This window comes from Cibotium barometz, chromosome 30 (genome assembly GCF_041138505.1).
Source record: "Cibotium barometz isolate CiBa-2024 chromosome 30, ASM4113850v1, whole genome shotgun sequence".
Taxonomy (NCBI): Eukaryota; Viridiplantae; Streptophyta; class Polypodiopsida; order Cyatheales; family Cibotiaceae; genus Cibotium; species Cibotium barometz.
The window spans coordinates 50,902,373-50,974,461 of record NC_141075.1 but is presented as its reverse complement, the minus strand read 5'-3'; the positions used below and the strand labels follow the sequence as shown (position 1 = coordinate 50,974,461).

At 40.6% G+C, this 72,089-nt stretch overlaps 1 non-coding gene and 1 pseudogene across 1 annotated transcript; both read right to left on the bottom strand.

The window, feature by feature from the left end:
* Window positions 1-45,664: 45,664 nt before the first annotated feature.
* On the bottom strand, window positions 45,665-47,437 carry LOC147621611 (25S ribosomal RNA; annotated as a pseudogene).
* Window positions 47,438-47,788: 351 nt separating this feature from the next.
* On the bottom strand, window positions 47,789-47,940 carry LOC147621610 (5.8S ribosomal RNA). Its single transcript, XR_015269915.1, has one exon. It is a non-coding gene; the product is annotated as a 5.8S ribosomal RNA (ribosomal RNA).
* Window positions 47,941-72,089: the final 24,149 nt, after the last annotated feature.

Genomic DNA, 72,089 nt, shown 5'->3' with positions numbered 1-72,089 from the left:
TAAGATCATCATCCTTTGTAAATGCACTTTTCAAGCAATGCATACAACCTGTAGGAGTCCAAAACTCTAAAATTGTCCTCTTCACTTGTTGTTCCTCCATCTTGCTAAAAACCCATGGGGCTCTTGGAAGTAGCACCTTTCCATTGGGTCTAGTGTGAGCCCACAACTCTTGCATGCAACCTATCTCTTCTAAGTGGTCCCTTTGGCCTTTAGTATCCTTTTTTCCTGTCATGGTCTTCCACAGAATGTCAGCTACATTCTTGAAAATATGCATCGAGTCAAGCAAATGGTTTATAAGTGTTGAGATATCGAGCTCATCTAGTGAGGCGGTGGACACTGATGACCCGCCTGGGGGATAGGCCCCACACTTACACCACTGGCATGGTTGGTGAGATCATGGGAGATATGCGGCCAGTGGGATGACAGGCTGTGTGACAACCATTCTAGAGACTGGCATAGTTATAGCGCCAGCTCATTTAGTCGGGTTCACACTATAGAGAACCCGTGTATGTATTGGTTGAGTACCTTTCATATTATGAGTACTCTTATTCTTGTATATGGGGTGTTGAGTGTTGAGTAGAGAAGAAGAAGATTTTTAGCCTCTCACCTTGTGTGTTCTCTATTAGGGTTTTGTGAGTGTGTGTGTGTCTGCTTGCAAAAGCTCAAGCTCTCTTCCCCCCTGCATCTTTTCATGGTATCAAAGCCTGGTTTGTACTAAGGGCTGAGCTGCAAGCAAGAGAACCACAGGAAGCGGTACGATGGTAAGAGCTTCAACTACTCTTCCCTATTGTGTTGGTGACTACACCCTTGTCGGGAGCTCTACGGGAGGCACCTGCAAACGGTCTCTGATTGAGGAGCTTTCTTCGCGGGAGTAAAGCTATTGGGCAACTATACAGTCCTATCGGAGTCCAATCGGACTGAATTTCGGGCCGAAAACGCGTTTTGGGCGCGTCTGGACCTCCGTTTTTCAGAAAGTAGGCGATTTCGAGCACTGCGAGTAAGTCATCGATTCTTTGCAGAACTCTATTTTAAGAACTGCAGGAAGACAGATTGACTGTGCAGACACTGTGGGTGCTGCAAAGAGGTCTACAGTTGCCATTAGGTGTATGTATGCACATTGAAGTCACTGGTTGTGACATTTGAGAGTACTACAGTACCGCTCTGCAGAAAATACAGCATTTGTGCAGGAAAAACCAGAGTGCAGTTTCTGGTAAAATTGTGTGTTTGGTAAGATGTCTAATGATGGCATAACACAGATTGTGGCTGAGAAGCTGGATAAGAATAACTTCCATGCTTGGAGGTTCAGGTTGACGAATTTCCTGATGGGAAAAGGCTATTGGGACTACATAGAAGGTGAGCATGAAGAGGCACCGGAGATACCGGATATAAATCCGGTATCTCACCGGAGATACCGGATATAAATCCGACTGCTCTGCAGATGTGAAAGAGTTTAAAGACTGGAACCAAGGAGCCAGGAAGGTTATGTATTGGCTATCCGTTTAGTATACAGGACACCATGATTGGGCACATTCAAGATGCCAAGTCCTCCAAGGAGGCGTGGGACACCTTGGTAAAGCTCTATGAAACAAATACCAAGGCACGTAAGATACAGTTGAAGAATGAACTTCATACTATGGAGAAAAAGAGCATGTCTGTGAATGACTATGCGCTGAAGATAAAGGGTATTGTGGAATCCCTTGCATCTACTGGTGTGTCAGTAGATGATGATGATAAGGTGGAAGTCTGTCTACGTGGTCTTGGGCCACAATACAAGGCGTTCAAGACGTCCATTCAGACTCGGGAAAACATTCCCAACTTTACAGATTTGGTGTCTATGATGCTGATTATCGAAGAGAAGAGCTTGGGTGAAGACCAACAGTCTTCACAAAGCAAAAACAGTTCAGAGCAATAGGCCTTCTACACAAGTTCAGGAAGAGGACGAGGTAGAGGAGGCCGTGGACGCGGTCAAGGAGGTGGCCGAACAGGTAATCAGAATTATGGCCAGCAGAGCAGCAGCAACAACAACAGTCCCAGAATCAACAACAACAACAACAACACGCAGGTGGAAGAGGCAAATTCAGAGGCAGGGGGAGTCAAAGAGGCCGTGGAAATTGGCAAAGGCAATATAATGATGCACGTGAATGCTATTATTGTGGTAAGCCTGGACATGTGCAGGCAGAATGTTATAAGAAGCAGGCTGACATGCAAAATGGGAAAGTGCAGCAAAACAACTATGCATCCTCAAGCAGAAATAATGAGGATAATGAAAGGTTGTTTGTTATGCAGCATGTCGTGAATGCCATGTCTGAAAATGTTGATGCAGCACAAAAAGATAATGTATGGTATGTGGATTCAGGTGCTTCGAACCACATGAGTGACGAGTCATGGGGAGTGGTTCAAGGAGATGAAAAACCCGGAAAGACCAGGTTTTGTAGAAACAGGGGATGACACTGCTCATCAAATTGCCCACGTTGGAGATGTGCCATTGTCTATGCAGGATGGCAAAGTGAAGTACCTTGCAGATGTACTTCATGTACCGAACATAACAAAGAATCTGGTTTCAGTTGGCCAGATGATTGAGTAGGGTTTGCAGGTTCGGTTTAACCCTGATGGGTGTTATGTTGAAGATTTCAAAGACAAGTGCAGGTTGGTTGCAAAAGGCAACAGAGTGGGCAGAATGTTTACGTTGAATGTAGACATGCCTGAAATGAGTGCTGCGATGTTTGCAAATGGTTCAGGAATTGTTGCAGACACAGACATTTGGCATAAAAGGATTGGACATGTAAATGTGCAGAGATTGAAGTCTATGCAGAAAAAAGGAATCGTGACAGGGCTACCAAAATTTAAAGTGGAAGGTATGCAGAAAATATGTGAAGCATGCCAATTTGGGAAGCAAACAAAGCATGTGTTTTCACGTAACAGATATGTGAGCAGAAATGCACTAGATGTTGTGCATTCAGATGTATGGGGTCCTACGAAGACCATATCTATGGGAGGCTACAGGTATTATGTGACTTTCATTGATGACCACACAAGGAAAGTGTGGGTATATTTCATGAAGGAGAAGAGTGAGGTGTTCACTCACTTTCAGAATTTCAGAGTTTTGGTTGAAAAGCAAACAGGGAAATATGTAAAGTGCCTAAGGTCAGATGGAGGGGAGAGTACTTCTCCAATGAGTTCTCTGAATTTTTGAAGAAGAATGGTATTCGGAGACAGTTTTCATGCAGATACACTCCGCAGCAAAATGGAGTTGCTGAGCGAAAAAACAGGCACATTGCTGAGATTGCGCGAGCATTGATGGAAGAGAAGAATATGCCGCATTGCTATTGGGCTGAGGCTGTTTCTACAGCAGTATACATCATGAACAGGACTCCAACTGCAGCCATACATGATGTAACACCAGAGGAGAGGTTTACCGGCAGAAAACCAGATTTGTCTCATCTGAAAGTCTTTGGATGCATTGCATATGTGCATGTGCCAGATGAGCTGAGAACTAAAAGACCCAAAAGCTGAAAAATGTGTATTTATTGGATATTTCCTTGAGCAAAAGGGATACAGGTGTTATAACCCTGCTACACATGAGCTGAGGGTAAGCAGGGATGTTGTGTTTGATGAGATGAGCAGCTGGTATGTTGCTGAAAAAGAAGCCGTTGGGGCTGATGTGAGTGGAAGTGTGGTTGCATAGAATGCAGGTCAGCAATCACAGTCTTTGAGTGGACCAGGAGAGTCCTCATCTAGTGGGTCTATTGATAGACCATGGAGTGGCAGGCTGCGTCATAATACCAGCCCTGCAAATGTGATTAGTACATCACGTAAAGGAAAAGAGAAAGTGGTTGAGCCCCTTGGTATGCCTGACATTTCTACAGGGCATTCTCATGATGTTGATGGAGAGTCTAGTGGCTCAGATATGAGCCTTGATGAGGAGCTTGGGATCCCAGCTATGAGAACACCTGGTGTAAAGAAGGCTATGGAAGCCATGAATGAAAAGCTGCGAAGATCTGGGAGAGTGAAAAATCCTGTGCAGAGATTTACCTATGATGGTTATGTGGCACATCACTATGCATATATGGCAAAGGTTGTGCAGGTTGTTGAGCCCACGTGCATTGATGAGGCTATTGGAAATGTGTGTTGGGAGAAAGCTATGGATGAGGAGATGGATGCACTATATGGAAATGAAACTTGGGATTTAGTGCAATTGTCTGAAGGCAAGAAAGCCATTGGGATGCAAGTGGGTGTACAAAGTTAAACATAACAGTGATGGAAGCATAAACAGGTACAAGGCTAGATTGGTAGCCAAAGGATATACGCAGACATATGGGATTGATTATGAGGAAACTTTCAGCCCAGTTGCCAAGATGGCAACGGTGAGAGTTGTGATAGCAGTGGCTGCGTCAAAGCAATGGTCTTTACATCAGATGGATGTAAAGAATGCATTCTTGCATGGGGATTTGCAAGAAGAGGTCTATATGTTGTAGCCACCTAGATATGAGGATGTGGGTCACCCCGAGCATGTTTGCAGGTTGAAGAAATCCTTGTATGGCTTAAAACAAGCACCAAGAGCATGGTCTGACAAGATTTCTGAATATCTTGTCACTATTGGCTTTCATGTAGCCAATAAAGATTTCTCGCTGTATGTGAGACATGGTGATAGAGGACTTGTGCTTGTTGTTATCTATGTAGATGACTTGATCATTACGGGGGACCATGATGCAGAGATCTTTGATGCAAAGATCCTGCTTAGACAGAAGTTCGAGATGAAGGATCTAGGGGAGCTCAGATATTTCTTGGGCATTGAGGTGATTAGGTCACCACATGGTATTGGATTACTGCAGAGACAGTATGGCTTGGACATGTTGTCCAAGTATGGTATGACAGGCTATAAGCCTATTTCTGTGCCATTGGATCAAAATGGCAAGTTGAGTGCAGATTCAGGAGAGATCTTGGAGGATCCTACTATGTACAGGAGCATAGTAGGAAGTTTGATATACATGACGATCACCAGACCAGATTTGAGCTATGCTGTTGGGTTGGTGAGTCAGTTTATGCAGGTTCCACGGAAACCGCATTTGGATGCAGTGAGACTTATACTGAGGTATGTGAAGTCTACTTTGCATTGTGGACTATTCTATGAGACTGGGACAGAGATATGTGTACATGGGTACACAGATGCTGATTGGGCTGGTAGTATCTCAGATAGAAGATCTACCAGTGGATTCATGTTTTCTTTGGGGAGTGCTGCTGTGACTTGGAGCAGCAAGAAGCAGCCTACGGTTGCTCTATCGACGAGTACAGAGGCCGAGTACAGAGGAGCTGCTATGGCAGCATGTGAGGTAGCTTGGTTGAGAAAGCTACTTATAGATTTGGGTCTATCAGTGGATAGACAAGTTGTCATTTTCTGTGACAACATTAGTAGTATACACCAGGAACCCAGTCTTTCATGCTCGTACGAAGCACATAGAGGTCCACTACCACTTCATCAGAGAGAAGGTCTTGGCAGGAGATCTTGACCTTGTTTATGTCAGCACAGAGGATCAGGTAGCTGACATCTTCACCAAAGCATTGGGTACAGAGAAGCATACATGAGATGGAGTTGAGCTCGAGGGGGAGTGTTGAGATATCGAGCTAATCTAGTGAGGCGGTGGACACTGATGACCCGCGTGGGGGATAGGCCCCACACTTACACCACTGGCAGCATGGTTGGTGAGATCATGGGAGATATGCGGCCAGTGGGATGATAGGCTGTGTGACAGCCATTCTAGAGACTGGTATAGTTATAGCGCCAGCTCATTTAGTCGGGTTCACACTATAGAGAACCCGTGTATGTATTGGTTGAGTACCTTTCATATTATGAGTACTCTTATTCTTGTATATGGGGTGTTGAGTGTTGAGTAGAGAAGAAGAAGATTTTCAGCCTCTCACCTTGTGTGTTCTCTATTAGGGTTTTGTTAGTGTGTGTGTGTGTGCTTGCAAGAGCTCAAGCTCTCTTTCCCCCTGCATCTTTTCAATAAGAAGATCACCCCAATAGGGGAGTTGGTGAAAGATAGCCTCTTCATCCTAGGACATGCCAAGTTGCCGCATTCCTCCCATTTGAGCTTCTAATCGCTTGCCTTCAGTGCACTTGGAGGAGGTCTTCCTAGATTACCATCCCGCAATTTATGATTTTCTGGAAGATACCTCACATGTCCTTGGTAGACATTCTTTCGTAATGCTTTTAAGTATCTTGAATCAAGTCGAGGACCACATAGAGGACATGCATTATAACCCGATATAGACAAACCTAAGCATTCTCCATAGCCAGGCCAATCATGCATTGTCCACATGAGAATACCTTGCACAGTTGCAAGTCTTTGGCCACCCTGCTGCTTTGACATGTCCTTCACTTCAATTCCGTTCCCACAAGGTGCGTAACTCATCAATAAGTGGTGCCAAATATACATCCATGTTCTTTACCTTGTACTTTCCTGGAACTATTAATGAGAGCAACAAATGACCTTTCTTTATTGCTAACCATGGCGGAAGATTATAATTCACAAGGCAAACAGGTCATGTGCTCCATGAAGAGCTCCGTAAACGAAAAGGGTTTACACCATCCATTGCTAGGCCAAGACGGAGGTTACGAGGATCTTCCCTAAAAGCCGGCCATTTCTCTTCAATGTGTCTCCATGCGGGTGAATCAGCAGGCACATGCATCACTTCATCTGTGGATCGAGTTGTGGCATGCCATGTCATCAAGCTTGCTATAGGTTTGCACCTGAACATGCTTTTTATTCTTGGGATGATTGGAAAGTGCCTAAGAACCTTTACTGGGACAGCTTCCCCCTGAATATCTTCTCTATATCTGTTAGAGCCACAATGGGGACATTCTTGCAAATGCTCGTATTCATGGCGGAAGAGAATACAATCATTGCAACAAGCATGAATATTATTGTAATCCATGCCTATGGATTTCAATAACTTCTTGGCATCTACACGAGATGGAGGCATCTCGTTGCCGTATGGCAATATCTGGTCTTTCAAAAGCCTGCAAGTATGGCAATATCTGATCGTTACTATTAAGATTGTCAAATACAAGTTGAAAATTTATCATTCCAACCTTAGGTGTAATCTCCATAAATCACTCACTTGAAGAGTTCAGTGACACTTGTATTAGACCATCCATAAAAATTGACTGTAAATTTAGCATCGTAAGAGATGCACGCAATACAGATATCTTAGCACCATTGTATAGTGGAAGGCGTGCAAGTTTACGCATGGCTTCTTCCTCTGGTTCATAATTTGACCGTTGAGAATGTCATGGTTGATGATCTTCATGTTCCTGCTCCTCGAAGACACCTTCTTGTTGCTCGAGAAAGGCATCCAACATTTCCTCCATTGGACCTTCTTCCATTCCCTCGGGTGCTGTTAATTGAGCTCCATCTGTCACTCCCTCCTTCGATATTCTCATCCTTTGTTGGGAACGAGAATTCATAGGCACAATGTTATCAAGATGTGGTTGCACACTTGCTTGGTTGTACGATTGAAACCGTAAATTTTGTAAGCACTCCATTGGAAATATGCCAGCGTCATGGTTGCAAATCCTCCGTTTTCGAAATATTTGGTACTTACATAGCATGCATGGACACGCTATTCTCTCTTCAAGATTGAGAGGCTCCATCTAGCAGGATAACATGTATATGTAGCTCATTAAATGCAAATCATTAAGCATTACACAAATCATTAAGCATTATGTAAACCATAAAATAGGGCTTCTTTTTCCCAGTCTCGTGAGGGAGATTTTAAAAATAACATTTAAAGCGTCAAACGGGCTTCTTTTCCCCAGCCGTTGAGGGAGATTTTAAAAATAACATTTAAAGCGTCAAACTGGCTTCTTTCCCCAACTGTTGAGGGAGATTTTAAAAATAACATTTAAAGCATCAAACGGGCTTCTTTTCCCCAGCCGTTGAGGGAGATCAAGTATACATTAGCGATGTTTAGGCATATACATTAGCTTATGGATATGTGCTTTAGGCATATACATTAGAGTATATACATATAGACATAGCGTTGACATGCATGTCTTAGACATTAGATTTCAAGTCAAAAAAGAGACCGAAACGCCTTGGGTATGCACCAAAAAGAAAATCTCTCTCTCTCTCTCTCTCTCTCTCTCTCTTGCAAAGTGTGTGTGTGTGTGTAAAGACAAATAAGCACATACATTAATTTCTTATGCACTCACATATATGCTAATATTAGCATATATGTGCATAAAACAACAAGCTTGCATACTCATAATTTCAATTAATAATTACAAATTGAGAACAAATTAAAACATAACAAAAAGAGAAGTAATAAAACAACATAATTGGAAATGTGCTTACCTCTCAAATGTGGATTGGATAGTGATCTGCAAGCTAGGACACACGTGGGAGGAACAAACCTACACACACATTGCATACATTAGTAATAGATGCACATACACAAGCTCTCTCACTCTCTACATCTCTCACAACACACACATACAAATCCTCTCTCCAAACATAATTAAGAAGGTAAGAAGAAGGATGAAGAGAGGGGAAGGAGATATACACACACATCACACATTTACCCTAATCTCTCCACACACACACACACACACACACACACAGAGACATAAGAAGATGAGGAGATGGGGAGAGACAAAACGCCATAAGAAGATGAGGAGATGGGGAGAGGCAAAATGCCCAAGGAGAGAGAGGGAGATACACACACACACTTCACTAATTCTCTCCACACACACACACACACACACACACATACATCAAGAGTGGGTCGAATGGAAGAAGGCGAATGCCTGAGGGAGATGCACGCATACCTTGTCTAGACATTCGACGCCTTCCAAAACAGAGAATGAGAGGTTCTCGGCTGTAAAAAACTTACGGGCATCGGTATCTGCCTCGGAATCTACCTCGGAATATGCGTCAGAGTCTGCCTCAGAATATTCGTCGGAATACGCATCGGAATCAGCGTCGGTATTCGAACTTTTGAAAATTACCCGCCCATACTCTGTGCCTCCAAGTTTTGGACGTACATACCAATGCTCGACATTTGCGTCGGTGTTCTAGCGTCGGTATGCCCTAAACCTCTAGTAGTGATGTCACTTGACGTGGATGTTGTGGATGAGGATCAAGATATGGAGGCCGTATCACAACCACATGATGATGATGATAATAATGACAAAGATGGCCATGGAAATGATGCAGAGGAAGAGAAAGAGGATGATGGAATAGATGACGATAAAAATTACTCCCTTGGATATGTCCTAAAGGAACAATTTTGTAGATTTGGGTACTATGGGTGTAGAGATAGATGAGGATGCTTAGCATGTAATGACCTCAATATATGAATGATGATTTATGAATTCATGTAGAAATTTTTTATATCTTTTATATGAAATTGTGCATTCATGTCCATCTACAATTCTATGTATTTGTGTATATGTATATGCATGCATATATGTATATGTATATATGTATGTGTATGTGTATGTGTATATATATGCATATGTGTATGTGTATGTGTATGTGTATGTATATGTGTATATATGTGTGCGTGTGCGTATGTGTATATGTATGTGTATGTATATGTATATGTGTATGTGTATGTGTATATATGTATGTGTATGTGTGTGTGTGTATGTGTATACATGTATGCATGTGTACGTGTGTGTATGTGTATACATGTATACATGTGTAAATGTGTGTGTATATATGTATGCATGTGTATATGTATGTATACGTGTGTGTATGTGTATATGTATGTGTATGTGTATGTGTATACATATATACATATGTGTATATGTGTGTGTGTGTATGTATATATATGTATGCATATGTGTATACTTATGTGTATGTGTATGTGTATATATATATGTGTATGTGTGTATATATATATGTGTATGTGTGTATATATATATGTATGTGTATATGTGTATATGTATATGTATGTGTATGTGTATGTGTATATATGTATATGTATATATATACATATATATACATATACATATATATATGTGTATGTGTGTGTGTGTGTGTGTATATATATATATATATATATATATATATGTATGTATGCGTATATGTGTATATGTACATGTATGTGTATGTGTATATGTGTTTGTGTATGTGTATATATGTATATGTATATATATGTGTATGTGTATATGTATGTGTATGTATATATGTGTGTGTATATCTGTATGTATATATATGTGTATGTGTACATGTATGTGTATGTGTATATGTATATGTGTATGTGTATGTGTATATGTGTATATGTATATATATGTGCATGTGTATATGTATATATATGTGTATGTGTATGTATATGTATGTGTATACATTTATATATATGTATATGTATATGTATATGTGTAGTAATGTAGAAAAATGAAATCATATAAGTCAATATCTATGGTGTAGTTTCTAGAATCTATATATATTCTATGCTTTTAGATTCAATGTACTATTAGTACAATGTGCGTACATATGTCAATGTGTTATGAGGTATATGTTCTAGAAATTTTTCATGTGGGTATAATGCTGGGCATAAAAGAGGATATAGCTAGTATATTACCGCATGTATGTTACTAGGTATAAGTGAGGCTATTTTTGTGTGGTAAATGGAAGTTGGCTCCCTGTCTGTTCCCTATACTTCCTCTCATTACTCTCTCTCTACTTTATGTGGTAAATTGGGTGCAGTAAATGCCTCGCCCTCTAATAGTGGGCACCGATGGTGTATCCTTTCTAGCAAGGTGACGGTCTATTACAACGATGGTGATGGCATACTTCATGCCGCAATAGTGGCATATCCTTCCGGTGGTGGGGCGAAAATATAAAATAAGCCTTTGCTCATTCTTTTGAGGTATGCGCATTAAGTAGAGAAAAATGCAGCCAAAGGATGACTGGTTGTATCCTGGTCGTATAGATTCACCCTTGTCTGGTACTATGGTTTCTCCCTGAATGCTCTCCATGCTCTAGTTGATGTAATTTTTGTTCTATTCTAATTCAATTCACCGCGCTTATGGAGGAAAAAAAAGAAAAAAAGAAAACGCCCACACTCTCTCTCTCTCTCTCTCTCTCTCTCTCCATCCCGTGCAAGGTGCCTGCTAGACGCAATCCTTTCGACACCGTTGCAATAGCCCTTCTGACATTGTCAGTGGGCAGCCCTTCCAATGTCGTCACAACAGCAGCCCTTCTGACACCGTCGTAGAGGAGCAGCCCATCCCGAATTTCAGCCTACCTGTAGATTTTCAGCTTACCTACAGATTGCACCAATTTTCAGCCTACCTGCAAATTTGCGCCACTGCCTGCAAAGTTGCACCCTGCCTACAAATTTTCTAGCAGTTTTCAACCTTTTCCCGTAGATTCAGACACTTTTTTGCGTGTTTTTCCAATAGTTTGCACAGCCATCTGCAGTCATCCATCCGCAGTCATCTGCAATCATCTTTAGCAGATTTTCAGCAAGCCTTATGCACATCATTTGCAAGAGTTTCCAGATTTGTATTGGTAACTCGGGAATTTATATAAATCATAAGCAGCAGGGACATTATCCCCTTCCACCTATGATTGTGCCTTCTGTTGTCTCTTTCTCAGGTTGTGTAGTCTCACCACACACACACTTCTGCACAAGTGGGCATTCGGGGGGTTAAGTCAAGAAAGAACCCGCTGAGTGTTACATTGGTATCAAAGCCTCGACAAAATTTTTCTTCCACAAACGCAAGTAGTCAAGGAAGCATGGATGAGTTCCACGAGCTCTTCCTCAAAAGCATGGCAAATCTTACAGCTCAAGTTACCACCACCATCGGCAGTTGCATAGACACTTTGAATGAGTAGGTTGACATGATCTCCCATTTTATCTACATAGTGCAAGAGGACCTAGCCAAGATCAACAAGCCCCCGTAGCCAAGACCCCTATCACCTATTATGGAGGGACATATGGAGGACATCGTGGGGATGAAGAGCCCTCTGACATAGAGGCGATGTAGAGGACCTCTACTCACTCTACTAGTGAGAAGGAGGCCTTGCAGATGCTCTTGGACCAATTTGCAAGCTTGTAGCATGAGGAGCGATATCTCCGCACCCACCAGGAGTTCCAGACCTTGATGGGCATGCTACACCCTACTGTAGGTTCTACTCTCAGTTCAGCCCCACAGCCGTTGGTGTGCAATGCTCCCAACTTCACAAAGTATGATGGAAAATGCGACCATGGCACAATTACCCAGTTCATCCACCAGATCATGGCTCACTTCCCATTGGCCAAGATCAGCGATCCGTAGGATAAGGTTCACCGTGCAGTCCCTCATCTCACCACCAGCAAGGCGGTTCCATGGTGGTAGCATTGGTCACTCACAGAAGCAAATACAGATCCCTCAACAGCAAGATGCCGCAATATGACTTGGACACGTTTGTCTCAGACTTTAATAAGTAGCGCTTCCTTCCTCCATATTTTTTCACCGCATTGGAGGATGAGTTTGCAACATTATCACACAGAAGAGGATGCCAGTTCTCTCATACTCCAACAAACTTCTCATGCTTTCTCAATAGATCAGGACGCCCGAAAAAGAGAAGCTACGAGCATTTGTCCGAGGGTTGGATAGCTCCATCAAATATGCCATCCACAACTTGAATCCCAAGTCATACGAAGATGCTCTCACCCTTGCCCAAAACAAGGAATTGGATCTCAACGGTGGCAAAAACCAAGCAAGCGGCCAGTGGCTCTAGCAACCCACAAGGTGCCAAGAGCCAAGCAGATAAGTTCCCATCCGATAAGGATAAGAAGAAGGCCAAGCCTAAGCAGACTCTAGATGAGAAGGCCAAAGCTAGAGTCGAGGGTGGATTCCTTGAGGAAGAACGCAAAGTATACATGGCCAAGTAGCGGCGCTGTCAGCAAAAGGGCTGAGGACATCACCTGGGTGGATTGGTTCCTTGGATTGGTGTTTTGTCATATGAAGGGACACCACAAGCAGGATTGTATGAAGTGGAAGGCCAAGCAAGCATCGCCTTTAATAGTAAAAGCTTTGACATCAACAGTGGCCACAACCCCAATAGAAGCCCCTACCCCATCCAGAGTTTCTGCCACTGTAGTACGTCCACAGATACCCAGTTTACACACACCACTGGTGTATATAGAAGATAAGTAGAAGGTCATGTCCATCCCTTCAAGATTGTTGCATGCCATCGCATCAGCTTAGGGCCAACAGCAGTTCACAATGCTGTTTGATGATACAGGTAGCTCGGAAGATTTGATTTCTCCACAATTGGCCACATGTTTGGTATGTACCACACAAGAGGTATATCTGGACGTTGATGGCTTCACCCTACCCAGAAGGCCTGCAACGTCAAGTTCCAAATACAGTAAGCGAGCTTTGAGCAAGACTTCTTGGTGGCTGCAACATGTTGCTCAAGAATCCTTGGTTGGATGTTGGACTCCAGGGCATCAACGTTGTTCCAATGCCAGTCTCCATCATTTGTGATCGATGCCTTCCAAGCATTCCCCTCATCTCCCACGTGTGCAAGCCCACCAACATGCAATCAGAAAGGGCACCAAATGCGCTATTTTGTACACTTGCGTCAACCCGCCACAAGAAAAGCCTCCCATGGAGCCACGGATGAAGACCTTGGTGGATAAGTACAAGCACCTCATGTTGATCGATGGATGGCCTTCCTCCTAAGCTTCCCCCTTCACATCTACTAGAGGACCATCACATCGACTTGGTTCCTAGAGCCACGCCTCCCAGTCAGTTCCTCTTATAGCTCAATAGATCAAGTCATTTGTGGCTTTGTGCTAAGCCTACAGCAGCTGACACATGGAGCACTTCTTCGAGACAATAGCCAGCCCCTTTAAGAGATCTCTTGAAAGGGTGCAAGACTCGCCGACAAAAGGTAGCAATCATCACAGGTTAAGTGTTGAAGGCTTTCCACATGCTGGCATCTATGGCACTAGTCCTCAAGATAGCTTCTTGGGAGACGAGCCTTTCAAAATCATCACAAATACCAGCAACATTGCCATTGGAGCAGTCCTACAACAAGATGGAAGACCGGTGGTGTAGTATAGCAAGAAGTTGGATTGGGCCCAACACAACTACTCCATGTACGACAAGCAGTTTTTAGAAGTCATCTCGGCATTAAAGCATTGGAAACACTTCATCTACGGCTGGAAGTTTGGTGAAGATCGACCATCAAGCACTCAAGTGGCTTAAAAACTATGCCTAGTTCCAACACAGGAAAGGTGGAGCCAAATCTTCCAGCGATTTGGTGGCATGATCCTGTGGCAAATGCACTCAGCCCCGGAAATCCCACAGACATTCCAGGCCATGACCCTTATGGAAATTGAGGGAAAGGGTTTGGAAAGCATGAAGCAAGAATATGCCAACTCTAACGAGTTTGGCCCTAAGTATACCTTGGCTCTCACCAGGTCACTACAGCATACAAGATGGATGGCTACTCTACAAGGGTCGCCTATGCATCACATCAGGATTCAGAGTCGTAGTTCTACATTATGCCCACAACTCACTTGTTGGGGGACATCGTGGCATTCACATCACATTGGAGAAGATAGAGCGCCATTTCTATTGGCCACTCATGCACATGGATTTGTATGCTTATCTGCAATAATGCCAAACATGCCAAAGGTGAAAACCTCCCATCAGAAGGTGGTAGGCCTACTACAGCCTATTCTCATCCTAGATGGTCCCTTCCAGGACATCTCAATGGATTTTGTAGGTCTCTTGTCGGCATCACATCCAAACAGGCACACCTAGTGCTTCACCATTGTGGACCGGTTCAGCAAGCTCGTGATGCTTATTCCATGCAAGCATACAGCCACAGCGGAGGATATAGCACGTCTCTTCAATTTTGAATAGCGATTCACATTTTTTAAATCACTTTTGTGTAGCATTGTTTTCAAAATTGGGTTGCAAACTCAGAGTTCATTCTTGAGAGTAATGGTCAACAAAATGAAGCTACTAATAGTACAATTGTAGATGTCTTTAGGTGTTACACAATTTGCCATCACAAAATTTGGATGAGCATTTGTCTTTGGTGCAATTTTCTTAAACAATACTATCCATTCTTCCACATACAAAGCTTTGTTGGATATTTTCTATGGACAAGAACTTCCCACACCTACTATTGCTCGTTTTAGTGGTAGAGTTCTTTTGGTTGATATAGCATAGCTATAGACCATACTCAAATTGTATACATTCTTCCACACACAAAGCTTTGTTTGAGATTTTGTCTATATTGCTTGTCTTGTTGGTAGAGTTCTTATGACTCATAGGATAGCTAAATACCATACTCAAATTGTATAGGATGTGACTAAGGCCATTGAAAAATCTTACTCTTAACAAGAAACTTAGGGCCATGACTTATAAAGAAGATAAATATGTATGTCTAAAAATTAAAAAGTGAACAATTAACAAGATTGAGAAACATGCCAAAGTTAAAATTGCTCCAAGATTTTATGGACCTTTTAAAATCAATCAAATTATCAATGACAATGCTTATAGACTAGAATTTCCTCCTCATTGGTGTATTCATAATTCATTTTATAAAACATTCTATGCCTTCCTATTGCACCTCTTTATATGGATGACCCTCCATTGTTGTAGGATGATGAGAAAGTTTTGACTCCTTAAATTATTTTGGATCATGATACTATACCAAATTGGTCAACTATGTCATAAAAACTTAGTAAAGTATAAGAATCATTCTATTCAAGAAGAAAAATGCATTAATAATCCCTTTTTGCTAGTAAATGTGTAAAACTGCTTCCCATTAAATTTGGCTATTTCTTGTGCTGTACTCATGGTGATGTGAAGGGGGTCTTACCTCTTGATCCAATTTCAAGATTCAAGGGCAGTGTCTACCCTTTTACAACTCAATCTGGTGTTTAAGAGATGATTACAACAAATTTATCACAGCATAAAATCACCAGAAATTACATTAAATCAAGGGTAACCAATTTGTACGGAATGGTTGGAGTATCAAACCAACTCCGAATTGCAATCTGAAGTTATAGGGATCTGTATCAGATACCTAATGGTTAATTTGAACCCTCAATTGCACCAAAATACAATGATTAGTACTTATTAATCATTGATTAGCAAATTAATCCACTGTTTTGCGGGGAGTCCAGATCTGGTGCCTTAGACTTCAAATGAGCTCAAATAATTTCAAGGCCATCAATAGAAATGAGTCTAGTAGAGGATTAAGCCAAGAAACACAAGATTTGACCAAATATTGAATGCTTAATCTCTATTTTACCAAAGTGAGCTACAGATTTGATGATGAAGAGCTTGGATCTCATTGTAGACTTGATCAAATTGAATTCTGACTTCACCAGCTTGTTGAGAATGCTTGAAAACCCCCGGGGCTAAGAGGAATTAGACTGATTTGATTTGATGAAGTGAAGATCTACAAATTTCTCCCAGAAACGGGTGCCTGAGAAAATCGCGATTTCTCCTGAACCCGTAGGCGGTTTGCTGCACTGATTTGATGAGCTTGAAGAGCAATGAGTTGGCTAGTTGTGGCGGCTAGAAGGGTTTGGCCTAATGTGATGTGTGCAAGGACCTAGAGCTCCTCCACCAGCTGGGGGTACAGAGGCTAGTTGAAAATAACTAAATTTTTTGATTAATTATCTACTAATCCTAATTAACTAGATAATAGACTCATAAATTTGATGGATTCTAGGCATGGCTCTAATACCATGTTGAAATTAGAGCAATGTGATGAGCTATGGTGGATCAAATACTAGAATCAACATCATTAACAAAGTGATTAGCAAATAATTAAGATTTTGAGTAATTAGTGAGTAATTAGCAAATAGCTTAATGTAGGCATGGATAATAAAAAACGAGCAAATTCTCATTAGACCAATGCCTCAATTTATAGAGTTTACATCTAAGCATCAAATCCCACTGATTTCTCCTTGATTCACTCCACCTCTCCCAGAATATCTCCACCTCTCCACCTCTCCCAGAATATCTCCACCTCTTTTGCTTGATTCTCTCCACCTCTTCACTTTTCTCAGAATATCTCCCAGAGTATCTCCACACTTCCTAAATCTTCTCATGCTACCCTTTATTCTCTCCCAGTAGATTCTTCTCACCTTTTCACAGGTTCTTTCACATTTACACATTCTCTTTTACAGCCTCTAACCAAGGGCTTGTTCCCGCACACACCCTATTCACTTGTATATTTCAACAAATGTAACACCTCAACTTCGAGGTCGAATTCAAGAACTTCAAGAGGTATACATCAATGATTCTTGGTGCAATTTCAAGGTAGCATTAAAGGATGAATATTTTCTTGAAGACTCACAAAGGGTCACAAAGAAAACCTTTGTGAAATGGGTGCAACAAAAGAATAAAGAATTGTCTTCAAGGGAGCTACTTCGAGAGTTTGAAAAGAAGTATGATCAACTTTCAACGGCTGAACAATGAACTCTAGATAATGAGAAGGTTGAGTTATTTGGAGATCCTCGTCTTCAAAATAGTTTGGTGCCACTAATTAAAGATCCTGAAGGAGAGCTCGGCCTTACCAATGATTGGAATATGATTCCAACAATAATCAACTTGCTTGTGAAATGCCAAAAGAGAATCGACAAATCTATTGTAGACAACTCCTACTATGAGGATATTGAAGAAGCAACTTATGAGAGAGTAGCAGAGACTCCAAAGACAAAGGCACCTCTCAACATGGATGCACAGCCAAAAATGCCTCACAACATAGAAGAATCAACCACTGAGGATTTAATTAAAGGTATTTAAGAACTCAACTTAAATTTAAAAGTTGTTAGAGTTGAAAGTGATGCATTACCCTCAACACAAAGACCTTTGGAACCCCAACCAGAGCTATGTATTTGCTGTGATAGCTCATCTCACATACGCAAGGATTGTGATGATTTCAATGAAGCCTTCACAAAGAATGTGGTATTTTGTAAAGATAGGAAAATCCATCTCACAGTTACAGGTCAACCCCTTTGCACAAAATTTGGATGAGGAGGTATGAAAAAGCTAGTTGAGGATATGTCTTCATCCACTTCCACATATGGTATGCAAGTCTACAACAACAACAATGATGAGGAGGTGCAGACATCCGAAAATTTATGGAAACGTGCATTACAAATAGTGGAAAAAGAGAAGATATCATTTATCAAGCTTTGCCAAGCAGGGGTTTCCATTCGCCAAACCATGGGATGGATGAATCCAGTTGATTCACTTTCTGTGTATGCATATATTTCAAAAGCTCAAGCACATGAAGCACTAGTAGAAGAAAAGCGAAAGAGAGATGAAGAGTCTCCTGAATCATCAAAGAGACTGACAAGACATGATGCAGAACATGTTCAAAAATCGGCTCCTCCACCACCCGAAGTACAAAAGATGCACCAAAAGAGAAGAAACAAGGTAAGCCACGAGGTTCATCATATAAGCTAAGATTTGATATTGAGTTGGCAACAAATTTGAAGAAGGTCCTCAAAGAACGCTTTCTCAACAGCAAAGTTGAGATGACCTTGGGTGACATTTTGGGCATAGCAAAGAGGGAGTTCCATGAAGAAATCATTGACATTATCAAGCGAAAGTGCCACATCCTAGTTGAACAGAATACGGAGGTTGTAAAGAGTCAAATTATTCACCATGAAGAGCTTGAAGGATGGGAGGATCTGGATGATATGACGACTGACATCCGAGGTGAGACATGTTCATTTCAATGAAGAAGATGATGAAGAAGTCCCTAGAAGTCATTTCTCTAGATCACATTGGGCACGAGCCACTACCGAAACAATGGTAAAGATTGGTGATTTTGAAGATCCTATATTAGCTCTTGTGGATCATGGTTCAGAGATCAACCTCATGTCAAATACTTTGCATAAAAAAGGGAGAGGGCCAATTGACTTGGACCATGGGTGGACAACCAGGTTCACTATATATGGTGCATGCACAAATGTCAAGGTGACAATTGGGGATGCAAGTGATGCTCAAAATTTCTTTGTTCAAGACTCCATTCTTCATATCCTTTGATCTTGGGTCAGCCATATATTGTTGCTATGCGAATGGAGACAAAAGTTTTAGATGATGGTTCTCAGCTTATGCAAGGGTTTGAAGCAAAGATGGCAAGAAAGCCGTCCAATTCATGACAGTTGGCATCAATCATCTTAGGCTCTGCGTGATTAACCATTACCAAAAATAGATTTTAAAGAAAATAGATTTTTGTAGGATTTTCTTGGAGTGCCATCATGAGGCGAGACCATGATAGTACACAAAATGGAAAGATCTTGCAAGGGGTTTTTTCTTTAGGGTTTATAGGGTTGACTCCAGATAGTTCCATTTCATACATGACATTTAGTGATTTGCGTAAATGGGAAAAGCAACATGTTTCAAATGTGCTAAGTCAATTAAAAGGTTGTGATGTGCTTGAACCTTATGATATGATTTCAGGAATTTTTGAAGGGGTTTCTCATGCTGATACAATGGCAGATTTAGAAGCCCTTGACTGTTTTGGTCCAGGAGTGGATTTCATCAAGGTTAACTCTCTTGTTATGTATGAGATTCTCTCACAGTTTTGTGCAGAATTGGAAGATGCAAATGAGGTTCAAGTGGACTGTTGGGGTTGTGACCTAGCTCACACCATGTGTGTCTTTGTGTGTGTGTGTGTCCAGTGGGCGGACATTTGTGTGTGAACCCACTAGAAAGCCTATATAAGGCTTAAGAAGAAAACCTAATGTAAGTGATAAGTTTATTGTGTGTTTGCTACATCGTGTAAGCTTATCTCCCTCTCTCTCTCTCTCTCTCTCTCTCTCTCTCTCTCTCACTCTCACTCTCCATCTCCTTCTCAACCAAGCTTGACTATGTCTGTTAGAGAAGCCATTGGCTACCACCACCTATCCTATCATTTGATATCAGAGCAGCAAGATCCCGTGGGTGTTGAGCGTGTGCGGTCAAGGTGTTGTCTCGGTCTCGGCTTTGGACACTGCAGTCCCAAGGATGTTGCATGGGCATGAGCAGTTGCCTGTTTCAACCATTGTCAGCAGCAGCAGCAGCACAACTGATTTGGATCTGCAAAAGCAGCTACTTGGATCAACTACTACAGCCAATTCGATCAACCACTACAGCCAATTGGAGTCAACACAGCTGTCATACACTCCATTGCAGCTGCCTCAGATGAAGAGCAGTAGGCTCCAAACTCAATAGCTCTGCTGTGCCAGCTGCAGCCGATTGGAGTCGCCATACACTCCACTGCAGCTGCCTCTCAGATGAAGAGCAGTAGGCTCCAAACTCAATAGCTGCTATGCCAGCTACTGCAAGCCGACTCACACAGGCACAACTCTCATCAGCCGTCGCTGCACAGAGTCGCCCATCGACATCAACAAAAGCCTCAGACACAGCGAGCCGCCAACCTGCAGTCGTCGCTCCATAGGCGCAGCTCACGGCTCTCTCTCCACAGTCCCGCGACCTCAATTGCTGCACAAACAGCTGCAGTAGCAGTCGCCAGCACAGAAAATGCACCACAACCGCCGACAGCTCAGAGAAGCACCACGCGTAGTGATAGCCACACAGATGCTGGCCACGTTAGCAAACCGGTGAGACAGCACAGCCACACGCCTGGAGGATAAAGAGATAAGGTAAGAAAAAAAAGTTTAAAAAAAGATTTTAAAAAAAAAAGACAAAAGAAAAAAAATCATATTTGTGTGTTCATATGTGTGCGGGCTAGTAGATTGTGTTTTTGTCATTATATGTGTGTGTTGTTATAGCCTGCCCTATGCCTTAACAAGTGTGTGATCATGTGTGTGTTGTTAAGTACTTCACTAGCTAGTGTGTGTGTGCTGCTAGCCTGTCTCTAGCAAGTGTGTGTTGTGCCCTAATGTGTGTGTAGCTGGATGTGAACCCCTTATCTTTATTGTAAATTCACCTCATGAAGGTTATTGGGTAAACCTAAACCCAAGGTTCGGGTGTAAACCAAAAACCCCACACTGTGTTGGTATCTACATTGTGCTTGTGGTAGAACCAAGGTTAAGGGTACACCTTAAACCCTTGGTTGTGAGAAAACTTAAAACTCAAGTGTATCATGAGAGTGATAGCATTTTGTTCGACAAACAACCCAACAAAGACAAAGGCCAAAGTCAAAGTCAACGTTGCTGCTGTGCTGACGAGTCATGTGAAGTAAAGTGAAGAACGTGGACAAGCTGTGGACTCTTCTACGATAGCGACATATTGTGATGACTTTGTGGAGCACTTTCACTTTGTGTTTCTTACCCTCATTGTGTGTAGGGAAGGATTTGTGTGTCCTACCTACTTTTGTTCAAGGGAAGGCTTGTGATATGTGTGCCTTTACCTTATTGTGTTTTTTGAGGGAAGGATTGTGTGTGTGAGTGCAAAACAAAAACATATCTTTGTATAGCTTACACCTAATGGGAGACTTAGACCCCATAGGTTAAGCATCGATCCTTTGTCATGTGTTCCCTAGTCACAAAGGGAAGGGTTGTTGGGGTTGTGACCTAGCTCACACCATGTGTGTCTTTGTGTGTGTGTGTCCAACGGGTGGACATTTGTGTGTGAACCCACTAGAAAGCCTATATAAGGCTTAAGAAGAAAACCAAATGTAAGTGATAAGTTTATTGTGTGTTTGCTACATCGTGTAAGCTTATCTCTCTCTCTCTCTCTCTCTCTCTCTCTCTCTCTCTCTCTCTCCATCTCCTTCTCAACCAAGCTTGACTATGTCTATTAGAGAGGCCATTGGCTACCACCACCTATCCTATCAAAGACCAAATACAAAACAGTTGCAAAAAAGGTACGTCCTATAGCAATGGACAGTGGCAAAGTAATGGAGAAGGCATCTCAACAACCATCTCGTCGTAATCCAAAGGACATCAAAGGAGACATTGGATTCATTGAAGATTGGAGGTGATAGCTTTCTTACAGAAGAGGAGATCAATTGTTTTTGTGAGATGTTGGCATCACATGGTAAAGCTTTTGCTTTTGAGCCGCATGGAATTGAATGTGTTGATCCTAAAATAGTAGCACCTATGGTAATATTCATTGTGCCACATATGCCTTTGAATTTGCATCCAATTCCTGTTCCCAAAGCTCACATTTCAAAGCTTATTGATTTGCTCAATGAGAAGATTCAAAATGGGTATTCTTGAGCCATCTTTTGCTCCTTACTCAAGCTGAGTTTACAGTTCCAAAAAAGAATGGTTCTTTAAGGTTCATCCAGGATCTTTAGCCGGCGGTCAACAAGGTGACAATTTGCAATGTTGGTAGAGGTCCAATTATTGATGAATTTGTGGAAGCATTTGCAGGACGAGCTATCTATTCAATAGGTGATCTCTACTCTGGCTATGATCAGTTTCAACTTTCACTAGAAAGTTGAGACATTATGACAATAAAGAGTCCACTTGGGTTGGTAAGAATGTGTACTCTACCACAGGGTGCTACAAATTCTGTCGCACATATGATGAATGGCATGAACAAGGTACTTCACAATTTTATACCCCACATTACAATGCCTTTCATTGATGATTTGCCTATCAAGGGATGTGATGTCAATGCAAAAGAGGTTTTGATTATATATTTGGTTAGATATATATGTGGTAACATACACACACACACACACACACACTGCATGCTGAGCAAGTAACCAATTTGCATAATAACAACTTGCAATCATGAAGAAACCTATGAGGTATGTCTTCATTAGAGATGTATTATGTCTTCATTAGAGATGTATTATATCGCAAAGAGATTGATGACATTCTTTGTCAAGTCTTGTGGCAAGATGAAAACTCAAAATTTCTTGAAGACATGTCATGAGAAGGATGGTGGACATTTCAATATGACAAAGAGGAAGATCCTTCAAGCTCAAGTCACATGGCCTAGCTTGAATAGAGAGATATGTAGTCCATTGGGTCAAAAGTTGTAATGAATGTCAAGTCTTTTAAAAGAGGAGGTTGGATCCCAAGCCACTCAAGCACATCATCAACTATAAGGTATTTGAGAAGTGGGGGCTTGATATTATAGGGCCTTTCCCAAGTACGCTTAATGGAAAGCACTACATCTTGAGTGCCATTGAATATGTTATTAGATGGCTTGAGGCAAAAGCTAGCAAGGGTGCCTCTTCTAAAGAAATCAAGTTTCTTTTTGAGAATTTTTGTTGTAGATTTGGCATACCATTTGAGCTTGTGACAGATTGGGGGGAGAGAGTTTAAGACATATGCAAGTTTCTTTTTGTGAATGTTTGTTGTACATTTGGCATATCATTGGAGCTTGTGAAAAATTAGGAGATAATTAGCAGCGAAATCATGGATAAGTCCACAAAAAATCTTCAAATCAAACATAGATTCTCCACACCATATTATCCACAATGCAATGGATTGGTGGAAGCTTTTAATGGACTTCTACAAAAGATCCTCTTCACGCTTGTGGAGGAAAAGCCAAAGGATTGGGATAAGTATCTTTTGATCAAGATTTTTGGGCATGTAGAATGGCATGAAAATCTTCCATGGGTTTTAGTCCATTTCAACTTGTTTATGGCAAGGATGGGATACTTCCTATCAATGTGATGCTACCTGCTTTCAAGTTTATTATATCTTCCATGGGTTTTAGTCCATTTCAACTTGTTTATGGCAAGGATGGGATACTTCCTATCAATGTGATGCTACCTGCTCTCAAGTTTATTATATCTTCCATGGGTTTTAGTCCATTTCAACTTGTTTATGGCAAGGATGGGATACTTCCTATCAATGTGATGCTACCTGCTCTCAAGTTTATTATATCAACCATAGGATGAGCCAAGAAGGTCAAGATGAACAAAGCTTTGTCTCTCCACATAAACTTTTGCTAAATATGGATGAAGCTATCAAGCGTTATACAAATTTTTGTTAGGAGAGGATGAAAAAATTCAATTCAAATTTGAAGAATAAGGGGCTCAAGGAGGGTATGCTAGTGGTGAGGTACAACAATGCATTTGACAACACATTCCAAACCAGGTTCAAAGCTTGATATGGGAGGACCCCTTCATCATCAGTAAAGTATTCAACAATGGTTCTTATGGTCTCAAAAATCTTGATGGAAGTCTCCATAGAATGTGAGTAAATGGGCTTTGTTTGACTTAAGTCCTATCATGTTCGCATTATGTAGAGAAAGAAGGTATGTGAAACACATGAATGTGTTTCACCTTGGGGTTGGGGAAAATATGTGAGGGCTTTTTTGATGATTTGAATATGTGTATGTTGTACATTCTAGTGGGTATGGTGAAACACCTGAATGTGTTTCACCTTGGGGTTGGGGAAAATATGTGAGGGCTTTTTTGATGATTTTAATATGTATATGTTGTACATTCTAGTGGGTATGGTGTACATACATGAATATTTTTCAAGGCATTCACATGGTAGTGTTTCTACATGCTCAAATTGTGATAGTTTTGTCATGGCACAAGTTGCCGATTTTGAGCACTACTGCATGAGTGAAGGTGTATTTTTGTCATCTTATATATTTACCCCACCTTATAAAGAGATAAGAGGTCACAAGGGTCAATTTAGAATGAGTTATAGTGTCTTATGGGCTTCTATGAAACACTATGTGTATCTAGGGCCATTTAGAGGTAGCTTTTGGCATGTATGAGGTCTAAACTCATTAAGTGACAAATGACCATACCTCTTGAATTATAAGCTCAATCACAAACAAAAATTTACAAAATTTGTGAATTCTTTGCAATTTCTCATGAAGAAACCTTTTTGAGTAGAGTAAGAGCCAAAAGGATGCTCTACTAGCTACTAGCAACAACGAATGAGTGGAGAACTTATTTACAGAGCAAGCTGTTAAGGGTGACAATGAAACTCCAAAATCTGGTTAAACCTCTCGGTTTGACCATCTGTCTAAGGATGATCTGCACTGCTCATATTTAAAGACACGTTAAGTCTACTGAACACATGCCTCCAAAAATGGCCTGTAAACCGTACATCCCTATGTGACACTATGGATGTCGGTAACCCATGCAACCTAAATATGTTTTGTATAAAAAAACTCTATGACTTGTGGAGCTTCCACAGTCTCTTTAGTGTCAGAATATGCAGCGGAGATGATGACCAAATCTGGGAACACAAGAGCAAAAACGCAGGCAAAAAAACAGCACAAGAGAGAGACAGATGTAGGCGTGTAACTCTGCTTTATATACACAAGAAGATCCCGAGATATGATACAAATAAGGCATGGGGGCTGAGGACCTATATATACCTCCCTGGAAGGGCAGTCGGCCAGCACTAAAAGTGTCCACGACTGAGAAAAGAGGTCCACGACTGCATAAATGCAGTCGGCCAGCTATCTGATGCCCACGACTGGTAAAAGACAGTCGGCCAGCAACCCTGAAGCCCACGACTGATGAAGATCCAGTCGGCCAGCACTGGGGTGCTCCCGGCATCATCTGGCAGCCCTCCCAAGCCTCAGAAAAATGGGAAAAAATAGGGGAAAAATACGGAGAGTGGGGAAAAATGGGAAAACACCTCATAAGGGCGGGCACACCCACAACAAAGGCCCTGGTGTATAAAACTAGACAAGAGATGACTTCTAACACCCCCTCTCAGCTCCTGGCTGTGTGACCAACCACTGGGAGCTGGGGTGCCGCCTGAGCAAATCCTGAGAGCGACTTCGTGAAGAGGTCCACCGTACTGTCCTCCGTCGAACAGAACTCCAGCAAGATGTCATCAGCGACAATCTGTTCACGAACAAAGTGCCTCTGGATGACCAAGGGTTCCTCCAGTGGAAGCCCAAACCTGCAATGTAACCTCCTCCTGCTCCGTAAAACTGCTCCTCGGGCATAAGTAGATCTCCTCGTGTCCGGATCTCCTCCCCAAACCGAGTCACTCCAACCGTGGAGTCGGACTCCATCCAACAATCCCCCTCCTGTGTACAAGAGTCCATGATCCTTCGCATGCCGCAGAAACCACAGGAAACGCAATCCTGCCTAACAAAGAAGAACTGATACCTGCAAGTGGCTGTCCAGCAAATCAGCCCGCCTTCCTCTTGCTTCTCCTCTTCCCGAACAGTCCAGAACAGTCCACCAATCAGCCACAAAACAGCCCCCCTCTTGCTCACACAAATCCCAAGACCTATCTAGAGCCTAGGCTCTGATACCATGTCAGAATATGCAGCGGAGATGATGACCAAATCTGGGAACACAAGAGCAAAAACGCAAGCAGAAAAACAGCACAAGAGAGAGACAGATGTAGGCATGTAACTCTGCTCTATATACACAAGAAGATCCCGAGATATGATACAAATAAGGCATGGGGGCTGAGGACCTATATATACCTCCCTGGTGGAAGGGCAGTCGGCCAGCACTAAAAGTGTCCACGACTGAGAAAAGAGGTCCACGACTACATAAATGCAGTCGGCCAGCTATCTGATGCCCACGATTGGTAAAAGATAGTTGGCCAGCAGCCCTGAAGCCCACGACTGATGAAGATCCAGTCGGCCAGCACTGGGGTGCTCCCGGCATCATTTGGCAGCCCTCCCAAGCCTCAGAAAAATGGGAAAAAATAGGGGAAAAATACGGAGAGTGGGGAAAAATGGGAAAACACCTCATAAGGGCGGGCACACCCACAACAAAGGCCCTGGTGTATAAAACTAGACAGGAGATGACTTCTAACATTTAGTTGCTATAAAATGAGCCATCTTGCTCAATTTGTCCACTATTTTAAGAATAGTGTCTTTCTGTCTTTGGGTTCTAGGTAACCTTGTTATGTATCTTAACCCATTCTGCCTTGCTCACTTGGCATTCAAAGCATTGTTCGACATACTTGTGGGACATCTCTATATAGATGGGGCCACCAAAATGTCCTTCTAACAAGCTGTGCCGTCTTTTCTTGACCAGGATGCCCAGCACTTGGACTATCATGGTTCTCTTTCAAGACCCTTGTCCTTAGTTCCCGTGCACAAGGAACATAGATCTTTCCTTTCCACTTTACAAACCCACTCTCCACTGAGAATTGAGCATACGAACTTGACTTATCTCGAGTACATGAGGCAGACGAGGCTGACTCATCCCTCAGCAAAGAATCATGCTGGATTCTCTTGCTTACATCTCTCAGGTGAGGATCCTCCATTTGTGCTTCCTTAATTTCTTGAAGCAAAGAGCTTTCTAACACTACGAAGCTCATGGTATACATTATTCAAGATAATGCATCTACTACTATATTGTCTTTTCCTTTTCTATACAAGATTTCCATATGAAATTCTTGCATTAACTCAGCCCATCTAGCATGTCTACCCACTAGGTCAGGCTGGCTGCAAAAATACTTAAGTGTATGATGATCTGTATACACTTTAAACTTTGCACCATACAAATAATGTCTCCATGTCTTTAGAGCATGTATGATTGCATACAATTCTTGCTCATGAATTGGCCATTTTCTTTGAGATGGTGAGAGTTTCTTACTCTCGAACGCTACCGGCCTACCCTCTTGTTTAAGTGCATGGCACCAACTGCAATGCCACTTGCATCAGTCTCCATCTCAAATGGCTTTTCAGGATCTACTATCCTGAGCATTGGTGCTGTTGAAACAACTTGTTTCAACAGGTCAAAGCTTTCTTGTTGCACACTAGTCCATACATATGGAATGTGATCTTGCAACAAATCTATCAATGATGGTGGAGCTATCCGTGAATAGGAGTCAATGAATTTTCTATAAAATCCAAAGAGTCCCAAAAATGATCTCAGAGCAGACATAGTTTCAGGAACTGGCCATGCTAAAATAACAGCCACTTTCTTTGGATCCATCTTGATCCCTTCAGCTGAGATAATATGACCAAGATACTCTATCTCAGTCAAACACAACTCAGTCTTAATGGAGTTAGCATATAGCATAACCAATGCTTTCAGTACCAAATTCAAGTGAACTTCATGTTCTTCGATGCTCTTGCTATACACTAGCACATCGTCAATGAAATCCACCACAAACTTGCCCATAAAGGGTCTTAACACATCATTCATGAGCATCATGAATGTAGTAGGAGCATTGGTCAATCCAAATGGCATCACTAGATACTCATAATGACCAAATCTTGTCATGAATGCTGTCTTAAACACATCCTTTTCTTTTACTCTTATCTGATGGTACCCACTTTTTTAATCAATCTTAGTAAAGATAATTGCACCACCAAGAGCATCTAAAAGATCATCAATGCGAGGCATAGGATACTTGTGTTAATAGTGACTTTATTTAATCCTCTATAATCAACACACATACGAAATGAATCGTCTTTCTTTTTTACAAGCAATATTGGAGCAGCAAAAGGAGAGTAGCTAGGTCTAATCAACCCACGACCTTTATGACCTCATTCTCCTCCTTTAAACTCATCATAAAAGGTGGCCTTGTAACTAGGTTGGCTCTTGGAATGAGCTCAATCATATGCTCCATGTTCCTGTGAGGAGGTAAACCATGAGGTAGGTCAGTCTTAAAGAGATCCGCTCTTATCTTGTTAGCAAGATCTTGAGTTTTGCCAGTGGAACTAGCACTACTCATCATATCCATAGTAGGATTGACTTTAGAAACATAACAAAGATAAATATACTTACATTGTAGTTTGAGCATCTTCGTCGCTATGAGTAACTTTGCCTCTGAGAAGTCTGGCTCCCCATGAATCAATATTCATCATCCCTCATGTTCAAACTAAATGGCATGCGTAGCATAGTCAATTATGGGCTTCTTTCTTGCATGCCATTGCTTGCCAAGTACTAGGTCAAACTTGGCAAGCCTAGTAATCTCAAAATCCAATCTATCCTCATAGGATTGGATTTGCAATGGGAGCCCAACCACTCGTTGGTCCCATATCTCAGTGCCCTTGCCGTCAGCTAGTTCCACTACATAATCATAATCTGATGACTCTATAGGGAGCTTCAACTTCTTGACCAGCCTTGAGCTTATAACATTATGGGTAGATCCCGTATCAAACAAGACCTTCACTGGCGTCCACACTCGATGTCTGGGAATTGATAACCCTTTTGTGCCCGTGGCAAGAGAACTACCTCAAGAGCTATAGGCACTTTCTTGGTTACTGAGACAATCAAAGTCCTTTGTACTTGTTGATCTGGAGCTTGGATCCTCTAGATCAACATCTTCTGGGTCTTACCACCATAGAGGTTGCTATCTTGGATTTTTTTGGGCAATCCTTGAACTTGTGGAGCCCCATACATCCATAGCATAATCCCTCTCTCATGGCTTTCTCCCTTTGCTGAAGAGGGGTAAGCATAGATCTATTGTAAGTACGTTCTACCATAGCAGACACCTTCCTCTTCATGCCAGACATTGTTTTAATTGTGTGCACCTCTTTTGTTTCCTTGCCAACAACTGGCCTTGAGATAGGTGTATAGGTGGGGATGAAAGGCTATTTTTGCAACCTCGTCCAAGAGGATCTGTGGCCACTTGCACTAGCATAGCGTCTGCCATCCTCAAGAACTAGTGCTAGCTCAATAGCTTCATTTAGATTTATGCATTTCTCTTTGTGAAGCAAGGGTCGCAAAGTTTCTTTCAACCCCAACACAAACTTGTGTACCTATAGGAAGTCAGGAATATGCTCTGGGACCTTTAAGAGTACTTCTCTATACTTGTCTGCATATTCCTGAACTAAATAGTTCCTTTGTGATAAAAAGAACCATGAATCCAGAGCCCGTGTCCTCTCATCTGGAGGGACAAAGTTGTTGTAAAATAGGACTTTGAAGGGCTCTGCCTTATCTTGCTCAATCTTGCGGCTCAATCTTGCGCCACCACCTGTGGTGGGCGACATCAAGCAAACTGTATGTGGCTTGCTGGATCTTCATAACATCCTTTGCGATGCAAGGGTCGCAAAGTTTCTTTCAACCCCAACACAAACTTATGTACCTATAGGAAGTCAGGAATATGCTCTGGGACCTTTAAGAGTACTTCTCTTGTCTGCATATTCCTGAACTAAATAGTTCCTTTGTGATAAAAAGAACCATGAATCCAAAGCCCGTGTCCTCTCATCTGGAGGGACAAAGTTGTTGTAAGATAGGACTTTGAAGGGCTCTGCCTTATCTTGCTCAATCTTGCGCCACCACCTATGGGCTACATCAATATGTGGCTTGCTGGATCTTCATAACATCCTTTGTGATGTTACAAAGTCTAAAACACTGCTCCCATTTAGAGAGTCATTGCTCAACAGCATGAGTTGCACGTACGTTTGTAGTACCATAATACTTTGGTGGCTTTAGATCCTTAAACTGCCATGACCAACACTTAAAGATCCAGCAATAGACTCAAGAGGAACTACTGGCTCTTCTAGCACTAGCATAGCTTTGCCTTTGTCCTCACGTTGAGCCTTTGCCTGCATCTTGGTCAGTTGCCTCATATATTCTAGCAACATTTGCATGGTAGTCTCCATTTGGTCCATACGGGCAACTAGACCAGTGTCTAGTTATGGTTTAGGGGTCCCCATTTCTAACTCAGTGTCCTCTAAGTCTAAGGGGTCCTCAAAATGATTTTCCTGAGCCATACTGTTCTTTTCTTTTCTTTTTTTAATAAATACTTTACAAAGTGGTATTCACAATAGAAACACTACTAAGGTGCTCAAAACTGACACAACAAGCTTATTGGACCAAAAAGTGTGCACACCATAAACCAGCAAATAACAAGGACTGAAAAGTGAATCTCAACAAGCTTTACCCCCCAAATGCATGTGCCAATGCATTCACCATTCACACATCATGCACACATATGCATCTATCAAACAATGCCCCCATTTTTTACACATAAGCACATAACCACTTATCTGGGCCTTTTGACTGTTGTATACTGAGGGTTTCCAACTGAGGATGAAGCTTGGTTCTTGCTTTGATCAACTCAAATCACCAATCTGACTCTTTTTGTTTTTGTACCCCCTGTTAATCTAGGGTGTTCTGTGATAATACTTAATCTTTTGCTTTGATCAACTCAAATCACCAATCTAACTCTTTTTGTTTTTGTACCCCCTGTTAATCTAGGGTGTTCTGTGACAATACTTAATCCACCGCGTAGTACAGATGATTATCACTTCACAGACCCAGATTAAGGTTCATGAGACCATTATCCATAACATTATGCATTAAACACATACTCTTAATTAAACTACGACACAACATAAGTAACAGCATTAATTAATTCATCATCATCATCTCAGATCATCATCCGGTTACACAGCGTTACTGCCCTTTTATAAGTACTTCCCTATTCCCGTATTAGCACACCTTTCAATTCTCCTTCCTAGCATATCACTTCATATCTGTGCCGCATCAGTAATTACAGAATTACAAACAATTAATTTAATTATTCCGGCTGCCACCTAACACTATGGAGGACCTGAATCCCACAAAAATTTTATGCTACGGAGATGGATTTGGATTTACAAAAGGACGCAGTTTGGGAAGACGTAAATATCCAAGATAGTATCGACTCATAATTTGAACTGCTTCCTCTCACCATGGAGGTCTAGGTGGATCATGCAAACTCCAAGAGTTTGCACACTGATTCAAGCATAAACAAATCCAACAGAATAACCGCTTTCACTTTGCGGTTTCTTGTCTCACTCGAGCAACTTCCACTTCTTCATCTTCTCTGCTGAGCATCAGGTCAATTTGAGCTTGGAAAAGCTGCTCCCACACTTGCATCAGATTCCGACCCATCCCTATCTTGCCCAATAGGTTGTGGTACAGAATCCGCATCCCCCCCCCAAATTTGCCTACGGTGATGGCGGGGCTGGTAGAAGTTGAGGTTGCGGGTAAAGCATACCCTGCACTGCTTGCCTCCATCTCGTAATTTGCTAGTCCCATAGCTGATCCTCATTTCTTCTTTAATCATGGACATTATTTCATCTAAATCTTCTTCATTCAAAGGCAATACACTAGTATTGGCTTTTGAATATGCCAATTTCAGAGAATAATCTGTTTTGTGTCTGGCAAGCTCCTCAGACAAAGAATCAGCAAATATTGCATGCTGCTCCTCGACATGCGTTAATGCCTATAGCGCCGCATACTTCTCCGCATTTGCCTAAACATACTGTTCCTCCGCAACCCGGACTCGACTCTCCGCATCCTCCAATTGCATGCCGTACTTCTAGACTAGTATAATTTTATTGTAAATCCTAGATTTGACTTTGTTCTTTCCAGATCTGGTGTTGGAGCTCATCCGTATTATTCCAAAATTGTTGATTGACTTGAGTTAAAAATTGAAGACAATTATTTATATATTGTAGACAAAATTGATAACTTGGTTGAGTCCACGGATAAACAAAATTTGATTCCAGAACTGGAATAGCGGGGGAACAAAAGTTGCCGGTGTAGACACAGGCAAAGGAACAACAGGAACGGGAATGTCGTCTGGAATTGAAAAGTGAACTACCGAAACCGATGAAACTGGAACAGGAGTTGATACAGGTGGAAGAAGCTGCTGTTGAAGAAATAACAAGCTGAGTAGCTTGTTGGCATTTTGCTGCTAGCATCTGCTTCCACCTCTTTGCTGGAGGTTGGGACGGACCAGCTTCATCCGCCGCACGATCCGTACTCAGCCCTTGCAGTGTAGGCACCCCGGACACAAGTTGCGTCACAACACCCAACTCAACAGGCTCCACAGAAACTGTGAGTGGGAGGTAGACTTGCACCGGGTGACATTTACGGCTGGGAACCACCGCGTCTTCATGCTCAAGGAAAAGCAGACGCAAAATCTGTCTTGCCTTTGTGTTAACAACTGCCCCCTTCTCAATAGCCCTCACCACTCTGTTGGCTTCCTGCTATAATTGGCAACCAAGAATTTCCACCCAATTAACAGCACACTCGGCTGCTGTGCTTCCTCAAACATGGCATGTGCCGACTTAGAAATATTATAAACTTTGACTTGGAGCCACACCGCCTCCAAGGCCCACTGTAGGCATTCCCGAATGTCAGTGTTAGCCCAACCACTCAACCTGTATTCGCCCCCTGTCGGAGCGCCGTAAATAGATTGCATATCAAAATGACTCGATTTGATTGTTGTTGCAGTAGCACCATTGCAAGAGGTAAGCGGCAACGCTCTGTAATTAGCTCCTCTGTCAGTTGCCTCGGCTCTCCTTGAATGTGCCCAATGCCATTGCTGGCCTTGTCCGCCAGCTCTTGCAGAATTGTGAGAGTATGAGGGTGAGGCAAAACCTGCACCCAATCAATGAGAGTATATTCTAGCAGACCACGGCTGCCCAACCACTGACGCATTGGCGCCGTCATATGATTGTTGAGAGGAGTAAGCGCCTTCGGGTGAGGCACCCATAACACAGAAAGAGCATAGCGAGAGGAAGGAAGAAAATGCCAAGAACACACAGTCGCCCAAGAGCACAAAAGATCTTTGCGTCACGAAAAAATTGGCCCAAAAATGGCCTTGCTTAATATAGTTTGTGGTTGCCTCGAACCATGAGTTAAAGTCACCGTCTTCTATGTCCTCATGAATTTGAAATGCACTTCCATCATGAATTAGTGTGGTCAAATCTAGCCGTACCATTAACAAGTTAATAGTCTGAACTGCATCTTCCTGGACTCGGGAAACCTTGTTTATTTGCTTGTCAAATTCCCTTTCTTGCTTCAGCAATTCCTGGAGATCAAGCGAAGCAAAATTTTTCACAGATTCCGGATGCTCCTCTGCCCACCATGGTTTGGTTGGAGGATTATCTGCATATTGCTATTGAATAGCATCTACTTGAACTAGACACAGTGACACTAAATCTGGATTGGCTCGCAGGAATTCTATTTCTTCATCAGCAGTCAAGCCATCCATCATTTGTATAGGTTCCGCAATTACAGGACGAACTGTACAGCACAGCTGATTAACTTGATGGTACGGCACTTTGACCTTGTGGGATCCTTTCCTAACAGACAGGGAATAACTGGCCTAGTTCTGTTTGACCCTGCCTTGCTTCAGCCCCAACGAGGCCTGCCCAAGAGAAGTTGGTAGTCCACCGTCACACCTTTCAAATCCAGGACTACAAAAGTAATGGCAAAGGAAATGCCACCAATATCCAGTACGATGTCGCGCGAAAGACCTCGCGGACAAACGTGACGTTGGTCAGCCATTCGGATAAAGAAAGGCACTGGGTCCAGTTTGTGAGCCATCCAAACTTCTAACATGTCTCCCATGTAACAATATTGACCCCCGAACCTCCATCAATAAGAACATTATCCAGGGCATGACCCTTATACTACCGGACAGAGATGTGCGGCACGTGATCATCGGCCCATGCTGTTGACTTGACTGGTTCTAATTGTTGTTTGAAAGCAGGAACCATCCTGAGGACATCTCCTAGTTTCAACTGAATCGATGCCTGAACCAGGCATCCCACAGTGCGGAGTCTGACTTGAAATCCGTCGATTCCGTCTGGAGTTTGTGACTACCTGATTCCGGTAGTATCGGAGTACAGATGATCGGCTGTATCGGTAAATTGAGAGACGGATCTGCATGAGACAGTTGTCCCGAAAGTTGTATTGGATTTTCCAAAATAGAGTTTTCGAAATGTGGTGCTGGAATATCCAGAACGGCCTGGTGTTCCGGAAACTCATTCTCCCGGGAATGCGATTGTGATTCCGCAAAATTCATTGGTTCAGGGATCGGTAATTCCTACGGTTGTGGAGGCAACTCCGCACCGACATGTGGTTTTGGAATTGGGATTCTTCGAACGGTGGGCATGATTGGAGCTTCCTGTTCCGCCCATTCCGTTACTTGCCACAAGACTTCCAGTTGTTCCAGAATGGAAGGTTGGAGGCGAGACTTCTTATCCGGTTTGGTCTTTCTCTTCCGAAAGGGGTTACCGCATGAAACCCGAAACTTGTACCGAACTTACCTTCTGGTTGACCCTCCCAAGAGTCAAAGGGTTCTATTGGCACTAACAGTCTTGCCTTTTTCCGCCTTCTTGCGGTCATACTCCGCTACTTCGAGACATTCATTCCGCCAATGGCCTTCTTCTAAGCAAAAATTGCAGACATGAGATTGGTAACCCTGCATCCGCCGACCACGACCTCGACCAAAATTGCCGTGCCCACCGCGCATCCTTTGCTACTAATTGAGAGGCCCTCCTTGATGCATCACATTGCGCATACCACTTTGGGGTTGCTGCATTGTCATTGTGTGCACCGCAGGTCCAAGTGAACAGACTGGTTGAGATGGTTGAGGTTGCCAAGTTGCCATGTTCCTGGAATTGTAACGACACTGATTGGTCGAGTGTGTGCTCAGTTGGCAGATATCACACCAGAGTTGATTTAAGGCACAGTTGCTAGTGATATGACTGACATTCCGACATTGAGAACAGAAACTACGGGGAACATTAGCCTCAAGGGGCATCTCTCGTCCTCTATAGCCACCGCAAGTGCCTTCTTCCGGGCTTCCTTGCCTCTGGCTGACCGTACAGGGGGAATATCCTCCTCCTCCAAGTCACTGTCTGTGTCTTCCTCCGAGTCAGTATCCCGCGGCGGCTGATGTTTTTCCTTCTTCTTTTTAGGTGCTCCTAAAGACCGTTCTGCCACTTGTGCCGCCACCATCACTCTTTCTAAAGGAACTGTTTCCAGGTCCAGCGTTGCCAACGCTGTCCGCAAACTTCTGTGTGCAATCCTCGCACATAATACGAATTCAGAACCTCATCCGTTGGTCGGGCAGCTTGGCCCACTCGTTGCAACAGCATGCAAAATTTTGCCGTATACGTTTCCACATCCAGAGTTTTCTATTGAAGTCTCCGCAGTCGTTCCAGCATCTGCGGTGTAGTTTTCTCCGATCGGAAGTGTTTTAGAAATGCGGCTACAATGGCTGCAAAAGTAGCAAAATAATCGACAGGATATTCTGCTAGCCATCGGGCTGCTTTCCCGTGTAATGTGCTTTCAAACACTGCCTCCTTGTGTGCGTGATCAGGTGTTCCATCTAGTAATGCATACCGCTTGTCAAATGACCGGACATGGGAATCAGGTGGATCTTCCGATTTCTTCCCCGAGAACTTGCTGTATTTGAAACCCGAAGTCCTCTGGCTCGCCAGCTGCCACCATTCCGGAAGTACCCAAACTGCTCATACTGGGAAACAGACTAGAGACAGTGCCGCTACTCACCACACCCACTGTACTAGAAGGTACCGGAGCACTAGTGATGTGAGGTAGTGCAGAAGTTGCGGTAGCTGCAACCGATGTCGAGTGTCGTCCTCGGGTGAAGAAATGGAACAGGTCTGCACTGGCTGACTGGCCTCTTCCGGAATTATTGCCGCCACATCATCAGAAGAATCAACAATTCTTACAAGAAATGCGTCGGGAGCCTCCGGATCCGCTAGAGCGCCTACTGGGGGCACACTGAGAGAACGTGGCCTGCGTGAGCGGCTCGTACATGGAGTAGACTCGGGCCCGGGACCTTGTACGATGAACCATGCTGTGTCCCGCATTGCCACCCGCTCTGCCATGGACTTCATTCCTTCACCGAAGTGGGAAAGAACTCGTGGTCTCGCCAGTGTTAATCTAGGGTGTTCTGTGACAGTACTTAATCCACCGCATACACATGATTATCACTTCACAGACCCAGATTAAGGTTCATGAGACCATTATCCATAACATTATGCATTAAACACATACTGTTAATTAAACTACAACACAGCATAAGTAACAACATTTGTAAGATCCCTGTTCCCACCGCACAACAAATTCAAGGGTGCTAGCAACGGAAGTAGCACTTCTTGCGCGGGGTAGGGTCCCACACTCGGGGCCTCGTCCACGGATATCTGGACAAGAGACTAATCCATTGGTTTTTCCAAAACCGAACCCGGAAAAACTTCCTTTACTTAGAAAGCACGGGCGATTCCACCAAGATAACTTTTCCCTAACGTAGTCAAAAACCTTAACTCACTGATCTCATCTGACGGAACTCGTAAGTCCCATAGTCAGATCAGGGAAAAAGACTGTACTTGGATCATAGAGACCAACGCTTTTTTTCTCATTGAGAGGCACATCCGTTGATTCTTTTCCATAGAACAATTTTTGTCCGAAATTTACTTCATCTATCGAACTAAACAGAAATTGAGTCTCGATTTACGGATCCATTTGTCCAGCCCAACCACTCTAGTGATGGGATCCAATTAAGAATTTGGTTAGGTTTTGTCCTGGGTACCAGGAAAAAGAGTTCCCAGGTCCCCTAGCCGGATGTTCATGCAAACATAAAACTAGTCACACCACTTACACACCCAATATGAAATTACCTTTTTTTTTAGCATCAGCTATCTTTAAAACAATCCTTTAATGAAACCATTGTGTCACTAATCACAATCCTCAAAATCCCTGGTTGCATCTTTATTTCCAAATCAGTGTACTTATGGCATCATTGGCAACCAGAATACTCACCACTTGTTCACACAAGGGCCTTTTCGATAGTTCCTAGCTCATAGTAACCTGCAATATATTCACATAACAAAATAGAATCCCCGTGGAAGATCAGCAAGATCAACCAACATATCCATATAAAAGAGTCATGGACTCAACTCTCGTCTTTCCACATTATCCCTCATCAATCCACATTACTTATTCCACATTCCATTCATATGTGTACTCATTGTCATCCAATCACATCATTTTCCATCTCATCACCTCAAATTTATTCACATCACATATCATTTATTCACATCCCAATTCACATGTCATCACATCTCATCCATTCACTCATATCGTCGTCACATCATTTCACATATACATTCGCATTCATTATTCTACATACACATCCACATTCGTACATCCACATCCATACATCCACTTCCACATCCACATTCATACATACACATCCATTTTCACATCCACATTCATACATCCATATCCACATCCACATCCATACATCCATTTCCACATCCACATTCACATCCATACATCCATTTTCACATCCACATTCATACCTCCATATCCACATCCACATTCATACATCCACATCCCCATTCACATTCATACATCCACATCCACATCCACATCCATATCTACATTCATACATCTACACATCCCTATTCACATTCATACATCCACATCTGCATTCATACATCCACACATCCCCATTCACATTCATACATCCACATCCACATTCACATCCACATCCACATCTATATTCATACATCCACATCCACATCCACATCCACATCTGTATTCATACATCCACACATCCCCATTCACATTCATACATCCACATCTACATCTACATTCATACATCCACACATCCCTATTCACATTCATACATCCACATCCACATCCACATCCACATCCACATCTGCATTCATACATCCACACATCCCCATTCACATTCATACATCCACATCCACATCCACATCATCCATTCATCCATCTACATCAACCCACATCATTCACACATCAAACCACATCATCCATACATCAATCTACATTAACCTACATTCATACATCCACATCCACATCCATATCATCCATTCATCCATCTACATCAACCCACATCATTCACACATCAAACCACATCATCCATTCACATCCGATTCACATGCCGTCATTCATTCACATCCCTTATCATTCATTCATATCACGAGTCACATTCCTTCACATCCTATACCATTCATTCACATCCTAATTCACAGGACATCACATCCATTCTTTCATTTTCATTTATCTGATTCATATCACTTCCATCCATCCATTTACATCTATCTAATTCCTATCACATCTCATCACACCTCTTTATAGAATGTAAGAGAATTCTAATTTTTTGATATAAAGATTCTTTACGCATCTAATTAGGCATAAAGACAACTTTAGTAGGAATAACACTTTTATACCCTTTTATGCATCTATTTAGGCATAAATTTAATTTTAAGAAAAATAACACTTTTAAATTAAAAATAAACCTTTTATGCATTTTACTATGCATAAATTCTATTTTAATGAGAATAACACTTTCAAAATAAAAATAAATCTTTTATGAATTTTACTATGCATAAATTCCATTTTAATGAGAATAACACTTTCAAAATAAAAATAAATCTTTTATGCATTTTACTATGCATAAATTCAATTTCAATGAAAAGAATACTTTTAAAATAAAAATAAATCTTTTTATGTATCTTTCTATGCATAAAATCAAAATTAATAAAAATAACTCTTTTGAATTAAAAATAAAATTCTTTATGTATTTATTTATGCATAAAATCAAAATTGATGAAAATAACTCTTTTGAAATAAAAATAGATTTTTTTATGCATCTCTCTAGGCATAAAATCAAAATTGATGAAAATAACTCTTTTGAATTTAAAATAAAATTCTTTATGTATTTATTTATGCATAAAATTAAAATTGATAAAAATAACTCTTTTGAAATAAAAATAGATTTCTTTATGCATCTTTCTATGCATAAAATCAAAATTGATGAAAATAACTCTTTTGAATTAAAAATAAAACTATTTATGCATCTTTCTATGCATAAAATCAAAATTGATGAAAATAACTCTTTTGAATTAAAAATAAAATTCTTTATGCATCTATTTATGCATAAAGTCAAAATTGATGAAAATAACTCTTTTGAAATAAAAATAGATTTCTTGATGCATCTTTCTATGCATAAGATCAAAATTGGTGAGAATAACACTTTTGGATTAAAATAAATTCTTTATGCATCTTTTCATGCATAAATCTAATTTACTAGGAATTACACTTTTAGAATAAAATAATTTCTCTTATGCATCTAATTTATGCATAAAATCCATTTATGATGAAAATCACACTTTTAATATATATATATATATATAGATATATATATATTTATCTATATATATATATATATATATATATATATATATATATATATATATATATATATATATATATCTTTTATGCATCCATTTATGCATAAAAAGCATTTATGATAAATATAACACTTTTATAATCAAATTGACAATTTCAATATGCTTCCTTCTATGCATAGAATTTAATTCTAAAGAAAGTAACACTTTTTTAATAAAATATTTTTAGTATGCATTTTTTATTACCTAGGATGAAAAATAACACTTTAAGAATACATATACGATGGGAATTACTCTTTTTGAATTAAAAAAATAAAACTTATTTTACACAATTTTAGAAAATTTTGCCATAACCTCCTTTGTATAGCTGACCATTTTTCAATTTTTAACTCTCTAAAATTAATTAGAATTTCACCAAGAGTATTAAAATCATTCTAATGTAAACATTTTCTACTTATTTAAGAGAAACATTATGAAAACTTGATTTTATCCATTAGTCATTCATCTAGGATAAACAATGGTTGGATTTACTAAAGAAGAGAGGGGAATGCCTTTTTTCAATGAGGCATAATATCACATTCATTTTAGAGAAGACAAAAATCATTAAAACCATAAAATAAAATAGAAAAGAGAAGAATCTCTAAATTACAAGGAGAATTTGAGAGCTTTCCTTTGGCTTGATGGTTTGAGGGATCTACTCTTGTTTGAAACAAGAGTGGCCACCAATCTTTAGAAGAGGGAAAGGTCAAAAACTAATGAATTATGAGTAAATTCACAGTTTTTGGCTCTTGGAAGAAGCAGGGTAATAGTGCAAAAAACACTATTAAGATTCAACAAAGGGGGAGGCTTCTATTTATAGGAAAAAGTGAGCCTCTAACCAAGCAAACTAATTCTAGAATTTTCCAGATCAGTTTCGTCAATTTTTGACCATTTTTTGGTCAGTTTAGTCCACTTTTTGGATCTAGTTGAAACAGGAGAGAGGAGAGATAAAAATATCTCATTATTTGGGAGTTTAAAACTCTCCCAGACATGTGAAATAGGCACCTCCTTCATGTGGGAAATTCCCCCATACTGAGGTGTCAAAAATGCATCATTTCTTCTAAATATCTCTCTTTTTTAACTATTAACCTTGTCCTTAGTCAACTCTTCATCTTATGTGAGTATTTACTCATTTTTGGGGGATTTTCCTTTTATTCTTCCATTTATCTCCTCCCTAAATTTGGATGAATCTTATTGGTCCATAGGAACCTTAATTTAAAATTTCAAAAAAATCTTGACCCCTAGGATAAGGCCTCTTGAACAGATTATACTTGATTTCTAATGCACCTTCTGAAAATCTTTTTGAACTTCTATTTCGGGGAAACTTATTTTAATAAGAAGAGATATTTTTCCATCCAAAAATATTTAAAAACTGAATTACCACTCTCTAGAAGATTTTCTCTCTCTAGGCCAAAACTGGTAGAAACAAGATCTTTTATATTTCTGAAGAGGGATTTGATTACAGGGGAAGATACTGGACATCCTGAGAGGCTGGGGAGGAATCTTACATTCTACCCCACTTAAAAAACACGAGATGTCCTCATCTCTTTCATCTTCTTCTTCTTCTTCAATCACTTCCAGCGTTACTGCCTTGGAAGTGGACGGCCGATTTGGAAATAACTCTCTTTAACTTTCCTATTCTGAGGTGGAGGTCTTGCATTACTTTGGATTGAAACTGCAGGTTGGATAGAGGGTCTACCTCTAGGATTTTTCCGATTTTGGCATATAGAGCCCTGATTACTCTGGACGGAAGGGGCTAGAGTCTGGAATCTTGATCCCTAATTTTCTTGCCCTGAAAACCTTGATCCAAAAGGAGTTGGGCAATCCATACTACGATGTCCAAATCCTTGACAGTTAGAGCATTTCACTCAAGGGTGGAACTTCTGAAGTTGAATTCCAGGGGAGATTGAGTTTCGAAAAAAGGACATTTCTTCCATTTTAGAACTTCTCATATCCTAGGTTTGACCCTGATATCTCTTAGGCCGAGGAAGGTTGGAATCACCTTCTAGGAATAAAAACCTTTTGAAAGGTGATGGTGCTGGCTTTGGCGGGACTTTGACATCAAAGGCTTTGGCGAAATCCTTCGCCATCCCAACTGCTTCGGCCATGGAAATAGGTTTGGCATTCTTGACTAAAGTATCCAATGGCTCGTTTATTCCCCGAATGAATCTGGCCATCAGTTTCTCTTCATCCAATTGAGGGAAATATTTAACGAGAAGGGCAAAAGCCTAATGGTACTCTTCAATTGTCCGGTTTTCCTACTTTAGTTCCAAGAGCTCATTCATCATAGTTTCAAGAAAGCCTGGGGGACAAAACCTCTTTCTGAAGTAAGCCTTGAGATCGGTCCAGGTTTGGGTATTTCGGTCGAGATAGTTTGTCTCGCAGTGATTCCTCCACGCAACCCTAGCCGTTTTCACAATCTTTAACCTGGCGAGAGCTATCTTGCTTCTCTCATTGTAGCCAATTGCATCAAAATATTCCTCCATGGCCTCAATCCACTTTTCTACAACTTCACCTAACTGTTCCCCTTCACCCTTGAAGGGACCAAGCTGTGAACTATGAAGAGTTTTACGAACATCCAGGTTGAGCTCTTCTTCATCATCGAGTTGGGGGTTAACATTTCTACCACGACGACCTCGATCCATGTTCCTATCAATACAAAAATTCTTGTTAAGTTTCTTTATTTATGATTCAATCCAATTTTTGATTCAACTGATTCCGGGGTTCTCTAAATAGGTCGGCTCCCCATAGAATCAAGGGATAAAGATACTCATATAGAATGCATTATCAGATAGCAATGCATTCAGAATATCTCATTCATATCTTTAACACAATAATGGTCCATCAGACTGAATTTTTCCATCTGAACATTCCTCCATGGGGATTTTAATTTTTCAAATTTTTAATTTATCATCCCTTAACTTGATCCACTGATCAAAAGTTAACAGTAACAATCTGCCAGCACAATCCACTAATCTCATAGTGATTGGCTGAAGTCATTGACGTCATTCCAATTAAGAACATCATCACAAGGACTCGTCCCATTCATCCTCATTGCGGTTTCGCTCAGCTTATTACATTTCAACCAAATTTCAGGGATCATCATTTTTCAATCAGAATCCAAATCAACTCATAAGTTCTCAACACCAGAATTTAAAAATCATATCAACCACATTCGAATTCATCATCTCGATAGCATTAATGCTTATAATTTCAAGTCTTAGATTTACTCGTATATACTGCCAATAAAAGAGCTGCAGTTATACCCTCTGTATATACAGGTAGTCATGGTTCTTGGAACTATAAGGTAAATACCATCATGTCTAGGCCTCAAGCAAGTCAGGGGTTCCATACAATTGCGGTATTTCCATCTGAAGACCCAATTATCAATTTACGAATTTCAGTTTGAATATCAAATTGTATGAATTTTATCACACAATTATAACCTTTTAGTGCTTCTTGATAAATTTTTGACATATTTGGCTTCTCGGCGGTTAATCCTCATTAGCCAAATAGCTCTGATACCAACTGTAAGATCCCTGTTCCCACCGCGCAACAAATTCAGGGGTGCTAGCAGCGGAAGTAGCACTTCTTGCGCGAGGCAAGGTCCCACACTCGCGGCCTCGCCCACGGATATCCGGACAAGAGACTAATCCATCGATTTTTCCAAAACCGAACCCGAAAAAACTTCCTTTGCCCAGAAAGCACGGGCGATTCCACCAGGATAACTTTTCCCTAATGTAGTCAAAAGCCTTAACTAACTGATCTCATCTGACCGAACCCGTAAGTCCCATAGTCAGATCAGGGAAAAAGACTATACTTGGATCATAGAGACCAATGCTTTTTTCCTCATTGAGAGGCACAACCGTTGATTCTTTTCCATAGAACAATTTTTGTCCAGAATTTACTTCATCTATCGAACTAAACAGAAATTGAGTCTCGATTTATGGATCCATCAGTCCAGCCTAACCCCATCCAGTCCCATGGGTTAGCCAACCATCCAACCAATTAGGAATTTTGTCCAATTAGGAATTTGGTTAGGTTTTGTCCCGGGTACCAGGGAAAAGAGTTCCCAGGCCCCCTAGCTGGATGTTGATGCAAACATAAAACTAGTCACACCACTTACATACCCAATATAAAATTGCCTTTTTTCTTAGCATCAGCTATCTTTAAAACAATCCTTTAATGAAACCATTGTGTCACTGATCACAATCCTCAAAATCCCTGGTTGAATCTTTATTTCCAATCATTCCTTCATCGGTGTACTTATGGCATCATTGGCAACCAGAACACTCACCACCTATTCACAGAGGGGCCTTTTCAATAGTTCCTAGCTCATAGTAACCGGCAATATATTCACATAACAAAATGGAATCTCTGTGGAAGATTAGCAAGATCAACCAACAGATCCATATAAAAGAGTCATGGACTCATCTGTTGAACCAGCAAGGTCAATCAACCAGATCGATACCCGGTTTCAGAAAACAACTCTTACTCCTTGATTCAATATCTTCCACGACGCACGTGTGGGTATCTTTGGCGACCCAGAGCCTGAGCACCGTATGGTCAGCACCCTCTAGGATCCTTCGCAGGTCACCTAGCGCTTCACTCATAGGCCGCTTCCTTGGTCCCTCATCCACCGTACCGGAAGCTCGCCATTTAAATCGAACCGAGGCTGGTCAAGACCTCAGCCGACCATGCTACGCGAGACGTCCTCCGTTGACTCTCCGTCAGCTGTTGCAACTTTATCAATTAGGTCTCCACCCACGACCTTAATCACAAGACGGTCAGAATGCTTCCCCAGCATTCTTGACATAAAACAGTCATTTACAAACAGGTCACAAATACAGTTTCTATAATGAACTCTCGTCTTTCCACATTATCCCTCATCAGTCCACATTACTTATTCCACATTCCATTCATATGTGTACTCATTGTCATCCAATCACATCATTTTTCATCTCATCACCTCAAATTTATTCACATCACATATCATTTATTCGCATCTTAATTCACATGTCATCGCATCTCATCCATTCACTCATATCGCCGTCACATCATTTCACATACACATTCGCATTCATTATTCTACATACACATCCACATTCGTACATCCACATCCATATATCCACTTTCACATCCACATTCATACATACACATCCACATTCATACATCCATATCTACATCCACATTCGTACATCCACATCCATTGCCACATCCACATTCACATCCATACATCCATTTTCACATCCACATTCATACCTCCATATCCACATCCACATTCATACATCCACATCCCCATTCACATTCATACATCCACATCCACATTCACATCCACATCCACATCTACATTCATACATCCACACATCCCTATTCACATTCATACATCCACATCCACATTCACATCCACATCCACATCTGCATTCATACATCCACATATCCCCATTCACATTCATACATTCACATCCACATTCACATCCACATCCACATCTATATTCATACATCCACACATCCCTATTCATATTCATACATCCACATCCACATTCACATCCATATCCACATCTGCATTCATACATCCACACATCCCCATTCACATTCATACATCCACATCCACATCCACATTTATACATCCACATCCACATCATCCATTCATCCATCTACATCAACCCACATCATTCACACATCAAATCGCACATCCATACATCAATCTACATTAACCTACATCATTCACACATCAAACCACATCATCCATTCACATCCGATTCACATGCCATCATTCATTCACATCCCTTATCATTCATTCATATCACGAGTCACATTCCTTCACATCCTATACCATTCATTCACATCCTAATTCACAGGACATCACATCCATTCATCCATTTTCATTTATCTGATTGATATCACTTCCATGCATCTAATTACATCTATCTGATTCCTATCACATCTCATCTCGGTCACGTCGCCGTCCACCCACCATTGCCACATCCCGGTTTGAGAATATTAACCCGATTCCGTTTTGATGCTGCGCAATGCGCAGTGTGTCCTTGACACAGGACTGTCCCATCTCTTAGGATCGATTAACCCATGTCCAATTGCTGTTCACATGGAACCTTTCTCCACTTCGGTCTTCAAAGTTCTCATTTGAATATTTGCTACTACCACCAAGATCTGCACTGGGGACCGTTTCACTCGGGCTCGCGCCCGGAGCTGTGCCACGACCCCCACGCCCTCCTACTCATCGGGGCCTCCCACTCGCCCTGATGGCCGGGTATAGGTCGCGCACTTCAGCGCCATCCATTTTCGGCGCTAGTTGATTCGGTAGGTGAGCTATTACACACTCCTTAGCGGATTTGGATTTCCATGACCACCGTCCTGCTGTCTTAATCAATCAACATCCTTTGTGGGATCTAGGTTAGCACGCAGTTCGACACTATAATCCAACTTTCGGTTCATCCCGCATTGCCAGTTCTACTTACCAAAAATGGCCCACTTGGAGCTCCCATTCCGCACCGAGGTTCAACAGAGCAACCCCAGTCGCTTACCTATTTAAAGTTTTGAGAATAGGTCGAGAGTGTTTCACCCCCGATGCCTCTAATCATTTGCTTTACCCGATAAAACTACAACGAGCTCCAGCTAGCTATCCTGAGGGAAACTTCGGAGGGAACCAGCTACTAGATGGTTCGATTAGTCTTTCGCCCCCTATACCCAAGTGGCTGATGAACGATTTGCACGTTAGTATCGCTACGAGCCTCCACCAGAGTTTCCTCTGGCTTTGCCCTGCTCAGGCATAGCTCACCATCTTTCGGGTCCCAACAAGTACACTCCCACTCAAACCTTTCACAGAAGATCACGGTCAGTCGTGGTGCACCCCACGAGGGGGATCCCACCTGTCAGGTTACTTGTGCCTCCATGGGTTTGCCACCCACTGGCTCGTGTACATGTTAGACTCCTTGGTCCGTGTTTCAAGACGGGTTGAATGGAAAGCCCAGAGCGCCAGCGTCTCGAGCGCGCAGGTGCATAAAGCCCGCCACCCCACGCGCTTCATTCCTTGGCCGGTGCAATGGCATCAGCAGGCCAACTAGAGCGGGACTAGAGCGCGCTCTTATCCCGCCGTGCCAGCCCACGCTGACCAGTGCCCCGCGTCAAAAAGCGGCGGACCAGCTCGTGCCGTTCCGCATCTAACCGGGGCGCACCCTCGGCCTCCATTCGTTTCCCTCCCAGCAATTTCAAGCACTTTTTAACTCTCTTTTCAAAGTCTTTCTCATCTTTCCCTCACGATACTTGTTCGCTATCGGTCTCTTGCCCGTTTTTAGCCTTGGATGGAATTTACCACCCAACTTAGGTCTGCATTCCCAAACAGCCCGACTTGTCGGGCGATAGTGCCTCGTGGAGCGACAGGGTCCAGGCTTGACGGGGCTCTCACCCTCTCTGACGTCCCTTTCCAGGGGACTTGGGTCCGGTGGTCCGTCGCAGAGGACGCCTCTCTAGACTACAATTTACACAGCAAGGCCGCGTGATTCTCAAGCTGGGCTCTTTCCAATTCGCTCACCGCCGCTACTAGGGAAATCCTCGTTAGTTTCTTTTCCTCCAATTAGTGATATGCTTAAACTCAGCGCGGCGGGTAGCCTTGCCTGATCTGAGATCCGTTCAGTTTTTCCGGTCGAGGGGATGGCCCGTGGCGCACCACACGGTTGCCCCTCGTCCCGCGAGCCCCGTTCGACGCATGCACCCTTGGGTGATGCAGCCGCAAACACTGATCCTCCTACCGGCACGTCGGGGGGGAGCGGACCACCCTTGCGGTGCCTCACCACACAGTGCCATGGATGCATTTCAGCCGACCGCGACACGCTCGCCCCGTCGTTGCCTCGTGGGGCGGGAGGGGGACGTGCGCACGGACAGCCAGCTCCGTCATCACGTGCCCCTCGCTCCCAGGAGGAGGTGGGGAGCAGGGGCATGGGGGTCGTGTGAGGATGCTCAGGCAGGAATGCCCTTGGACGAGCCGCGGGCGCAAGTTGCGTTCAAAGACTCGATGATTCGCGAAATTCTGCAATTCACACTACATATCGCATTCGCTGCGTTGTTCATTGTTGCAAGAGCCAGGATATCCATTGTTGAGAGTCATTGCTACATAAGTTGATCCTGGGCCGGGTTACGGGGGGCACGGCACCGCGAGGGCTGGGGGTGCGGCACCAGGAGTGTTCGCGGACGGCACCGCGGGGGGCCGGGGGCACGGTAGGGTGTGAGGCCACGGCTCCGCGAGGGCCGGTGGGCATGGCTCCGTGGGAGGGCCGAGGGGGGGCATGGCACTGCGGTGTGAGGCCATGGCTCTACGAGACGGGGGCCCGGGGGGGAGGGGGGCACGACACTGGGGTATTCAGGCACGGCTCCACGGGGGCCGTGCAAGCGTGAGGGCACGACACCGAGTTGTGAGGCCACGGCTCTACGGGGCCCGGGGGGGGCACGGCACCGGGGTGTTCGGGCACGGCTTCGCGGGGGCCGTGAGGGCATGAGAGAACGGCTCTGCGGGGGCCCTCTTCCAAAGATTGGTGGCCACTCTTGTTACAAACAAGATTAGAACCCTCAAACCATCAAGCTAAAGGAAAGCTCCCAGAAATTATGTAAGTAGAGATCTTGTAATTTTCTTTATTGATTTTTATGCTTTTCTAATTTTTATGATTGTTTGAAGTGATAAATGGACGCTATGCCTTGATCGAAAGGCTTTTCCCCTCTCTCTTCAGAATCAACCCTTCGTTATCCTAGTTAAGTGATAATTGTTGGAATTAAACTTTTTATAATGTTTTCTCTTTTATAAGTGAATTTTGATTAGTCTAGATTACTTTAAATCAATTAGAGTTAATTTTTAAAGATAAATTAAGAAAAAAAATTTGAAAAATGGTCAGCCATACAAAGGAGGTTATGGCAAAATTTTTGGAAATAAGTATTATCTTTTATTATGCTAAAAGAGTAATCCCTATCATTTCTATACTCTAAAAGTGTCATTTTCATGCATAGAAGTTGCATATTGATTATTATCATTTTTTAATACATAAAAGAATAATTTTTTTATTATTATGAAAGTGTTACTTTCATCAAAATGGATTTTTATGCATAAAAGAATATTTTTTAATTATAAAAGTGTTACTTTTATCATTATTGATTTTTATGCATAAAAGTATGCATGAAAGAATATTTTTTTAATTATGAAAGCGTTACTTTCATCAAAATGGATTTTTATGCATAAAAGAATATTTTTTTAATTATAAAAGTGTTACTTTTATCATTATTGATTTTTATGCATAAAAGTATGCATGAAAGAATAATTTTTTTATTATGAAAGTGTTTCTTTCATCAAAATGGATTTTTATGCATAAAAGATTATTTTTTTATTATAAAAGTGTTACTTTCATCATTATCGATTTTCATGCATAAAGGGATGTATAAAAGATTATTTTTTTAAATAAAAGTGTTACTTTTATCATTATTGATTTCTATGCATAAAAGTATGCATAAAAGATTTTTTTTAAATTATTAAAAGTGGTACTTTTATCATTATTGATTTGTATGCATAAAAGATTTTTTTTTAATTATTTATAAAAGTGTTACTTTTATCATTATTGATTTTTATGCATGAAAGAATATTTTTTTTATTATGATTCACTTTGATGAGAGATCATCAGAGCTTAAAGTGGATCTTCACTCAGAAGGATCTCAACATGCACCAAAGAAGGTGGATGCAGACCTACAGGAATTTGATTTTGAAATCAAGTATTGCTTTATAGAATGTAAGAGAATTCTAATTTTTTGATATAAAGATTCTTTACGCATCTAATTAGGCAGAAAGATAACTTTAGTAGGAATAACACTTTTATAAAAATCCTTTTATACATCTATTTAGGCATAAATTCAATTTTAAGGAAAATAACACTTTCAAATAAAAAATAAACCTTTTATGCATTTTACTATGCATAAATTCCATTTTAATGAGAATAACACTTTCAAAATGAAAATTAATCTTTTATGCATTTTACTATGCATAAATTCCATTTTAATGAGAATAACACTTTCAAAATAAAAATAAGTCTTTTATGCATTTTACTATGCATAAATTCAATTTCAATGAAAATAATACTTTCAAAATAAAAAAAAATCTTTTATGCATCTTTCTATGCATAAAATCAAAATTGATGAAAATAACTCTTTTGAATTAAAAATAAAATTCTTTATGTATTTATTTATGCATAAAATCGAAATCGATGAAAATAACTCTTTTGAAATAAAAATAGATTTTTTAATGCATCTTTCTATGCATAAAATCAAAATTGATGAAAATAACTCTTTTGAATTTAAAATAAAATTCTTTATGTATTTATTTATGCATAAAATCAAAATTGATTAAAATAACTCTTTTGAAATAAAAATAGATTTCTTTATGCATCTTTCTATGCATAAAATCAAAATTGATAAAAATAACTCTTTTGAATTAAAAATAAAATTCTTTATGCATCTTTCTATGCATAAAATCAAAATTGATGAAAATAACCCTTTTGAATTAAAAATAAAATTCTTTATGCATCTATTTATGCATAAAGTCAAAATTGATGAAAATAACTCTTTTGAAATAAAAATAGATTTCTTTATGCATCTTTCTATGCATAAAATCAAAATTGGTGAGAATAACACTTTTGGATTAAAATAAATTCTTTATGCATCTTTTCATGCATAAATCCAATTTAGTAGGAATTACACTTTTAGAATAAAATGATTTCTCTTATGCATCTAATTTATGCATAAAATCCATTTATGATGAAAATCACACTTTTAATATATATATATATATATATATATATATATATATATATATATATATATATATATATATATATATATATCGTTTATGCATACAATCATTTATGATGAAAATCACTCTTTTAATATAAAAAAATTTCTTTTATGCATCTATTTATGCATAAAATTCATTTATGATGAAAATCATACTTTTAATATAAAAGAATTTCTTTTATGCATAAAAATCATTTATGATGAATATAACACTTTTATAATCAAATTAACAATTTCAATATGCTTTCTTCTATGCATAGAATTTAATTCTAAAGAAAGTAACACTTTTTTAATAAAATATTTTTAGTATGCATTTTTTATTACCTAGGATAAAAAATAACACTTTAAGAATACATATACGATGGGAATTACTCTTTTTGAATTAAAAAAATAAAACTTATTTTACACAATTTTAGAAAATTTTGCCATAACCTCCTTTTTATGGCTGACCATTTTTCAATTTTTAACTCTCTAAAATTAATTAGAATTTCACCAAGAGTATTAAAATCATTCTAATGTAAATATTTTCTACTTATTTAAGAGAAACATTATGAAAAACTTGATTCTATCCATTAATCATTCATCTAGGATAAAGAATGGTTGGATTTACTAAAGAAGAGAGGGGAATGCCTTTTTTCAATGAGGCATAACATCATATTCATTTTAGAGAAGACAAAAATCATTAAAACCATAAAATAAAATAGAAAAAAGAAGAATCTCCAACTTACAAGGAGAATTTGAGAGCTTTCCTTTGGCTTGATGGTTTGAGGGATCTACTCTTGTTTGAAACAAGAGTGGCCACCAATCTTTAGAAGAGGGAAAGGTCAAAAACTAATGAAATATGAGTAAATTCACAGTTTTTGGCTCTTGGGAGAAGCAGGATAAGAGCGCAAAAAACACTATTAAGCTTCAACCAAGGGGGAGGCTTCTATTTATAGGAAAAAGTGAGCCTCTAACCAAGCAAACTGATTTTAGAATTTTCCAGATCAGTTTCGTCAATTTTTGACCATTTTTAGGTCAGTTTAGTCCACTTTTTGGATCTAGTTGAAACAGGAGAGAGGAGAGATAAAAATATCTCATTATTTGGGAGTTTAAAACTCTCCCACACATGTGAAATAGGCACCTCCTTCATGAGGGAAATTCCCCCATACTGAGGTGTCAAAAATGCATCATTTCTTCTAAATATCTCTCTTTTTTAACTATTAACCTTGTCCTTAGTCAACTTTTCAATTTTATGTGAATATTTACTCATTTTTGGGTGATTTTCCTTTTATTCTTCCATTTATATCCTCCCTACATTTGGATAAATCTTATTGGTCCATAGGAACCTTAATTTAAAATTTCGAAAAAATCTTGGCCCCTAGGATAAGGCCTCTTGAACAGATTATACTTGATTTCTAATGCACCTTCTGAAAATCTTTTTGAACTTCTGTTTCAGGGAAACTTATTTTAATAAGAAGAGATATTTTTCCATCCAAAAATATTTAAAAACTGAATTACCACTCTCTAGAAGATTTTCTCTCTCTAGGCCAAAACTGGTAGAAACAAGATCTTTTAAATTTCTGAAGAGGGCTTTGATTACAGGGGAAGATATTGGACATCCTGAGCGGCTGGGGAGGAATCTTACATTCTAACCCACTTAAAAAGCGCGAGATGTCCTCATCTCGCAGGTGAAGTATGATCTCTTTCATCTTCTTCTTCTTCTTCAATCACTTCCAGTGTTACTGCCTTGGAAGTGGACGACCGATTTGGAAACAACTCTCTTTGACTTCCCTATTCTGAGGTGGAGGTCTTGCATTACTTTGGATTGAAACTGCAGGTTGGATAGAGGGTCTACCTCTGGGATTTCCCCGATTTTGGCATATAGAACCCTGATTACTTTGGACGGAAGGGGCTAGAGTCTGGAATCTTGATCCCTGATTTTCTTGCCGCCCTGAAAACCTTGATCCAAAAGGAGTTGGGCAATCCATACTACGATGTCCAAATCCTTGACAGTTATAGCATTTCAGTCAAGGGTGGAACTTCTGAAGTTGAATTCCAGGGGAGATTGAGTTTCGAAAAAAGGACATTTCTTCCATTTTGGAACTTCTCATATCCTGGGTTTGACCCTGATATCTCTTAGGCCGAGGAATATTGGAATCACCTTCTAGGAATAAAAACCTTTTGAAAGGTGATGGTGCTGGCTTTGGCGGGACTTTGACATCAAAGGCTTTCGCGAAATCCTTCGCCATCCCAACTGCTTCGGCCATGGAAATAGGTTTGGCATTCTTGACTAAAGTATCCAATGGCTCGTTTATTCCCCGAATGAATCTGGCCATCAGCTGCTCTTCATCCAATTGAGGGGAAGGGCAAAAGCCTAATGGTACTCTTCAATTGTCCGGTTTTCCTACTTTAGTTCCAAGAGCTCATTCATCTTAGTTTCAAGAAAGCCTGGGGCACAAAACCTCTTTCTGAAGTAAGCCTGGGGGACAAAACCTCTTTCTGAAGTAAGCCTTAAGATCGGTCCAGGTTTGGGTATTTCGGTCGAGATATTTTGTCTCGCAGTGATTCCTCCACACAACCCTAGCCGTTTCCACAATCTTAAACCTGGCAAGAGCCATCTTGCTTCTCTCATTGTAGCCAATTGCATCAAAATATTCCTCCATGGCCTCAATCCACTTTTCTACAACTTCACCTAACTGTTCCCCTTCACCCCCTTGAAGGGACCAGGCTGTGAACTATGAAGAGTTTTATGAACATCCAAGTCGAGCTCTTCTTCATCGAGTTGGGGGTTAACATTTCTACCACGAGGACCTCGATCCATGTTCCTATCAATACGAAAATTCTTGTTAAGTTTCTTTATTTATGATTCAATCCAATTTTTTATTCAACTGATTCCGGGGTTCTCTAAATAGGTCGGCTCCCCATAGAATCAAGGGATAAAGATACTCATATAGAACGCATTATCAGATAGCAATGCATTCAGAATATCTCATTCATATCTTTAACACAATAATGGTCCATCAGACTGAATTTTTCCATCTGAACATTCCTCCATGGGGATTTCAATTTTTCAGATTTTTAATTTATCATCCCTTAACTTGATCCACTGATCAAAAGTTAACAGTAGCAATCCACTAATCTCATAGTGATTAGCTAAAGTCATTAACGTCATTCCAGTTAAGAACATCATCACACGGACTCGTCCCATTCATCCTCATTGCGGTTTCGCTCAGCTTATTACATTTCAACCAAATTTCAAGGATCATCATTTTTTAATCAGAATCCAAATCATCAGTTCACAACCAGGATTTAAAAATCATATCAACCACATTCAAATTCATCATCTGGATAGCATTAATGTTTATAATTTCAAGTCTTAGATTTACTCGTATATAGTGCCAGTAAAGAGCTGCAGTTATACCCTCGGTATATACGGGTAGTCATGGTTCTTGGAACTATAAGGTAAATACCATCATGTCTAGGCCTCAAGCAAGTCAGGGGTTCCATACAATTGCGGTACTTCCATCTGAAGACCCAATTACCAATTTATGAATTTAGGTTGAATATCAAATTGTATGAATTTTGTAAGCACTTGTCAGTTAACACCACATGTCTATAATTGTGATTTTTCAAGTTTATTGGAGTAGTCAAACCTACTTTCCTTAGGTACATATAGTCAAAGCCACAATCTTGAATGATTTTGAGCTGATGCATGAATAATCTTTGTAATATGATGTCATACATGAGCATTTTTTATAAAATCAACTATGGCAAATGTGTGCTTGTACTCAATGTCACAAGAGCTTATAGTAATCTCTTCTAGTATACCCAAAGGCTATCTATGTGTGACCATCAAAAGTTAGATGCAATTTATTTCTTATTTTATAGATTGCTAGATTACTCCAAGCCTCCCAAATGTATCTATTGGTAGCAATAGTAACTCTTGTTCCACTATCTAGAATAGCCATTGCTTTCAGTTTGGTATATTCTACCAGTAGAGGATAATTCCCTCCTCACCTTCATCATAACCACTAACTTTATTCATGGGAACTTTGTGTCATTTTACTTTTTTTGTCCATGTCATCTAACTTATCTTGAAGACAAGATTCTCCATTTGTAATTCCCAACGTCTCAGAAGGCATTGAGCCACATTTTTCCATGTGTTTGGCTTTATCTTTAAGAGCTCTACCTAATGGTAATGTACACCTCACTGGCATTGATAGAAGTTCATGTAAGTTTTTGGATTCAATTGTTGGTGGATCGACTTCCATTATGAGGATTTTTGTATGACCTAAGACCTTTCTTTGTGTTCTCTTATGTAGGAAGGTGGGTTTTCTAAAGATTCAAGTTTTATATCCTCAAATTTCATTGAGCCTATGTCCCCATACAAAGAATCATGATCTAGGTTTAAGGTCTATTTTCTTGCATCCAATGTTGTAAAAGGATCAGACTATAGAGTTGCACTTCCATCTTTGGTATCTCTTATTATATTCAATAGTTTTTTTGGCCATTGTTGTTGTACTATTGGCACTAGAAATGGCTTATAAGTTGTGTATAGCACTTCCCTTGATGCCTTTGGCATCCCAATTTTAGGAGATTCTTATGACTTTTTAATGTTTTGCTCCTTTGGAACTTTAGGCATGTCATTTGCTTATCTTAAGCCTTCCCATAGATCATCTAAAGCTATTTCATGCTCTATCAATGTCTTAAACCTTGAGGCATCACTTTTTTCAAGTGATTATGTTTGAGATCTCACTTCCACTTTCTTCTCCTCATGGTTTAGATAAGTCCTAAGTTTTTCTTTCATGTTTAGAAGGTTTTAATGCTCTTTCACCAGAGATTGTGTCACTTCAACCAATCTTTTCTACATCTCCAACCTTTGTGCCTCAAGTATTAGGTCAAGATGAGCATTTCTTCTTTCCTACAAGGTCTCTTCATTCTTCAAATTTAGCTTCATAAGCTTGAAGATATGCATCAAGAAGTTCAAATACTTTGTCTACAAGTATAGACCCTTCTAACTTTGGATATTTATTCTTTTACAAATAATTTGTCTTGGGTTATGTGGTCTTATGCTTTTTAGCTTTCTTTGCATCCTTGTCTTTTTGAGCCTTGCTCTCCTTTTCTTTGTGGTTTATTTCCTATCTTCATTCATGGGGTAAGATTTTCATGAACCTTACTTAGACTTGTGTCCTTGGGTAGAGCTATCTTCCTTCATTTTAGGTTCTTATTGGATATCTTTATTTTCTTGAGTAGCCAACTCTGCTTCTTCTTTTTTTAACCTTTCTTTTAACCCCCTCAGCCCTTGTGATCACATCGTGGAATTAGTGGTGGCTTGGTCTCTAAGATTCTTGGTCATGTGTTTACACTAACCAATTTGGCATGTTTGCCCTTTTTATGAGGGTTTTAGGGAGAATCCGTAAAGATGTGTATGATTGTACACTCACCACAAAAGCCTTTTCCTATTGGGCCTCCATACTTGGGGGAATCCATTAATTCATGGTCCCCATTGCATTTGAAGCAAATGTTTTCTTAGGTATTTGAGGTTCTAGCTTTGGTCTTTCCAAGAATCAAATTCCTCAAAGAACATAGTGTTCTTGTCTATTAGGAATGCATTTTTGTTCCCTTTTTTCAATTGGTCATGTGAGCTAGATTTTTTCAACTCCTCAATGATAGGTTTCATGGATGATTTGCCCAAAAATCTAGGAGGTATCTCATGTGAGTTACTAGCCTCCCTATGACATGGCATTGCTGGCATTAGGGTATCTTGCATCTTGCATAGACTCTTTGACTCTTGTTTGAATTTATGGATCAATAGAATTGAACTATTTTTTATGCCCCTCTTTGAAAATTAAGCAATGAAGCTGTTTGTCAGGGAATCTATATCACTGAAGTTATTCTCATCCAAGGTTTGGAATTATGAAAGTGCTTTTCCTTTTAAGGTCAATCCAACTCCTTCAAATTGAGTACAAAATTTTGTTACTCATTCAATTCGGCACTTACTGAAATGCTGCTACGTGATTGTATGGGTCTCCCATTTCATTGAACAAATTTTTTGCCCATTTTCTCAGTTATGATGGTTGTACTTCCTTGTGGTATAGCAATATGTTTTGTTTCTGATTTTGGTAGGTATACAACTGTATGACTCATGGTGTTTTCTTGTGGTCTTGTTGGTCCTTGAGTGACCTAATGACTACCATTTTGCACTAGAAATCATGGTGGGATTTCTCCCTTATATTCCACTGTCTAGCCTTGAATATAAGTCATTTTTGGCTCAATTACCATTTTGCACTAGAAATCATGGTGGGATTTCTCCCTTATATTCCACTGTCTAGCCTTGAATATAAGTCATTTTTGGCTCAATTCCCATCTCATTTGGAGATCCTCTTGATTATTCAAGTGTTTTGAGACCACTCAATTGACTTGTTTTTCTACCTTAAGTGGATTTCCTATGACATGAAATTTAGTTTTATCACACATCAAAACCAATATATCAATCCTCTTGATAGTTCATCCAAGGATTTTGTATAAATTCCATCTAATGATCTTCAATTCTCATGGAGTATCTTCCATATGGATTCACATAAATTCATGGAGTATCTTCCATAAATTCATATGACACGTTAGTTTTATCACACATCAAAACCAATATATCGATTGTCTTGACAGTTCATCCAAGGATTTTGTATAAATTCCATCTAACAATCTTTAATTCTCATGGAGTATCTTCCATATGGATTCACATAAATTTTAGCCCCATGGTCATTTTTACCCAAAAATTGTAGCTACCATACTCAAATAAAATCGTATTATTTATCATTTTTAGAGAATAAGAGGTCATATTTCACAATTCTTATTTTCAAGATTTTTCTTTCTCACCTCAAAATATAGATTATTAGCTCAAGTCAATCCAAATTTCATTCAAATTAGAGCTTCCAATCAATTGTTATAATTATTTTTGTCTATTTTTATACACATGGAAATACATCTTATTGATTGTAAAACTATTACTAATCTATTATTGGGAGGGTTTTTGCAAAGTTTCTAGATTCTATGGAGCCTCCTAAGTGTGCTCTACATGCCTATACCTTTAGATTGTGATTTTGAGACAAAAATATTAAATTTTGGTAACATTTCTTTTTAGTCCTCCTAAGTGTCTAACGAAACACTTGAGCTAAATTGAAGTGATGTGTTCTGACTAATCAAGTTCTAGTACTTACTCTCCTTACACAAAAACTAGCTTTGAAATCCCTTTAGAAGGCCTTTAAAATGATCAAAAAACACTTGCATTGACTTAGGATGTGTTTTGTTGACTTTGGATGTGTTTTGTTGACTTTCGAGTGTTTAGTCTTTCGCCATGAAACACTTCTGGATGATTTCACACAAAACACTTCAACTGTTTTGTTGAATTTTTCTACTTTATTGAATATGAAGTGATTAATTGAATTTTTCAAAAGTTTCATGAATCACTTCTTTTAAAACACTTCTGATAAATCACTTCTGAAGGTCTCATTAAGAATCACTCCCATGCTTTTGTCATCATGAAACACTTTGACTATTTTGTTTACAAAACAATTTGACTATTTTGCCATAATGAAACACTTTTGAAGTGTTTTGTGAGCCTTAACTCTTGTCCTTGATGTTGGACACACACTCAAGAAAAAACTGTTGGAATTAGGGTTGCAGGAATGCACACACAACTTCAAGAAGATGAGGAAGCTTGAGCACAACACAGTAGTGTATTATGAGTGCCAAAAATGAAAGATAACAAGCCCTAGAAGATAATGGGCGTATATACAATGCACGGGGGAAAAAACCTCCTAGTGAGGGAAAAAGTGCCCCGGCGGTCCTAAGTGTGTTCACACACATCACTACTATAATATGGTAACAAATCCCCCCTGGAGTGATGCGGTGAACAAGAGCTAGCACTCATGTATAGGGAAGTGTCTAGCTATGTGGACGAATCCACAAAAGGGAGTAAGCCCAAAGCTTTGCGAAAAGCTTCGAACTTCTCACGAGGCAGAGCCTTTGTGAAAAGGTCTGCAAGGTTATCCTGTGTTGGCACATAAGCCAAACTGATCTCTCCTGCAGAGAGTCTCTCCCTGACATAATGGTAGTGCACCTCAATGTGCTTCGTACGAGCATGGAACACTGGGTTCCGCGCAACTGCCAATGCGCTCTGACTGTCAGTGAAGATGGTGGTGGCAGATGGCTGCCCAACACCCAAATCAGCCATAAGGCGTCTGAGCCACACACACTCAACCGTAGCTGTGAAAGCTGCCCTGTACTCAGCTTCACAACTAGAAGTGGCCACAGTAGGCTGCTTCTTGCTCAACCATGATATGCATGAGCTTCCAAGCATGAAGCAAAAACCACTCGTGGACACGCGTGTGTCATAACAACCAGCCCAGTCAGAATCTGAAAAAACATGTAAATCTGGCGGCAATGATCCCCCCTTGGGATAAAACAACCCAAGATGCCGAGTACCACTCAAATAGCGAAAGATACGCTTCACTGCCTGCCAATGCTTAATGCCTGGGCTATGCATAAATCTGCTCACCTGTGAGACTGCAAACTGAATGTCTGGCCTCGTAATGCATACATAAATGAGGCAACCAACAGCTGTCTGATAGAGTGTGACATCAAAGTGATCTCCAGCATCATGAAGACTCAACTTCAAACCTGTCTCCATTGGAGTAGCAATAGGCTTGCAGTCTTCAAGGCCAAATCTCCGCAACAATGTTTCAATATACTTTGTCTGACACAAAGCAATACCTCCATCACACTGCTTAAATTGTATCCCCAAATAATGATGCAAATGCCCCAAATCTGACATCTCAAAAGAGGCATTCAAATCAGCCTTAAAATCAGCAATATGACTCTCATTTGGTCCTGTGAGCAGCATGTCATCGACATAGAGAGCAATGATTAGATGTACACCATCCACACGTTTAACATACAAAGTGCTTTCTGTTGGACTATTCTGAAACCCATGTGCAGTCAAATATGCATGTATTTTTTCATACCAAGCTCGTGGAGCTTGCTTTAAACCATATAAAGCCTTTTTTAACCTGCACACTTTGTTTTCCTGCCCTCTTTGAACAAAACCACGAGGCTGCGATACATACACCTCCTCATGCAAATCTCCATTTAAGAACGCAGTCTTTATGTCCAGCTGATGTACATTCCAACCATTATGAGCTGCTAATGCACAGATGCTACGAACAGTGGTCATACGACATGTGGGAGCAAAAGTCTCATCAAAATCAATGCCCTTCTCTTGAGCATAACCTTTTGCAACAAGCCTAGCCTTATGGCGATCCACTGTGCCATCAGGCTTACGCTTCAATTTGTATACCCACTTAGTGCCAATGGCCTTCTTGCCAGGGGGCAAGTCACATAAAGACCATGTACTATTCTTCATAATAGCATCGTATTCTGCTTGCATAGCAGCCATCCAATTTTCTGAACTTTGTGCCTCATCAAATGAAACAGGCTCACTTTCATCGCACATACTAGAAACAGCCAATGCATAACAATCTGACGCATAAGAGGCACCATGAGAGCCAGAACGAGTGCGACTAGACAAAGGGGCATCCAACTTGCTGTCACGCAAAGTCTGCACCAGCCATCTAGGCATGTTCCTAGAGCCCTCAATCTCTTGTCTCTCATCCTCAAGTGCATCATGCACATCTGCATCAGATATAGGCTGATCTGTGCCATCATTTAAAACCTGCATAGGCTGAAAAACTGCCTCATGAGGTATTGCACTTGACTGTGCACCACTGAAAAGAGGCAACAATGTATCATAGACATCACGTGAGCTGATATCTGTCTCCTTAGTACATGAAACCAAGGGCTGAACTGCATCTTCCACAAATACAACATCACGGCTAACCAAAATGCGCTTTGTCTGTGGATGATACAAACGATAGCCTTTGCTCTCAGCACTATATCCAACAAAAATACATTTGACAGCTTTGTCATCCAATTTTCTGTGATGTTGCACAGGCACTAATGCATATGCCAGGCAACCAAAAACACGTAAATGGCCAACAGATGGCTTGCGGCTATGCCAAGCCTCATATGGAGTGACAACCTGTAATGCTTTGGTGGGACACCTGTTTAGTACATAAGTGGCACACATGACAGCCTCAAGCCAAAAACCATGTGGTAGACTTTGACTCTTAACCATACATCTTGCCATTTCCATGAGAGACCTGTTTTTTCTCTCAGCCACACCATTTTGCTGTGGTGTATACGGCACTGTACATTGGTGTTTTATCCCACGCTCAGCCAGAAATGCATTAAATTCTGAAGACATATACTCCCCCCCTCGATCTGAACGGAGGGTGCCCATCTTACTTTCTGACACATTTTCAGCCATAACCAAAAACTGTTTGAAGCACAAAAACACTTCGGACTTTGCCTTCAAAGGATATACCCATGCACGCCTGGTAAAATCATCAATGAAAGTCACGAAGTAAAGGTAGTTTCCAAATGATGGAGTTTGCATGGGACCACAAACATCACTGTGAACAAGCTGCAATCTGCGTTCAGCTCTCACTGATCCATCTTTGGGAAAGGAAGCACGCTGCATTTTACCCAATATGCAGCCCTCACAAACATGCTTGACAGGTGCCTCAAGCTTAGGCAAAGAAGACACCATTTCAGATTTCTGCAGGCGCAGCAAACTTGCAAAATTCAGATGACCAAAACGTGCATGCCACAGTTTTGCATTTGAAATAGCCTGCGTATCCATAATAGCACATGCTGAATCCTCTACACATTTGCCATCCATATTGAGCTTATACAGCCCTCGACATAGTGAACCAGATGCTACAATGATGTCACCACAAGAGAGATCATGAACAGTACATCTGTCATCCACAAATTTTACAACCAAACCTGTTTTGGCAAATGCGGAGACTGACAGCAGATTCTTTTTGATCCCTGGCACATACAATGCATCAAAAAGTGTAAAGGTGTTGCAATTTGCAACATTCAGCACAATCTGTCCAACTCCTTTAACGGGATAAGAGGAGTTATTGGCACAAGTGACAGTATTCCCTGTGGGAGCAGACTCAAGGAAAGTGAATAAACTGCGCTGCGAGGTGATATGCTTAGTGGCACCACTGTCAAAGTACCATACATCTGAATCTACTGCAGACATACATGTGTCATGCAAAGATGGGTCATAACTGCACTGCGCATTGAATGCCCATTCTGTATCTTGAACAACATTAGCAGATTCATTGTTAGAAGGAGAGGCATCTGCAACAGCCATACCAGCCTCTTTCTTCTTAGCCTCTTTCGCAGCCAGCTTAGGACACGCTTTGATGACATGATCATTTCCCTTACAGTACTTGCAAAATGTCTTCTGTTTGTCACCCTTCTTCTCATCTTTGTCTTCCTTCTTTGGTTGCGCAGCATTTGCAGATTTCTGCTTACTAGAAGAAAAGCCAGCTTTACCTTTCCCGCTTCTCTGACTAGCAACGAAAGCTTGATCTGCGACACGCATAATATTCCTGTTTTGCCTTGACTGGTCTTCTTGCAGCAAAACAGAAACTAACTCCTCAAATGATAAGGCATTGGGATTTCCTTTCATCATCAAGCGAAGAGTGGAAGCAAAACCCTGATAAGAATCTGGTAGACCATTCAAAACAGTCTGCACAAGTGAACTGTCTGACAGGATTTCATCTGCAGAAATGAGCTGCTCTTTGAAATCCTTGATCTTTGTCAAAAAGCTATCCATAGAATCACCTTCGTTCATATGCTCACTCTCCAACTGTTTTCGGAGGTAAGCAACACGAGCCTCATTTCTTGCCTGATACAATGTGGCAAGTACATCCCAAGCATCCTTAGAAGTCCTGCAGGAGCGAATATGTGGGATAATGGTACGTTTGACAGACAGCGCAATCAAGGCATGAGCCTGCGCATCTCTACCATCCCAACGAATCTGCTCTGCTGAAAGTGGTGGTTCTCGAACAGCTGCTACAGCACTTGTGCCTGCACCATCATCAACAGTACCTGTTTCTGATGTGTTTGCAGCATTCCCAGCCACAATAGGACGTGCATCAATACCCTGCACAATGTTCCATAACCCCTTTGCTACCAATACATGTCGCATCATATATGCCCACAATGGATAGTTGGTGCCATCCAACTTATCCTCAGCAGCCAACATGCGGAATACATCATTGTTGTCAGCCATGGCCAATGACTGTACTACTAGATGTAAATGCTGTCTGTAAGAGGTAAACCTGTATAAAATCGACCTGTGCTATGTAGCACAGCCCAAAACAGACGAATGGGCACCTGTCCTGTAGATTTTAATCTTGACAGAAAATCTGCACAGTAGGACGATTTTGCCTGCGCAGTACTTGGAATGCAAAAACGGAGGGCGAAATGACTTCAGATCAAAATTCTGAAACGAACGAGCCCTACGGGCCATCCCACGGCATATACTAACCTGCAGACGCTCGTGAAACCTCGTCGCAATCGGAGGAGATGAAGCGGCAGGTGCCGGTGATGCTGCCCGGGAGGAGGAAGCCTGCTCTGATACCAATTGTTGGAATTAGGGTTTCAGGAATGCACACACAACTTCAAGAAGATGAGGAAGCTTGAGCACAACACAGTAGTGTATTATGAGTGCCAAAAATGAAAGATAACAAGCCCTAGAAGATAATGGGCGTATATACAATGCACGGGGGAAAAAACCTCCTAGTGAGGGAAAAAGTGCCCCGGCGGTCCTAAGTGTGTTCACACACATCACTACTATAATATGGTAACAAAAACTACACTTTTGAAGTGTTTCACAGGAAGTGTTTCACAAAACACAAGTGTATACTACATAAAATGGAAAAATGGTCAAAATTACAATTTGAAAAAAACAAAATGCTTCTTATTTCCTTTATATATACCAATCCACACCTCTCTAACCATGGTATAGCCTAGTCCTACAAGGACAATGAGCTTCATACACATTTTGGCTTGCAACTCACCTTCACAGCTTGCATTCTTAGCATAAGAGGCCTCTACAGACACTTCCAATGCCACTAGATCCCCCTTGCACTCTATTTCTGCTCACTGCAAGGCATTGTGCTTAGTAGCATGGCATCACAACAACAAGTCTAAAGGATGAGCTTCATACACATTTTGGCTTGCACCTCACCTTCATAGCTTGCATTCCTAGCACAAGAAGCCTCTACACACACTTCCAATGCCACTAGAACCCCCTTGCACTCTATTTCTACTCACTCCAAGGTTTGATGAGGGTTGGCATAGTAGATGTTGTTGTGATTGTGATGATGATGTAGTTTTCCCCACTCACTCTCAAGTGGCGGAGTCCTCATCATGTGACTTGTTGACACCTTGGCATATGTCTCAGCATAGAGACACCTCTTGGGTCCTCTTTGTCTACACCATGTGCCCCAAGTGTGTCTTTTAGAGAGCTTTGGATTTTGAGCTTTTGCAATCAAAACAATTTTTATGAGCTTTTTGACATTTAATTTAGAGCTTTTTTTAATATCACAAAATAGTTAACCAAAAGTATACATTACTATACACCAAAAAGTTTGCATAAATTTCACACAGTCTCAAGTTTAAGCTTAATTATGAATCGCAATGCATACATTTGACAAAAAGGGAATTCAAAAAAAGTTCAAGGTGTGGAAAAATGCAAAGCTTTTGACCATATATTAAATTTGACTCTTTTGAAGCATAGCTATGGACCACTTTTTTTCCAGGTGATCTACACAATAGGGTGTATCTTATATGTTTGCCTCAACACAAATGCAAGGTTGATAGGGGTTAGTGCAAGGGCTAATGAATGACTATGTGCTCCTCTCTTCTAAAAATTGGGGCAAGTGCAATTAGGTTCTTCCTTGATGTGTAAATATACATAGTATATGCTTACTTTGCTAGAAAGGCTTTATGTGAGTAGATTCTCTCTTCTGAAAATCATAGCAAGTGCAACTAGGTTCTTCCTTGATGTGTAGATATGCTTACATGATGGTAGAAAAGATTTATGAGTATATTCTCTCTTCAGAAAATTAGGGCAAGTGCAACTAGGTTCTTCCTTGCTGTGTACATCATAACAATTCTCTATCAATGTTTTACGAAACATTGCAAAAGACGTCAAAGTCTAGCGAGAACTCCAACAACCATAAATGTCTACTAAGGATGCAGCAGTCCCGACAGAGCCATTCGTGCAAGTATCAAGACCACACCCGAGGGACAATGACCTATATATAGCTAATCTATCAGTGTCTTGAGGTCTCGTGTGTGTAAATCCTATACAAACTAGCTAGTCCAATGCAATTAGGGTGAGCCTAAGCCCTCTGATTTACCAATCTAACTAAGACTAAGCATGACGAAGCTACCCATCCAAGAAAAACAACCCCAAATATGTCCAGACGATAATCCCACCTATATGAGCCACTATAAACTCAATCAATGGAGTTACACTACTCAGAATCACATAAAAAAGGGTTATACTCATAGAGCTAAGCCTCTAGACTAATCCTATCAAGTTTGGTCACAAAATAACTCTATGAATCTAGATCTGCTAAAAACACACTTACAAAATCAAATTAATCAATTAACTAATCTACTAATGAAATATTAAATATTAACAAATTCATAATCAAAAGGAAGAACACAGGACACAGAGTAACCTCATTCAATCAAAATCAAAATTGGAGCACCGAGGTGATAGTAGTAGCGAGCGTTTGGTCCGCATGAGCACTCGTAGGCCTTCTCTTTACTTCTTACATATAGGACCCCCTTACAAATGAGCGGATTTTCACATATATAGGTCGGTCGAGATGCTCAACCACGAATTCAACCACTGACACTTAAACTATACAATTCTCTTATACAACTTGGAAGTATTTTAGCCCTGGCTTGACTAAATTCTAATTGGATTAGCCTATCGTGTGACCATTCAGGTTCTACACAGTGGGTGCTGGGCCCACATAATAAAAAATTTAAAAATCTTCAAATTTCAGGGACACTTCCTTCACTTTGGTTAAGGGCACTACTTTGTACTTGAAACATTCCTCCCCACCTAGACTGACCTAGATTGCGTACATCCTTGGGTGCATTGAAATGTTGGATGGTCCATAGGTGGTAGCTTTGATGCTTCAAGTGTGCTGGTGCATGTTGATGTTGGCATTAATAGCACACTGGGACCACATGTTGGTGTTGATAGCATTGAGGCCACATTTGGTCAAAAGATTTCTTTGATCTACATCTTATAGTAGGAATTAAGAAACATAAGCTTACATGTATGCAACAAGCACATGATCTAGATAGTTGGACTATTCTCACGAGAATAATCCGAGTGGATAGAATCGTTTGCTCGGAGTTGTCTCTTCACCTAGTGACATTGAATTGCTTCTTCTTCATGTGAGGCCAATTTTTAAGACCTTTTGAGCCTTTATGGCTACTTGATCTTTCTTGTGCCTTTTAAAGCATAAGATATTTTTCTGGCTTATTTTGGAAGCTTGAATTTGGCTTTTGACATTTTGGCTTTTGACATTTTGGCTTTTGACATTCTTGGATGGTTAAGCTCCACTTGTGGAAGATAGGTACAAAATTCAAGTGAGAATTTTCTATCTAACCCATTTCAATACATTGAATACAACACATGCAAAGTAAATACAACTTAACCCTAAAGTTAGATATGAAAAGATTAGCACAATTCCTTTTTATTCTCCAAAGGATGTCGGCATTGTCATTGCAATTGATCAGTCACTAGATTCCTATAGTAGTGGTACTTGTATGTACCTACTTTGAAATTGAAGTTCTTTGTCTAGATCAACAATCTAATGACCTGTGCTTAGGTATGGTTGTCAGTTTTTTGCTCTACCTATCATCCTGCTCATGTAATTGTTCCCTTTGTTCCAACTATGCACAGAGTTGATTTTTTTTTTGTTTTCCCTATTTTAGCTTGAGATATTGCTTGAAAACCTGTTGCCTATTGGATTTTAGATGGAAGTGTTGAAGATATTTCTTTGAGTGTAGACTTTTCCATCTATGGAGTGAAGGTGGCCTTTCAAATAGGTAGAGAACGTGAGGTGAGAACTTCTTGCATACCATTGTGCCACAATGCTCACCATGCAGTTTTCATTGTATAAACAAAATACAAAGAAAAAAAAAGAGGAAAAGTGACAAGTGTATATACATAGCCACAGGAAAAAACCTCCTAATGAGGGAAAAAGTGCCCTGACCTCCTAAGGTCACATCCCGTTTATTGTTTATTTACACATACCTATGGGGTTTAGATATTTGCATTACCCCGATCTGATACAAATATTCTATAGGCATTAAAATGGAAAAGCAAATAAAATCAAAAAATTAACCCAAAAATAATGCCCTTTTGAGTCCGCATTTAGAATGTCTCCTCCCCACCCACCTAGCCTGTGTTGTATCTGGCCAGATGGTTTTGCATGTGCATAGGATTGAACATTAAGTACCTATGCATGTGCATAGGATTGAACATTAAGTACCTATACATGGTCATGTAATGTGCCTCTATAGCATGATATCATAGAATATGCATTAAAAATAGTATTTTGTGCTAGATGGGGGTCATGAGCAATGTGCTCATAGGCTTTTGATGGCAATGTATATATTTGAAGATTCCTTACCATGTATCTTTGGAGACTAAATCTTCTTGATGGTGGTGACCATTGTTGGCGTTGGTATGGACTTAGGTTGTTGAAGTTTGCGTATCCATTTTTGAATCATCTTTAGAGAAGACCTATTTACTTGTTTGGGTATCCAAACTTGTTTAACTTGTTTTTCTTTGGTCGGCCACTACTTCACCGCCGTGGAGAGATTCTTGTGTCCTTGATTCCTTTGAGCAAGTTTGTGGCATTTGATGGCATTATGTAGGTATCCACAATTGCTTTGGATCTGGTTGTGCTTGAATCAACTTCTTGGGAACCTAGATCTTTGTCATTGGTTGGATGTATGCTGGCTTTCATCGAGTTTTTTGGGTACACCTTTTGCGGTGAGAAGTAGGGACCTTCTTGGCATACTTTTGACTCCTTTTCAAAATTCCAATCTTGTATTGTCCCTATTGAGCTTGAATAATCTTTTTTAGGACCCAAATATCCATGATATTGGGCTTCCTTTGATTGTTCTTTCTGCCACCTTTTCTATTATGAGTGGGTTTTCGCTTTTGACATTGTCCTTGTCGTCTTGAGGTTGCGTCTTGAGGTTGATCAGCAATGCCTTCTCTTTATGTTTTCTTCATAAGATGGGTTGACTTGTTTATAGATTTAGGAATCCAAATCTATTTTGTATTCATATATCTCCTTTGTGGCTATGGCTACTCCTCCTCCACTATTAAGTATGGCCATAGTTTTAATCTCACCATATTAAATAGGCAGAACGGTGTTTCCTTCCTCATCTTCATAATAATCACCAACTTTGTTAATGGGAATTGGTTTAACATCTTTGCTTTCCGTGCTTTCCACTTCTTTTGCCAAATAAAGGATGTCACATTCAATTCCCATTTTTTTGAAGCTTTTCCCCACTTCTTATTGCCACAATTTTGGCTTAACCTTCACGAGATCTACTAGTTTCAATGTGCATTTGACATGTGTTTGTAGTAGCTCTTGAACATTATTCATTTCTGGCACTGATGGCTTTAATTTCAATAGTGAGGGTAGTTTCTTGGTTATTGATTCATTTTCATAGCTACCCAAATATGATGGTAAGGTTCTTAATGTAGCAGCTTTTGAGCTTTCTAGTTTATCCAAACCTATAAATTCATCTCTAGATCCCAATTCAATATCAAAATTCTATTCAATTGCATCAAACTCAAGAAATGGAGTGGAGTCTAGTGTTTGACTTCTATCTTTTTGCCACACAAACCTTCTTCCATAGTTCTTCATGCCATCTTGCGTTGATTTCTGGCACTATGGATGGGTCTTGATCCAACGGTGGTTCCACTCTAGGCACATCTTCTCTATGTTCAACACGTTTAATGTGTTTATTCTCAACCAAATTTCTGCTTAGTCTTGGTTCTAGAGGTGGGTGTTCATTGGTTTTGTAGCTTTGACTATGTGAGTGAACAATTCCAACCTTTGTTTTTCAAGGGCAAGATCAAGATATGCCCTCCATCTTTCCTCTTACATTTGGCCTATTGGCTTCAGTCTTGCTTTGAATGCTTCAAGAATTGTGCTCAAAGGTTCAAGAACCTTCTCCACAAGGATTGAACCTCCTGAGAAATCTTTTGGTACCTCATTGGCAACTTGGACTGGCTCTCTAGTGGTGAGGGTTGAACCTCTTTGTTGGTAGCCTCAAGTGCCTCTTTCTCCCTTTGCATACGGGCTTTGTGTCGAGCCTTTTTCGCTTTCCATGAGTTCTGTTTTCTCTTCATGACTTGGCTCGCACTCTCCTAAGATTTCTCTCCATTTTCTCTCTTGTCTTCCTCTTTTTAAAGTGTTCCCTTCCTAAAAATTCTCATATCTAGCTATAAAGAGCTCCTCCCATAGATTCATATGATCTAGAAGGAAGTATTATTATATGTAGCATAAGGGTTTGGACCTTGTGTTACATCATGCAGTTAGAGGTATCTATTATTGACACATATGGATGTCTAGGAATCATGCTCTATTTCCACATCCTTCTAATGGGTGTATTTGTAGTTTTCTTCATAGCCTGAATACTCTCATATCTCAAGTGGAAGGGGAACAAGTGTGGATGACAAACTTCAATATAGTCATACACGATGGCAAATCAATGCTTTGATATGCTCATCCCTCAAGTGAATCAAGAATTGGAAGGAAAGCAACTGCTGGAGAACAAGCTTCAACATAGTCATACATAGTGGCAAACTTGATGGGAGCCCATTACCTTTCAATGATAGCAATGGTTCAAAGATGGAGCAATATGTTTTCTTTCCCAAACTTACAACCCAGATGACTATGCAGAAGGCATTCATAGCTTAGGGTTTGAAAAAGGAAATCTCATTTTAATTGAGGACACTAGCTCCATATAATGTGAGGCACTATCCATTTCATTCGTAGATTGTGCCCTTTGTGGATAGCAATAGTGTTGCTAAGCTTTACCCCTCTCAATCCATCCCACTAAGATATAAGCAGAGTATAGTGTGGTGACTGGTAGGTAGGCTAGTTTTTTCTAGTTTTGGAGTCCTTAAACGAGTCTTTAATTTTTCACATTGATGTGCCTCTCGAGGTATAGTGTTTGTTAGTTAATTGTACAGGTTGAAAAGTTTGAGGTGGGTTCACTTCCAAGTCCTGAGACTGCCGCAACGTTCATCAAAATATATCTACATCAAATTGCAAGCTGTCTCATCAAATCAAGATCTCCAATTTCAGGTGTAATTCTTCCATGCCCACTCTCTTTAATTTTTACTGTTCGATTAATTGCATGAACTATAATGCATGATCACATGGAAATTGTCAAAGCACTACTTAGTTTTTGAAGTTGCTTGACGTGTTAGTGTAAATCATTAATGAGTTTAACCTTATTGGATATATTCTTGAGAATGCATGCAGTCTTCAGTTAACCCTAGAATACGATTGTCTTAGGTCTAGGGTCAAACCATCTTAATGTTTGACACCCTGGCCATGTGTGTGTTGACCTCTAGGACATAGCTTTTACCCCTTTGTCGAAAGGATGCAAGAACACATTATAGTTCAAAAGGAATAAATTTTTAAAAAAAAGCCTACAATAAATGGTAATGCAAGTCTATTATGTGCTCCAATGTTGGCCTATCGCCTTATTGACACTTGGTAGGTGAGGAGTATTCTACCTCCAGACCGATGCCCTGGGTTGGTAGAGGGTAGCCTTGCCTAAGGTGAACTAATAGATTCCTGGAGAATGCTTTGTGTTAAACATGGTACCAGGATCGATGTTAGTTTTGCCTTAGGGAGGTCGCCATTGTATGTACAAATTGTCACATGCATAAAGAAATAAAGGCAAAAGGCTCCTGTAACTCTGTGTTTCTTATGTCCCTAGGCTCGTGGTATTAACTTGTTCTTAGAGTAGACACATTGTGGTCATCTGTTTATTTATTAAGCTTGGTTATTTTCCTTGACTTAGGCCAGTTATAGACCTTGATTAACCTTCGACACCCTGCTAACTCTTGATTTACTTTCAATAATTTTAAACTCCTGTTAATTTGCTACACTAGCTCATTCATGTGACCCCTTAAACTAAGTTCTCATAGCAACATCCATTGTGGTCTAACATGCTTGAATTTATTACATTTTAAATCTTTTAAATTCCAGCAAACTTTCACTCTATTTCCCTGTTTTGCAGACGGTCTACCACAACAAACCCTATCGAGCTTACCATACCATAGCTTCCGAGAATAAAATCTTCATCAGGAAAGGGGGCATGACGGACATTGAGGCGTACTATGTTTTACGTCATGTAATTAATTTAAGTATTCTGAGTCATGGGCCGGGCTTGTCGGCACTATATGTAAAGGATAAAGGGATTGGGTGATCGCCGATGAGAGGCGCGCCTTGAATATCAGTAGGATAAGGGTTAGGATCGGCTGGCCATGTATGGGCGCCCATGTGTGAACGGCCAAGTCACCTATAAGAGTCAAATGTAACCCTAAAACCCTCATTCTCTATGTGTTGAATACAAAGTGTGTGTGTGTGTGTGAGAGAGAGAGAGAGAGAGAGTGTGATCGAGCACTATGTGGCCGCACGGCGGCGGCGACGCGGTAGAGCGGCGACGGCGGCTCCTTCTTCACTGCGACGCAAGAATCCTTCACGGCGACAGTTTGAGCGGTGAGTGACACACCTTTGCTTTCTGTTTGAGCTTGCTAGGTTTCTGGTTGTGTGCTTGTAGCCATTCGTGGCTCGCATACGGTGTTCGCAGCTCCGACTCGTGCGGTAAAAGCGCACACTAAGTTTAGTCTCCAACCTCTTAAAATTGCTCTCCAAAAATGGCTATCAAACTTTCTATCCCGATCAGAAACAATGTTTGTGGGAAGGCCATTTAATCGATAGATGTTCTCTTCGAACAACCTTGCCAATTCTGTTGTTTTAACCTCAGTGGAGGTAGGGATAACAAGCCATTTTGGTCAACTTATCCACAATCACCCAAACAGAGTCATGCCCATTCTGTGTGTCATGGATAATCTTATTATAAAATCTGAAACTCGACCGTGTAAGCTTCATGTGTCGTCTTTCAATCAACACACTTAAGGAAAGATATTATGATAGAAATTAGAGAGTTCTTGATAGTTAATGTAAGAAAAATAGAGTGAGACCGACACGGAAATGACCCGGAACGGCCGGGCCCCTTCACAGGAATATTATTCCTCTAGACTTTTACAAGTGTATGGGCTGATTTTTTAGCATGGAAAACACTACCAAACAAGTCATACAAAATTCAATGGTTTCCCCTCGTTTGCGCACATAAGTACACAAGAGTTGGGAAAACTCACCCG